The sequence below is a fragment of the Pinus tabuliformis genome, chromosome 4_1 (assembly GCF_031772625.1).
Source record: "Pinus tabuliformis cultivar Carrire ecotype Pingquan chromosome 4_1, CPIR1, whole genome shotgun sequence".
In the NCBI taxonomy this organism is placed as follows: domain Eukaryota; kingdom Viridiplantae; phylum Streptophyta; class Pinopsida; order Pinales; family Pinaceae; genus Pinus; species Pinus tabuliformis.
Window position 1 is genome coordinate 736233301 of NC_142303.1, and position 72089 is coordinate 736305389.

At 38.8% G+C, this 72089-nt stretch overlaps 1 protein-coding gene across 1 annotated transcript; it reads left to right on the plus strand.

Moving 5' to 3' along the window:
* The first annotated feature begins 9510 nt into the window (after nucleotides 1–9510).
* Nucleotides 9511–52864, plus strand: LOC149178253 (uncharacterized). Its single transcript, XM_089423581.1, has 2 exons — nucleotides 9511–9915; nucleotides 52004–52864. The coding sequence occupies exons 1-2, from the start codon at nucleotides 9693–9695 to the stop codon at nucleotides 52570–52572; spliced, it is 792 nt and encodes a 263-aa protein (XP_089279707.1). The 5' UTR covers nucleotides 9511–9692; the 3' UTR covers nucleotides 52573–52864.
* The last annotated feature ends 19225 nt before the right edge of the window (nucleotides 52865–72089 follow it).

Sequence of the window (72089 nt, forward strand, 5' to 3'; positions counted from 1 at the left end):
CAAACATGTTAAGTGAATTTAAAAGTTTCTAAGTTCTGCATAAAACTTGGTAAAAATAAAAGTAAATATGGTGCAACAAAAGGGTGTTACAACTCTCCCCCCTTATGAGGAACACCGTCCTCAGTGTTCTTCTAAGAAAATAATGTCGGATAGGCCTGCAACATGATCTCCTCTTCTTGCCAAGTTACATCCTTCGGGCCAAAGTGCCTCCATTCCACTTTAACGTGGGGGATGGTTCGCTTCCATAAGGTGGTTTCTCTCCAATATAGAATATGAAGAGCGTATGCCAAGAACTCTCCCTCGGGCTCGACCTGCAAAAATTATAATGGATAGTTAGAATTGCGCCAAACAACAATTTTGGCATCACATATTCATTTTTTCTTATTACCTGTATATTTTCCTAATTAATTATATGTTGAGGGTTGTATACATATTTTTTTTAGCAAGAATACATGGAAGACATTGTGAACCTGGATGTGGCCTGGAAGTGCTAATTTATATGCCACTAGTCCGATTCATTCCAGGATTTGGAATGGTCCACAATACCATGGTGCCAGTTTGGCACAACCCTTCCACTGTAGGGTGCTTTTCTAGGATTTAACTTTTTAGGTATACATGATCCCCTATCTGGAATTCTTTATGAATCCTCTTTTTATCAACATAAACATTTTTCCTATCTTGCATGGCCTTTAAGTTCTCGCGAACCTTTTTCACTATGGCCTCCATCTCAGCTAACATATCCGGACCCAATGCTAACTTATTAACTGAGTTATTCCAGTCTGTGGGTACCCAACACTTCCTTCCATGTAGTACCCCAAATGGGCTCACGCCCAAAGACTCGTGATGGCCATTGTTATATGAGAACTCTACTAAATGGAGGTAATCCTCCCACTTGTGGGGTTACTGCATAACGCGCATCCTTAACATATCTTCAAGGACTTGCTTTACTCGTTCCATTTGGCCATCTGTTTGCAAATGGTAATTGGTACTGAATTGAATTTGAGTACCCAACCTAGGGTATTCCATATAATCAGAAGATTTCCTTCACGAATATATATACAATCTTTATTATCTTGTAGGTGGATTTCACAGGTATAAAATGGGTTGTTTTACTCAACTTATTGATGACCACCATAATTGAATCATTCTGCTCTCTAGTGTGGAGTAGTCCTGTAATAAAATCTAGATTGATCATATCCAAATTCCATTCAGGAATAGGTAACAGTTGCATGAGACCCGTAGGATGGTTATGCTCTAACTTTACTAATTGACACTCCATACACTTAGATAAGTAATCTACAACATCCTTTCTTAATCCTAGCCAGAAGTAACCATTTCGGATAGTTGTTAAAAGTTTTTGATATCCTGGATGGGCGGCATAAGGCTTCCTGTGAAATTCATCCAATAATAATTGCTTGACAGAATTTTGATTGGGAACATAAATTATGTTTCTGAATGTCAGCAATTCGTTAGAAGTTATATCATAATTAGATTGTTTTTCCTTTTTCCGATCTTCTGCTGCTTGTTTCAATAGAAAAGCATATTCCGGATCTTTAATGGATGCTTCCTTGATAATTTCAGGGAGGTTAGAATGTGCTTGACTAAGTTGTATTTCATAGACACAATGCATTTTTATTCTTAATGCATCAGCCTGTTGGTTTTCTTTACCTTTAAGGTGCTTCATATTGAAGTCGAAAGCGCTTAGAAATGTAGTCCATTGGGCCTGCCGAGCATTCAAACTTGACTGATTAAAAAGATTTGTTAAACTGTTGTGATCGGTTAACAGTAGAAATTTCTTTCCTAAAAGGTAGTGCCGCCACATTTTAAGTGTGTGTACAACTGTTGTTAACTCTAGATCATAAGGAGAGTACCGTTGTTCATAGTCTTTCAATTTACGTGATTCGTATATGATGACCTTTCCTTCTTCAGTTAATACTCCATCAACTCCTTCATTACTTGAATTTGTGCAAACAACGAATGATTTTTCTAGATCTACTACTTTTAACACTATAGCAGTGGTGAGAAACTGTTTCAGTTGCTCAAAGCTTTGTTGGCGTTCTGTTGTCCAATGGAAAGCACACCCTTTTCCCTACAGGGAGGTCATAAGAAAAGCTATTTTTAAAAAAAATTAATGAATCGATGGTAATAACCTGCCAAGCCCAAAAACGATATAATATCTGCAACATTTTTTGGGTCTATCCATTCCATTATCATTTTGATCTTCTCTGGATCAACTGCTATGCCCTCTGTTGATACAACATGACCTAAATATTGAATTTTGTTTTTTTTTAAATTGCACTTGCTATACTTAGCATATAGTTGATTGTCTTGCAAAATCTGCAACACTATTCTTAAGTGTTTTTCATGATCTTCCTGATTTTTTGAATAAATTAATATATCATCAATAAAAATTAGCACAAATTTATCTAGGAAAGGCTAAAATATGCTATGCATCAGGCTCATAAAAGTAGCTGGTGCATTTTTAAGGCCAAAAGGCAGTACGAAGAACTCGTAATGACTGTAGTGAGTTAGGAAGGCAGTCTTAAAGAAGTCCTCGTCCTTTATTCAAATTTGGTGATAACCAGATCTTAGATCAATCTTAGAGAATATGTTGGCCCCCTGCACTTGGTCAAATAAGTCGTCAATCCAAGGTAAAGGATATCTATTTTTGACGGTGAGTTTGTTTAGCTATCGGTAGTCAATGCACAACCTTAAAGTCCCATCCTTCTTTCGAACAAACAATACAGGGGCTCCCCATGGTGATACACTGGGACGAATGTACCCTTTGTCTAAAAGCTCATGCAGCTGCATTTTGAGTTTTGTTAACTCAGGGACGCTCATACGGTAAGAGGCTTTTGAAACCAGGGCTTCTCCAGGTATGAGTTCGATGGTAAAATCGATGTCACGTCTAGGGGAAGCCTAGGAATAGTTTCCAGAAATACATCCACAAATTCTTGGATTACAGGAATGTTTTCTAAAGAATTCATCTTATTTCTGTCATTAGAGTACCCTAACTGAACAACGTAAATCTGGTAGCCTTTTCTAATGCATTTACTAAGCTGGTTAGTAGTGATGGCGCATAACTTCGTGCTTTTCTTTATTCCTTCAATTTCTTTCCTTTGCCAATATTTTGTAAGGTAGTTCACAGATTCCTTTTTACAATCCACTAAGGACTAACATCCTTCTAAGCAGACCATTCCTATCGATACATCGTAGGAACCTAGGGCAATATATTTAGATCAACATGAATGAGCTTCCCTAAATGATAGGACAATTTTCTGATTTGGCAGACACCTTCCTCTTAGCTCTTGTGGCTAGTTGTACCAACCAAGATTTCTTAAATTTGTTACTCGGAAGCTAACATTTTTCTATCACCTTGGGACTAATATAACTCAAGCTAGCACCTGGATCAAATAAAACAGAAACATGTTGATTAGCAATCATACCTTCGCACTCGATCATGGTCAGTTGGTATCCTACCCGATGGTTGTCCAAAGCAGCATTAATTCCGGGCATGCTCCTTGCTATGTATCCAACTGTGGAAGATTCTTGCATGTTGGAAAGTTGTTCAGTTCGAGCCTTGTGTGGGCAGTTCTTATAATAGTGAGATTCTCCACAGCCCCATCATTGCAGAGGTGGTTGTTCAGTCATAGGCTTATTAATTCCCTCTATTTGTTTGCTTTCGGGGTATGTTGGAAACTTGGGTAGATTTCTGGTAAATTTTCCAAAGGTTCTCTGCTGATTATCCTAACCATTGCCTAACTTTTGCTGTCTATTTCGGGTTAGATTCCACATTCTTCTACCTGAAATTCCTTTGGGTGCCTCATTTTTTTGTTTCATCTGCTGGTAATAGATACAGGATTTGTACTGCATCATCCATCGACCTTGAATAGTCAAATTCCAGCTTCTCCTTCATGAAATTACGCAGACTACTGATAAACTACTGAATTTTTTCTTTTTACTCCTGCATGTATGGAACATATCGTAACAAGGAGGTGAATCGTTTCACATATTCATCCATAGTCAAAGTTCCCAACCTTAACTCATGGAATTCCTTTTATTTTTCATTGTAATAATGCTCTGTGAAGTATTTGTCTTTAAAATGTTTATCGCTTTTTTGCCACGTCACCTGTTCTTCATCAATATTTCTCACTGTTTTGATTTCTTCTCACCAGAGAGTCTCTTTTCCCTGTAATTGATAAACTTGTAATCATTCTTTGAGCTTATCAATATGTTCACAAATTTTGAAATATTTCCCCATATCTATCATCCATGCTTCAGCTGCCTCCTCGGATTGTCCTTCAAACAGTGATAGTTTTATTTTCTTAAACTCACCTTGTAATTTTGTCTTTTGTTTTTTGGTTTTCCTTTGGTCTTAAACATTATCTGAATGCCCTTCTTCATCCTCCTTATCTCCTTCTACTAATTTAGCATTATCCTCACCATGGTGAGTTGTTTCTATTCTTTCTTTGTCCTCCGTACTGGGGTCTGGCCATCATTGATTCTGTCAGTCAGAGAGACTCTTGAGAATCTTCTCTTGCTCCTGCCTCGTGCATTCATTATCTGACCTCAAATTTATCATTTATGTACATAGTTACTGCACTGTTTCTAGCAGCACAACATTAGCTTGTCGAGACTCTTCTCCGAGTCGTATCCATATATCCAGACTGGCATCTACATAAGGCACCTCCAGCAGGTTCGATATCCTGGGGCTCCTCTGCATGTTGTGAGCGGACTTCTGTCTCTATCTCTGTTTTCACATTTACCAGCTCAATTGTTTATTGCATATTTTAGGCATGATAGAGCTTAATTTTTTTTCATTATTTATTATTTAACCCAGAAGCCTCAGTGTATGAATCTAAGATCTGATACCATTTGTAACCCATCCTACTAAAATAAAATTATTCCTTAAGCACCCATAGTTAAAATTTCTACCTTACTCTATATAATACATTACTTATTAGAACTTAACTGCATCCTTAATAACAAGGTGTGATTCAGTTTATTAAAGGTTTGGGTTTAAACATAAATGGATCCATCTGCATGGATTATCTACCTATCGCCATGGTTGAGTTCCACCTGTCCTCACCTCGATAGAGGTGATGACTCTCTCTGCCTGGTTCAAATTAATCCTAAGGGTGTAAGAGTTAATTCTGAGTCCAGCCAGTGAAGAGTAATCCAGGCATTGAAAACATAGCCCTTTTAATTGTAAACCTTAACCTTACCTCACCATTCTATTTCACTCTATCAATGGCGAGAATGGTTGCAACTTTATAATGAGCTGTGAGTGAAAAAATGGATATGGGGGTTCTACTTTCATATCGGCTTGGTCATGAGGTGACATCCAACGGTTCTTGATTTAATGGCTACCGCCTTCAGTCAAATTGTTGGCGACGAGGTAAGTTGACTAGTTGATGCAGTATTTGTTTTATTTCATTTTTTCCCTCGTTCCTTCCCAATATCACTGATAACAGAATATTTTACAGGCATACTCAGGTGGATGGCCTTGATCCTTCCCTCAACCCCGGTAGCCGAATAGGGATATCCTTTTGCAATGAAACCTAGTTTTTCCCTACTCCTGAATTCATACGAGCACCATTTTCCCTTTTGATAAATTATGGTTTGACATTCTGTTTCAGGCCTATCAGGTTTGTGAGGCTCCATCGATGACACAGTTCCTTCCAAGTATAGATGTAGTTGGCATAGATTTTTAAATGTTTATATGTAGGGTTAATAATACCGACAACTAACCTCTGATCGGTTTTCATGAGTTTTATAGGTAACAGCTTGATCTTGTTCCTGGAGTCAATGTGCCTTTGAAAGGGATATATACCAGAACTAATTTGACAGTTCTCTGCTATGATTACAGGTTGGTCTAAATTCACAAATCGACAACATGATTTGGGTACTAGCATTTAAATTGTTAAGGCTAGATTTAGTTTAACATTGAAGGGTGGGAGGGTTTGTTGGCTCTCAGCACGGCCAAACCCTCACCGTAACCCAGAATTCATATTTGCTGAAAGGGATGTTGAATATATGATCTAGTTGTAGCAATTTCTGATTCTCAGCTTGGCTGCATGAACCTTACTGTAATATTTTGAATGGATTTGAACTGTAATAATTTATAGTTATAATTTTATGGAATACGTTGTCCAACCATGCTACTCTGCTTCTTGGTTTGGTCTGAAGGTTTGTTTGAATTTATATGGATAACCCTCTCCAAGTCTCAGCCTTGCGTGGACAACTCAGGTATGGAACCGGTCTTCATCGATTCCAGAGATTGCGTGTATATGAATATATTCGTAGTTTAGAATGTCATGTCTACTGAATGAAAGTGGTTTTATGACGAGAGTTCTAAACAATGGAATACTTAATAATAGCTACAGCTCTTGAGGGTATCCTATCTATGCATTAAACTGTTGTTGTTCTTTGTTTTAATAGGCGATAACCTATTAGTGAATAAGAAAATTCTCGAAAGTGTAATGAGTCTCGAATGCATGCTGAATCTCGAGTATATGTTGAATCAGGGTATATATTGAATCTGAATTCTTTCATGTTTTACAATCGAAAGGAATTTATACTTTCAGGTTGATCTGGGCCTTTCTCTGTTAAGAAAGTCATGATTATTCTGTTTTTTTTTGTGATTCGGTACTTGTGTGGACAGATAAATTTAGTTTTCCATTTCATAAATATATAAAATTAACAGAATCTAAGTCATTATTACAACTCTACTATCCTTACATCTGTCTATAATACAACAGTGTATTCCTTAGATTTGTAAGGTTATAGTTCCGAAAAGTTTGGTTTCAATCATGATATAAACTTAGGAAAAGATATGAAATCAATCCTTTTCTATGATGAATACAGCATAATATTCAAAGAGGTTACTCATAATCAGTAATACCTAGCTTAGAGATAGAAAAGAAATTGAATCATTTACTCCTAGTTATACACCATTTCAACTGTCAATAATAAATATAATTTTTTGGTACTTATCTGTTCCAATTTATTTAACACTATGCAATTAATATTCTTTCTGGAAGGTCTCACCACCCAGCCATGGACCTGGCAATCACGTCCACGGTCCCCCACTGAGCACTTCCTGCTCCTAACAGTTTGAACTAAAAGCAGTCAGGTGTCTTGGGCATCAGGACTACTGTCCAACCTCAAGTCGCACACCCATTCGACTATTTGCCATAGTTAAAATCTTCCCACTGGTATCTCTACCCAACTCAAGGAAAAATTCTTGCCACCTCCACAACTCCTTTCCATTCGCCTTTTGGGTAAAAGCGATGGCAATCATTTGTAACTGTTCAAGGAGTTGTTATAACTGTTTTGTATTCAGTTTTCTTTAATTAACACTCTTTAATTTCTTTAAACAAAAATGTCATGATACTTGGCTTTTCCAGCCTTAACTTCTTAACAAACATGTTAAGTGAATTTAAAAGTTTCTAAATTCTACATAAAACTTGGTAAACATAAAAATAATTATGTTGCAACAAAAAAGTGTTACAAATTTCTATTTTCATTATGAATTAAAATAAATATATTTGACTTTTTATGTTTAACAGTTATTTATCAAATTAACTAAAGTAATTGCATTTTACTAATAAATAATATATATAAAAAAGATTGGATTGGATTCTATTTATCAAGAGCATCTAGGTATTTTGTGTCAAGAGGTTTTATAAGTTAGTATCTATGAGCATATAGGTATTTTGTGTCAAAAGGTTTTATAAGTTCATATATATGAGATATTGTCATTTAAGTACATTACACGGTCTAACAACATCTAATAAATAAATGAGTTTAAATTCGCTTTAAATTCAAACTTATCAAATCTTTAAATATTCAAACTTTCTAAAATGTATATATTTTTTAATAACGTAAGATGAAAATGTTTATTTCTTTAATAACTTAACATGAAAAAGTTAAATGAAAAAAAAAATAATTAAATCCAAATTTAAAATAAACTTCTACTTACCATATGTAATTATAATACGTGAAATAAATGAAGAGGTATAGTTTCCATTAATTGCTAAGACATCTTACATCAATCATGTGAACTACCATACATGTCTGTGATCCTGTCTTAAACTACGTACTCTTCAGGCATCGAGGGACAGTCCTCTCCCCTCGATGCGAAAAATAAAAAAATAATATTTTGAAATGTTATCCTCCGGTGGGATATCATATTATTAGTGTTACTGGCAATTTGTGTTAGTAAGGTTTCATGATAGATTTGAAACAGACAAGCATTTGTCACAGAACTGTTTGATACATACAAGTATTTGCTTGTTGGATGTGGTTCTAAATTTTGTTCAGATTTTTATTTTTATTTTTTTTTCTCTAAATTGAAGCAGACGTAACCGTTGAAATAATCCAGTTTAATTGGTGCTTGTGTTTTGAAATTCAACCCTGTGCAACAACTTAAATGTTTGCTACTTGTCCTTATGTTAAAGTCATAAAATTACTATCTTGAATGCTACGCAATTACACAAATAGGTTCTATATGTAGTCGAGTTAAAGGCATAAACGCTACTATCTTGAATGCCGTGAAAGTCTAGACGAAAATCATTAACCTCACGAACAAAATGGATAAATTAAAAGTTTTTTTTTAACCAACCTCCACCGAAAATCATAGAAACAAGACGGTAGGAATTTTCTTTTCAATCTCCCCTGTCCAATATGGCAAACTGTTCGAAAATGTTTATTATTATATGTGGTTTTCGTTTGCATGCAATCCTAGTTAAGGTGGGTATCGGACGATCTATTCAACGCGCAATGTTGAATTAAATTATTAAAAACCCATAGTTGACGTGACAGAACCCTTTGGCAAATCCCTATGGTCGTCAATGTGTTATGATTTCGATGGACAAAAAGTCAAGGAGTATTTCTTTATTTTGTTTTTTCGGGCACAGCGCGCTTCGAATTCGCAGCGGTGCGGTCCCGCGAGCCCCTTAATCACGCTGTTTACCTGCGTTTACTTCTCTCACAACATAACCATCGCTTACAGGTTCGCTGTTAAAGCGCAGATGTAGCGATCGAAGTTACTGTAAAAATGTCGAAATCTAACCTTTTGACGATAATGCGTTGAACACGACAAAAGCAATTAATTTTATATTCCAACCGATGCCCGACCATTTTGATTCGTATAATAATTTTGAAATTACCGATCATTTTCATTCGTATAGTTATTTTGAAATTCCAACCCCTCCTTTTTATCCCCGAAAATTCGGGAAGACATCGGCGCTGTCAATTTTTTTGAAGAGATCGGCGCCGTCAATTTTTTGACTGTACCATGTCGGTCCGATTCCCAAATATTTAGAAAATTTGCAATCGAATTAACCTCAGGCCTTTTTATCCGTATAGCTATTTAGAAACTACAGAATGCTTAGACTATCCGCGTACTCATGTTGGTTATGTCTTTGTTGGCCGTTTTCTCCCTTTTATATTGCAGTTGTCTAACCAGGCCACTAGATCGCCGAATCATTTCAAAAATTTTGAGTGTTTAAATGGTTTTTTATTCAGCACCACCAAAACACCAAAAAAATTTCTACAGATTTTTCTCAAAATCATTACCGGAATTTCCATTCTTTTCGGATGAAATTGTTGACTGTTTGGACTAGGCGTTTTATATATCAGATTGCCAGATCCCTTGCGCACATTTCTTGAACAAAATATTCTTATTAATGCTGTGTACGTTTGTCAGATCAGTCGATATAATGAAGATGAGCTGCAACGCCTGCCGAGTTCTGCGGAAGGGCTGTGGTGAATCCTGCATTCTCAGGCCCTGCCTCCACTGGATACCCACCGCAGAGTCACAAGCGAACGCCACCATTTTCTTAGCGAAGTTCTATGGGCGTGCTGGGCTGACGAATCGCATTAGCAACGGCCCCGAGCATTTGAGGCCTGGTAATTTTCTCATATTAACACTAGTTTATCTAAACGTATCTAAATTTTATGGATAGACGAAGATGTAAATCGGTACCTCTCTGAATCATATTTATGGAATAAACGCTGCTCTAATATGCAGTTTGAGGTTGCAAGGTTTGATATTTTAATATGCATCTCCAGATTACAAATAAGCTGTATTCACAAACCCATGTTAATGCGATCGGTTATACGGCTGTAGATTTCAATTTTCAATTTTCAATTTATGCGATATCTCAAACAACTTTCTGCCATACGCATCTCTAGATTTCATAAGCACATACAAAACCCTAATTCACATGAGCCTGCGCTGGTTTTTATGTTCAACGATGAATACACCCTCAGTTTCGGTCAAGTTTTATAGTATATGCTTCAGACAAAGTTCCCTTAAGGCTTATTCACGCAAACCTGTACTTCCGTGGTGTTCGGCTTTTCCCTGAACCTTTCTCCACATAGAATTGTTCACAGAAGCACATCAGTCTTTGGTCGCCGATAAGGAAAGGAGGTGGTAAAGGCGTTTAAACATGGAAAGTATGCAACAACCTTTCTATGTTTACTGCGCGGGAATACTTACTATGGATTATGGCATGGTGTTTGCTGTCTCTGTATGATGTTTCTACACCTGCGGCTACTCCGTGTGGATGTTGTGATTTGTGTTTGGTTGGGATGGGGTTATTTATGGTCCTCGCTGCTGCCATCCCCGAAACAAATTATTAGGATAGTGGGGCTGATCATTTGGTCTATTTGATGTCGTTTGAGTCCCTACACTGCCTGGGAAATGTCCATTGTCTTCTTGAACGGTTTGTTCTCCATACTTCAGTCGGAGATTATACTTCACTCCGAGATAATACATATTTTGATGATTTTCTTTATTGCTATCTATATATTATTATGCATGATTAAGAATCATTTTCCTCCTATTTCCTCCTACTAGGCGACCAGATGCTTATTTGGACTGATATCTTTTCTCTCGCCTGCTCACAACACAATCGGGGGAAGAGATCTTCTATGAGTCCTATAAACTACTATACTATACGCTCTTGCAATGGTGGGTGAATTCTTTCATTATTTCTAGACCATGCAAGGAATTTGGATTCAGACTTTGTAACAGGTGGTGATGTTGTGGTTGTTGTGAAGGGTAGATGTTTGGGACTATCTAGTCTTAGCTCTCGTCGCGAATGCAGTGTTTCATGGGCGTTTTTCTCTGGGCACTCGTGCATCGTGGATGACAGGTTGTTTCGGCCACTGGTTGTTTCGGCCACTGGTTATTGATTTCCGGTGCATTTTGAATTTTCCAATGGGGGAAATAGGGGGATCACTTATTTGATATGACTAGGGTCACTATCCGCTTTATTCCCTAACGGATAGATTGTGACCAATTTGGCTATTGGTAGTTGTGTTCTGAAGGCTCGGATTGGGCATTTTTTTCTATCGGTATGTGTCTGTTCTTTTCCTTTTCAAACTGCAATCCGAGGGTGGTTTCCCTTGTTTGGTGGTATGCGGGTGTTATGTGGTGTGTGTATAACCTATACGCCTAATGTTTGGGATGCCGAGACATTCCTAGTGGTAGATTCTTGCATGATACACCTATTAGTGGACCTACCACAGTTTGACGAGCTTTTATGATTGTGTTTATTCCACTACCTACATAGCTTTGTGGGTCTCTACACCTACACACTATGCCCTCCATATAGAATGATGTCCATAACATACCCTTTTGCATCGGATATGTTATGAAACCAGCTCACAAAAAGATAGAAAAGAGAGATCCACACCTTAGAATTCAGCTTCTTCGAGGGGGCAACCTCCTTTACATTACATAAATGAGCAATTCTTGGATGATTCAAATGACAAAACCTCCTTTCTATATATAGGAGTCTAAGGAGTCACAATATAACCCAAATTACCTAACAATAACAATATAAAGCCATAAAAATAACAATAGAGGGATTCTATGGGGCACAGTAATAACAATAGGGGCACAACAATATTAATAAGGGACACAACTACAATAGTAATGGGGTAATCACTAGTATTATAGGGACCCAACATGCCCCTCTCCTTCAAAAAAGTGTTGTCCTCAACGCTTCAGTAGTTCTGGATGCTTCTGTATAAAATTCTCATCCTCCCATGTGGAATCTTCACCGGATAAGTTCTTCCACTTGATAAGAAACTCTGAAATTGATCGATTTCGTAACTGTCGAGTTCTTGTTTCTGTGACTACTTCTGATTCCAATATAAATTTTCCTTCCTCATCAAGTTTTGGCAATATTGTTTGAACTAGGAGCTTGTCACATATAACCTTCTTTAAACATGAAACATGGAAAACTGGGTGCAATCGAAAAGCTGCAGGAAGCTCCAATTTGTATGCCATAGTACCAATCTTTCACAACACCTTGTACAAACCATAATACTTTGGTGATAATTTATTATCCTTCTTAGCTTTCTTGAGGGACATTTGCTTATATGGTTGTAACCGTAGGAATACCCAATCACCTACATCAAAACTTCTTTCGCTGCGATGTTGATCTGCCTGTTGTTTCATTCTATTCTGTGCCAACACGAGGTTATCCTTTAAGAGTTGGAGGACATGTTGTTGATGTTCCATGTGATGTTCCACTGCTTGAACCTTAGAATTTTCTCTTAAATATGATGTGATGGATGGTGGCTGATATCCATAAAGTGCCATAAATGGGGTCATTTTTGTTGTTGTATGGAAGGAAGTGTTATACCACCATTCAACCAGAGGCAACCATTTGACCCATTGTGTCTGTTTATCAGATACAAAGCAACGAAGATATCCTTCAAAACATTTGTTTACTATCTCAGTTTGCCCATCAGATTGAGGATGATAAGATGAGCTATGAGCTAACTGAGTACTAAGACAAGAAAATAATTCTGTCCAAAAATTTCCAGTGAAAATGGGATCTGTTAGGCCCCTACACTACTAGTGCAACCCCTTATTGTTATTAGTATAACCCACTTATTATATTGATGTACCCATGTAGTGCCCATATTGTTACTATTGTGCCCCATAGAAGCCCACTATTGTTATTATTGTGCCCTTACATTATTATTGTTATGTCGGCTTTGATTATGTTATGACCCCTTAGACTCCTATATATAGAAAGGAGGTCTTTTCATTTGTATCATCCAAGAATTGTTCATTTATGTAATGTAAAGGAGATTGCCCCTCGAAGAGGCTGAATTCTTAGGCGTGGATCTCACTTTTCTATCTTTTTGTGAGCTGGTTTCATAACATTTGGTATCAGAGCTTTGGATTCTAGGGTTTCGCTGCTCCAAACAGGTCATCGTGGCATTTTCGCTATAACTTTTTTTCTGTGATGTTTCAGAAGTCGCAAAAAAAACCCATTTGAGAAGAAATTGTGCTGAACCTTGGGTCCGAATTTCAGAGCTTTTCGTGCGATGTTTGCGGAGATATGATCTGAGGAAGTTGGTCTTTTTGCAGACTCCTGAATTACATTCAAAACAGGTGACCTGGGGAAAATCGTCATAACTTTCTCTCTGGGGATCGGATTGAAATTTTGTAAGAAGGTACAGAAGGAGGACGGACTGTAGTTTCTTGTACAAATTTTTCAGATCCAAAGGTTGAAACAGTGACACGTGGCACTTCATACAAGTTAGCTCTTCTGGAAAGGTCTATAATCAGGTCATCTTGGGAGATTGTGTATAACTCTTCCTTAGAGAATCCAATTTGGATCAGACTGGTGGTATTGGAAAGAGGACATAGAGGGCTACTATAGGTCACAATTTCAGAACTTAAAGATCCGAAAGTACAGAGTTACAATCGTTTCAAGGTCAAGCTCCTAAAATCAAGAAAAAGCAAGATGATGAAGTTTGATGGCAAGGATCCGGTAAATTGGATACTTCAGATGGAGCAATATTTTGATCTACATGGTGTACCACTGTTACAAAAGGTATGTATTGCATATTCATATTTAGAACCAGATCAATTTTTATGGTACGAAGGGCTTTGTTCTCGTAAACAACTTGTTACGTGGTCAATTTTCACAGAGGAAATGATAGCACATTATGAGGATACAAAGAGCAACACCTTCTTTAGAGCAACACCACAACAATTGGAAAGAGTAAAAGGGCTTTGTGACATAGTGGAAAGCAAAATTATGAAAACCAGGAAGCGTACCACTTACAACTATAAAGATGGAAGTGTTGTTTCTCCTAGCCTTCCACAACCTACAAGGGTTACACCACAACAATTGGAAGAAAAAAGAGAAAAAGGGCTTTGTTACAATTGTGATAGCAAATGCACTAAAGGTCATAAGTGTGCAGAGAAGAAATTATTTTACATAGAATGTGAAGAGGAGGAATAAAAAGATCAAGAAACATCAAAAGAAGAAGATATACGCCAGGACCCCACCCCAGAGAAAGAAGAAATGAATCAGACCATATCTTGTAAATCATTGGCAAGAATTACCACTCCTCAAACTCTCAAGATAGAAGGACATATCAAGAAGAAAAAGGTACAAGAAGTGAAAGATCACATCGAGAAAGAAGAAATGAATCCAACCATATCTTGTAATTCATTGTTCGAAATTACCACTTCTCAAACTATCAAGATAGAAGGACATATCAAGAAGAAAAATGTTCAAGAAGCGAAAGATCACATCGAGCATCAAGAAATGAATCCGACCATATCTTGTAAAGGATTGGAAGAAATTACCACTCCTCAAACTCTAGAGATAGAAGGACATATCAAGAAGAAAATGGTTCAAGCAGTGAAAGATCACATCGAGCATCAACAACAAGTTCACCAACTTTTAAAGGATAATGCCACTTCGGTGCAAAATCAAACGAAACAACAGGTAGATCAACATCGCAGTGAAAAATGTTTTGATGTAGGTGATTGGGTATTTTTACTGCTACATCTCAAGCAAGCTATTTATGAGAAGGAAATGTTGGCAATACTACATGCACTTAAAAAATGGTGACCTTACCGAATGGGAAGACTCTTCAAGGATGAGGATGTGGAAGCATTGTTTTGTGCTATTTATATTATCCAAACAGATTGGATAAACGAAGCAAGGGATGAATGGAAGAAGGACGAAGAAGTATGGACACTTATTTAAAAGTTGCAAAAGATCCCAATTCAAACAATATTGCCAGAAATTGAAGAGGAAGGAAAAATCATATTGGAACCTGGAGCAGTCATAGAAACAAGAACCCAACAGCTACGAAATCGATCAATTTCAGAGCATCTCATCAAGTGGAAGAACTTATCCGCTGAATATTCCACATGGGAGGACAAGAATTTTATACAGAAGCATCAAGAACTACTCAAGCGTTGAGGACAACGCTTTTTGGAGGAGAGGGGCATGTTAGGCCCCTACACTACTAGTGTAACCCCTTATTGTTATTAGTATAACCCACTTATTATATTGATGTACCCATGTAGTGCCCATATTGTTACTATTGTGCCCCATAGAAGCCCACTATTGTTATTATTGTGCCCTTACATTATTATTGTTATGTCGGCTATGATTATGTTATGACCCCTTAGACTCCTATATATAGAAAGGAGGTATTTTCATTTGTATCATCCAAGAATTGTTCATTTATGTAATGTAAAGGAGGTTGCCCCCTCGAAGAGGCTGAATTCTAAGGCATGGATCTCTCTTTTCTATCTTTTTGTGAGCTGGTTTCATAATAGGATCTCTGTCACTTACAATAATCTTTGGGTTTCCATGCAGCTTTTGAATTGTTTCCATAAATGTAGTAGAAACTGTACCGGCTTTAAATGGATTTGATAATGCAAAAAAGTGTGCATACTTGGTAAGTCTATCAATTACCACCATGATGACACTCTTTCCCTCAGACTTGGGTAAACCTGTGATAAAATCCATTGAAACCTCCTCCCAACGTTGGCTTGGAATGGATAAAGGTTGTAATAGACCCGATGTCTTAATTGTTTCAACCTTATTTTGTTCGCAAACCAAACATTTCTCCACAAAATTTTGAATATCTGATTTAAGGCCCTGCCAAAAAAATTCCTTCTTAACCCTCTGGTAAGTTTTTAAAAATCCTGAGTGCCCTCCTAAGGGAGAAGTGTGCAATTCCATAAGAATTTTTTGTTTTAGCTGGGAATTCTTACAGAGGTATAAGCGATCTTTGTACCATAACGAATCATTTTACCAGCTAAATGTGTCATATGTACTGGAGTCTTGTTGTAACTTTCGAATAAGTGCCCACACTTCTTTGTCATTCTTCCATTCCTCCCTTGCTTCGTTTATCCAATCTGGTTGAATAATAGAAATGGCACACAACAATGCTTCCACATTCTCATCCTTTCTTGAGAGTGCATCTGCCACCACATTTTGCTTTCCTTTTTTGTAGATGATTTCAAAGTCATAACCCAACATCTTTGTGACCCACTTTTGTTGCTCTTCAGAGGATAATCTTTGTTCTAAAAAGTATTTAAGGCCATCATGATCCATTTTTACCTTGAAGTGTCTTCCCATTAGGTAGGGTCACCATTTCTTAAGTGCATGGAGTATTGCCAACATTTCCTTCTCATAAATAGCTTTGTGTAAAAACTTTCCCTTGATTGGACGACTTTCGAACGCAATGGGTCTTTCATCTTGCATTAAAATAGCACCAATTCCATTTCCTGAAGCATCACATCATTTCCCGAAGCATCACATTCCACAATAAAGGTTTTTGTGAAGTCTGGTGTAGCTAAGACCGATGAATGGCACATTTCCTCTTTAGATGCTCGAAGGCCTTTGTTGCTTCTGGAGTCCATGAAAATGCATCTTTCTTCAATAATGTTGTTAGAGGTGCTACTATTCTCCCATAATTCTTAACAAACTTGTGATAATACCCTGTCAACCCGAGAAATCCTCGCAAATACTTTATGGATGTGGGGATTTTCAATTCCTTAATGGCTTTAATTTTGCTAGGGTCTACCTTAACTCCTTCATGAGATACAATATGACCCAGATATTCCACCTCTTGTACTCCAAAGAAACATTTGGATCTTTTTGCATATAATTGTTTCTCCTCCAATAGTTGTAGCACCCTTTCAACATGTTCAACAAGATCCTTCCAAGACTTGACGTAGATTAGTATATCATCAAAAAATACTAAAAAAAAATTTCCAAGGAAGGGTTTGGAAATGGAATTCATTCAAACCTTGAAATGTTTAAGGTGCATTGGTAAGGCTAAAAGGCATGACCAAAAATTCATAATAAGCCTCATGAGTTCTGAATGTTGTTTTCAGAATGTCTTCAGTCTTCATTCTTATTTGATGATATCCTGAATGAATATCCAACTTGGTGAAGTAAATTGATCCATACAATTCATCCAGTAATTCATCAATGACATGAATGAGAAACTTATCTTTAATAGTGAGCTTGTTGAGCTCCCAATAATCCAGACACATGTGCCATGATCCATCCTTCTTGTGCACCAATACTACTAGAGCAGAGAAAGAACTTTGACTCGGTTGAATTATACCAGCCTCTTGCATTTCTGCAACCATACGTTCAATTTCACTCTTTTGGGCATAGGGATATCTGTACGACCTAATGTTTGGAGGAACACTTCCTGGAATCAGATGAATAGCATGATCATGATCAGGAATAGGTGGGAGACCTTTGGGAGTCTCAAATACCTTGGAATGATTGTCCAAGACTTTTTGGAGATCTGGAGAAATAGACGATTCCAATGTGGAAACATCTAGCGAATATAATTGTGCAATTACACCTCTTTGTTCCTTTTTTAGAAGCTTTGTCATACCGTTAGAGCTGATTATCTTTCCTGGTTTCCCTACAATACCCCTTAATTCAAATTCCTTTCCTTCCACAAAAAATTTCATGAAAAGTTCTTGAAAATTAAAAGCTATTGTACCCATTGGACTCCTAGTACAACATCAGCACCTCCCATTGGAATGGAAAGCATTGGACTAGTCAATACATATTCTCCCATGGATAGCTTGATATTATGGCACTTTATAGAGCAATTTATTGTTCCTCCATTTGCAACCATCACTTGACACTCTGGTGCTAGATATAAGAATCAATTCAATTATTTTTCTACCTTACAATGAATAAAATTGTCGGTACTTCCTGAATCAATCAACACTATTACCTTTTTCTTCTTGATTTGTCCCTCTATCTTGATGGTTTGAGGAGTGGTAATTCCCTCCAGTGCATTACAAGATATGGTCGGATTCATTTCTTCTTTATCTAGGCTTTGTTCCTGGAGTATATCCTCTTCTTTTGACCTTTCTTGCTCCTTTTCTTCTTCCTCTTCACAATCTATGTAGAATAATTTCTTCTCAGCACACTTATGACCTTTAGTGTATTTGCTATCATAATTGTAACAAAGCCTTTTTGCTCTTTTTCTTCCAATTGTTGTGGTGTCAACCTTATAGGTTGTGGAAGACTAAGGGCAACAACACTTCCATATTTATAGTTGTGAGTGGTATGCTTCCTAGTTGCCATAATTTTGCTTTCCATTTTTCTTGCTAACCTGAATGGCTTCTTTAATGGATCAGGTTCCCAAAGGCAAACATCATGTTGGATATTATCCTTTAAGGTCCCTATGAACACATCAATCCTATGCTCCTCTGGAATATTTTTTATCCTTATGTTCAATTTTTGGAACTTTTCAATGTGCTCCATTATTGAACCCTTTTTTTTGAGACTTATCAATTGGCTAAAAAAAGTGTTTCTTTTTGTATCCTCATAATGTGTTGTCAATTCTTCCGTAAAAATTGCCCAAGTGATAATTTGTTTACGAGAGCAAAGCCATTGATACCATACAAACTGATTTGGTTCCAAATATAAAGTTGCAATACATACCTTTTGTGTGTTTTGCACATTATTGAGATCGAAAAATTGCTCCATCTATAATATCCATGTTGTGGGATCCTTGCCATCAAACTTCCTCATATCAATTTTTGGAATATGGTGGGTCTTCGATCCAACATTAGAGTCTATGGGATCATGATTAACATTTATTTTGTTCTCATCATGATTTTCCTTTACTACCCTTTCACCATTAGTGACCATTTATTGTAGCAACTTATTCATATTTATCTTCAATTTTTCCATCTTATCATCCATGCAATCAATTTTAGCTTCCATGCAATTCATCTTAGCTTCCATGCCATCCATCTTAGCTTCTACGCCTTTCTTTAAACAATCCGTCTTAGCTTCTACACATTTCTTTAAACCATCCATCTTAGCTTCTACATCTTTCCTTAAACCATCCATCTTAGATTCTGTTGCTTTTTGTGCAAGTGACACTTGTTGCACATGGTCTTGTAATTTTGATATTTCATATTGCATTTCTTCCTCTTCTTCATAAGTCATGCTAGAGCTTTTAGGTTGCTTACTAGGTGTTTGCATTTTCTTTCCTCGGGACACCAATTACCAATTCAAACTAATTCTTCAAACAAAGCTTATGCAAAAATTTTAAAAAAACTACACACCTTTTTTCACTTTGTAGAAGCTTGATATTGAATCTGATGTACCTCTGTAATTTCAGATCATCTAGTTTTGAAATCGCGACCTATAGTAGCACTCTGTGTCCTCTTTCCAATGCCACCAGTCTTATCCAAGTTGGATTCTCCAAGGAAGAGTTATGCACAATCTCCCAAGATGACCTGATTATAGACTAGTTCAGTGCGAACTTGTACGATGTGCCATGAGTCACTCTTACGAAATTTCAATCCGATGCTCAGAGAGAAAGTTATGACAATTTTTCCCAGGTCACCTATTTGGAATGTAATTCAGCATTCTGCAAAAATACCAACTTCCTCAGATCATATCTCTACAAATATAGCATGAAAAGCTTTGAATTTGGACCCGAGATTCAGCGTGATTTCTTCTCAAATGGGCTTTTTTTTAGCTTCTGAAATGTCACAGAAAAAAAGCTATAGTGAAAATGCCACGATGACCTATTTGGAGCAACGAAAACCTAGCATCGAAAGCTTTAATACCAAATGTTATTAAACCAGCTCACAAAAAGATAGAAAAGAGAGATCCACGCCTTATAATTCAGCCTCTTCGAGGGGGCAAACTCCTTTATACATAAATGAGCAATTCTTGGATAATTCAAATAACAAAACCTCCTTTCTATATATAGGAGTCTAAGGAGTCACAATATAACCCATTCAACCTAACAATAATAATATAAAGCCACAAAAATAACAATACAGGGATTCTATGGGGCACAGTAATAAAAATATGGGGACAATAGGGGCACAACAATATTAATAAGGGATACAACTACAATAGTAATGGGGTCATCACTAGTATTATAGGGACCCAATAGGATACATTAGCACACGAAGCATTCATTCGTGCGTTGCTGGAAGCGGAAATGATCCACCAAATTGTCTCTTGGACGGACCTAGATCGTGGGCCCATATACACAAATACTTGGCGCACGGTGGATTCCTTGAAGGTTTCTCTAGGTGGAGGACATGCAATTCCTTGTTCACATGGGTAGCTACATGGCTACCACAGGGACACTCATTCCCGGAAAAAACATCATCCTTTCAATATTTCCACTCCAGGCCAATTCTCAGTTTCAGCCATGATTTGTTGATAGACTGAGTAAACTGTTTGCAGAAAAGGGCTCTGGTTCGTAGATGGAACTTTGTTGAATTGGGAGAAGGAGATATGGGGAGCTAGGTAGAAACAAAATGGAAGTCTGTTGTGGGATATATGCCCTTAGTGGGAAGGTCGATGAATGGATGGTACAATTTTCATTTCTTAAATGAGGATGATTTACACAAAATCAAGGCGTTGCCATGGATTAAGGGGAGGGGTTTTTTGGCTCTGCACTCATGGTACGTTGGCTTCAATCCCCTTAAGGAGACACCTAAAAATAAACTGATATGGGTCAAATTTTTTGGTTTTCCAATTAAATTCTGGACTCGGCAAATATTCATGGATATAGGGAATACGATTGGGAATTTATTTTACGTCAACCCATAGTGTTTGGGAGCTCGAGATAAAAGAATTGCATGGATTTTGATTAAAAAGGAATACAGAGGGAGATTCTCACACCATATCAATCTACTCTTGGAGGGCACACATCTGGTCTAACAACTGGACTTCTGGGGTGTCGCCTTTCGATGTCTCATTTGCCAACACATAGGATACCTCATGGGTTAGTGTCCACGATGGATGGGAGGACATCATATGGTGCATAGGCAAAAATTTCATGGGACGAAGGATAAGGCTGGTGGACAGGTTATTAATTCAGTGGTTGGCCATGATGCGACCGGGTATACAGGCGGTATGCACCACTCTTCAGGTACCCCTCCTTTTTCTATACCATTCCCATCCTTTAAATTCAATCCTGATAAATGTGATTATTCTACACCTATTGTGGTTCCTTCATCTCCCTAGAATTCCAATGGTTCTAGCTCACCTGCAACTGATGACTCTTTTCTGTCTCTATCAGAAAAGGTCCTCCATAAACCCTATGTTGAACTGCCTCATAAGGGAATATTTCCACCTCCTCTGAGGACATATCACACCACCTCCCCTTCCCACATCACGTATATCCCTGCACCTCGCCCCCACCTGTATCTAAACCACCCCCAGTGACTAGGACTCGACCTATTTCACCTAATTTGGCCATCTACTACCCTACCAATTAGGTGGACAATTATATTGACTTCCTGCTCTAGAAGAAGACCCTTGATCTCTTTACTCTCACTATTCAAAAACCTACTGCCTCGTTGTCACCCCACATCAGTCCCACCTCACCAGGCAACATCATTGTCTACCAAAAACATAGCCAGGATAGTAGACATTTTAGAGGACGCCCAAGGCCCCTTCCTTTCAGTCCATCTGATTAATATGCACTCGTTGATGTCCCCATCACATTTTCCATCCCTCCTCGGGCACTTAGAGAAAATGTTCCCACCCCTGGGCTATCATGAATTTCATCTTATCTATGAATATTTGGGGTCTAGGGGCTACTCCAAAATTTTTGGCCCTCAAAGAACTCTTCCTTTCAACCTGTCCCTATATCATCCTTCTCCAGGAAACTATGCACTCGGCACAACAAGGGATTATATATTTCAGGAAGATGCTCCCTGATTGGTATATGGCGACAACAGATGCTAGAGGCCTCTCAGGGAGGTCTGGTCACTCTATGGGACTTGACATGGGTATATATGAAGGCTTTTCCTTGTTTTGAAGGAATATTTCTTGCAAGAAAAATAAGAGGGCTCCCATGACACATACATATACTGAATATATATGCCCTGTATAAATACTAGAACACATTTTGGAAAAAATTGGTTTCATCTGAGGTTTTGGTACTGGAATCCCTTCTCATGGTTGGGGATCTAAACTACACTATTGGGATGGATGAGGTTTGGGGGGGGGGGGTGGTCCATAAAAGTGGATGCCATGGCTAATCTGATAAAATACATCATTGTCGATTACAATTTCATGGATATATGTCCCTCTAGGATTTCTCCTACCTGAGATAATGGAAGTACTCGTGATGGATATGTGGAAAAAAGGCTGGATAGATTTTTTCTTCATGAACAATTGATAGAGAGACTCAGGTCCATCCAATCAGACATCATTAATAATTTTATTTTTGATCACAGAACCATTATTCTCCATTGGAGACGAGGGGACCTCAGACATTGGTTTCCATTCAAAATTAATCGGGTGTGGTTGATGGACCTACAATTTGACCCTCTGGTGTGGGATGTTTGGGAAAGGGACAAGGCACAAGATATCTCCCCTATGGTGAATATTCAAGGAAAAATAAGGGACGTAAAGTTGATGGTAAAAGAATTTGATAGGAGGAAGAAATTCCAAATGAAAAAAGATCTAAAAGATATATCTATTTCCTTGGATATGCTGAGTCCACAATTGTTACAACACAATCCCTTAGCATCACTAAGGGCTGCAATGCACTCACTGGAACAAAAAATAAAACATGTTCTACAAATTTGAGAGGCTACGTGACACCTAAAGAGTAGGGCCATATGGATCTGGGAGGGTGATAGAAATACAAAATTTTTCCACAAGTTTTCCCATCACAGAAGAAAGGTAAACTCCATATGGGAGATAATTGACACAGAAGGGAACCAAATACAATCTCAACAGGATATAAGTAAAATGGTTGTCGAACATTTTGAGAAGGCTTATAGACACAGTGGGGCGGACTGTGTTGAGGACCAGATTTGGGAGGTTGAAGTATATCCCAACATGTTTGATGATGACACATACACGACCCTATATAAAAAGGTCACGAGGGAGGAAATACTGGAGGTGCTCAAATATTTTAAAAGAGACAAAGGCCTGGGACCTGATGGATAGACAGTCAAACTATTTACACATTTTTTTGTCATTCTTCACGAGGACCTCCTAGCAATGGTGGAAGAATCGAGGATCAGGGGGTGCATCCATCCTTATATATGTTCGACCTACATTACCCTCATTCCAAAAAGGACATCCACTGGATCCTTCATGGATTATCAACCCTTTTCGTTTTGTAATCTTTTATTTAAGATTATATCCAAGACTATTGCGACAGGATTAAGCATACCCTATCAAAATATATATCCCTCAAAAATTTTAGTTTCCTATAGAACAGATGGATCCACGATGTTGTGGCCACTGGTCAAGAATGTTTCCATTCAATCCACAACAAAAAACTAAATTTTGTTGTTATGAAGGTCGATCTGCAGAAGGCATATGACTGCCTAGACTAGGGATGTCACGCCCCTACACCTGCGGTAGTCTTCCAACTGCTTATAGCGAGGTGTGGCACCACCGAACGCTTTCTTTTCACCAATACTAACATTCATGGACTACGCCTAAATCACTTGTCCTTACTTAGTTTGTGTTTCGCAACCAAGTAAAATTATGTTTATCCTTTATACCAATGAACACCCATACTCATTCATTATCAACAACAATTATAAAATACAACAACAATTGCACAGTATAAAGGGAGGGGAAACTCCCTGAACAATGAGTTTCCTGACATTATATATTAATCAATCTTTCTTCATAATAATACAATCATCACAAGTAATGCATGGCAAATTCCAAGCCAATACTTAGCTTCTTTTGCAACATAGGCAAATTAGCCTTTTACAATAACCATGTGCACGCCTTGCACGAAGGGCGGGTGCTCCCCTGAGCCACCAAGACACCCTTGTCTGTCCCGGCACAACTCTGCACTCAGGACAACCTTGGGCACACGTTGCCCAACCCTTGACCAGCTCCAAGTAATACCGAAACTGCGCCCTCAAGACATGCGCATGAGCTATGCGCACTCCAACCCAAATCTGCGCACTTCTCTTGGAGCTATGCGAAGTTTTCCAAGTTCGATGGATTACAAATGAACCTCAACGCTTGGTAATATATACATATCTCAGCGTGGGTTTACGTGGGTGGTGGCTCTCCAGCCAACCCCCAAAATAAGGTTAACACACCCCTATACGTGCCCAAGTATGTGTCGGCCTTCGCCCATACTTCCTCATGCTTTATGGGTATAAGTTCACCATCGCATTCTTCCTTAGTCATTTTTCCATGTCGCACCTATTATCGCAATTATCGTTGCACTTTGTCGCAACGCGCGCCCGCCCGTGTGCCCACGCCTGCCCGTGCGCCCGTGTGCCCGTCGTCGACCTGCGCGCCCATCGTGCACGCCGACTCGCCCGACGCCCAACCGTGTTCACGCCCGAAGACCTTACATCCTCCTCCACCTAAATTCGTTGTCATCCTCGACAACATGTCATCCTCCAAGCATCAATATCCACGATGTCAACTCCTTCACATAAGGTAACATCCCTGCAACATATGTAGAACTCCATCTCCATCATGTCTCACCTTAGTGATCAACTGCCACTAAGTACTACATACCAAGGTATACACCTCAACGGTATGTCCTCCATCAGATATCATCTTGATCCATGATCATCGACCCCTCTGCCACAATCTCCACTGCATCATCTCGTGTTAACCTCACCATGTGTCATCCCTCCATGTAGTCTCTCTTCAGATGCCAACACATTTGTATCATGTGTTACCATGTCTTCGACTAATGCCAACATATCTCTGCACATTGGTACCCCTCATGACTCGAACTAGTCAGGTGATCAGTCCAACCATACGCCCAAATCATAAGAATTCACATCCTTATTCCACCACAAGTCTTCTCCTAACTTTTGCTACATCTCGGACTCATCAAGAAGCTATCAATCCATGCTCAGGTCCATGGAAAATCCATCCCATCTGCAACATGTCATGATGCTTGATGCCAAGCCATCCCTGCATCATCAGTCATAAAGAAGCCTCCTTCAAGGCCCCTTGCAAAGTTGGTGTGGTTCCTCCCTACCAAGGCCTCCACACCAACCTCCTCCAAGGTTGTTTATAGAGAAAGGAGGGCCAGGAAGTTTCCTCCCTGACTCTCATCCACCCATGTGTCAGATTGATGTTGTGTCCTCAAGTATCTATGCACAGCTTCAATCTCCTCACATGTACATCCAAGCTCACCTAGCTTGTCCTTCGTCAACTGAAAGTCATATATGCCCATAGCATACCTGCAAAAGTCCACTATCCCAGCAGGATCTCTACCTCCATAATCCTCATCAACCACTGCTTCTGAAGTAGTACTCAGACTCCCTTCATTTGCAACTCCATTGTGAAGATCATCAGTAGAAGATGCTCCTAATAAGTGTCTCCATGTTCGTGAGGTTGTCTTCTCACTTCCATCATCCTTCTTCCTAGCTCTTGCAACGAAGTCAGTCAACTTCCTTTCCTTCATTGTTTGAGTCACACTCCCAAGTCCTCTTTGCTCCACATCCTCATGCCTCACATTCGGATCTTTGGGATACAAAACCATAGAAGTCATCCTTGGTCTATACCCCAAGCAACTCCTTCTATTCATCGGTACCATCATGGTCTTCCCTTCAGCTGTGATCAAGAGAATGTCCCAGTCCACCATTGGTATGGCTTGTGCAAGCTCCATAAAGTCCAGCCCCAACACCATAGAATGATCATCCTTGTCCACAACCCTCAAGTCCAACTTTCCAAACCACAATCCTACTTTCACCTGAGTGTCCTTCAACACACCTTCAATAGCTCTAATGGTAGAGTTGACTACCTTGAAAGCACTCCATTCCCTCTCCATCTTTGCTTTCTTCCCAAAATACTTTGCTACCTTCCTGCTTAAGAAGCTATGAGTAGCCCCCGTGTCCACCAAAGTTGCAAATCTCTTGCCCTTCACGGTTACCTGCACAAAACTTAGCTTCAAGGAATCACCTCCTTCTGTTGGCTTTGTCTTGCACCTTACATCAACAACCTTCTTCAAGAATTCGGCCTTAGAAGTGTCAATTGGTTCATGCTCCACCTTGACATTCCTCCTAAGGTACTTCACCTCCCTGCTTGGCTCCTCTAAGCAATTCGATCCTGGTCTAGCTTGACTTCCCTCAAGCTTGTCCTTCATCGCATCTTTCTCAAGTGCACCAACCAAGTGTCCACTGACCAAGTTCATAGAACTAAACTTCCGAATGTCCTCTGGATGATCTCGGTAGTGAGTTCCCAACTTGTCAATGTAGTCGAGCTCTTCCTGCTCAATCACAACAACCTTCTTACCAAGAAGCTTCTTCTTTATCTCCTCCTCAACTTGCTTGATTTCGGCTTCCACCCTGGCACTTTCCTTCCTCAACCGGGCTCTTTCATCAAAGAGCTCTTGAAGATCAAGACCACTCTGTTGGATCTCCTCATCAAGTTCCTTGAGTTCAACATCTGTCGTACTTCCACATTGGCTCTTGAGTTCTTCAAGTTCCCTCCTTAGTTCTGAACAGCTCTCCCGAATCTTCATGTTCTCAGCTTTCATCGCAACCCAGTCAGAACTCCATCAACTCATTTGTTCCAACACTTTGTATCGGAAAGCTTCAACTGCACCATGGCTAGACTCACGTATTGTAGGTTCATCTACCATCCCTGCCCTTTTAGCCTTCTTCATGTTCACCAAGTCCCTGCAACCTGAACCAACCCTTGTTCCACTTGTGTGAAATGGTTTCCTTCACCTGCAAGTACCCTGTTAGCTACCTATACCAATAGGTTTCTTATTTCATGATTGACAATGAAAAAGTCCCAAATATGCTCTGCTTTGATCATGCAAAGATCACATATTTCCAAGAGAAAACAATCTGTGTATATAGCTTGATGTTGTCTAAATTTTGATGGATGGTCCAACAGCCTAATCTGGATCATGCCATGTTTTAAATTTTCAGTTGTAGAATAGAGAAAGAAGTCTGTCCAAACTGTTTAATCTTGGCAGACAAGTAGCTTAGGTAGAGAAGTAAGGTTCCCAACTGCTTAATCTGGGACCTTGGAAGCAATAAGGGTAGCAGTAGATAGAAAATCAAAAGGAAAAAGCCAAAGAAAAGAAAAGGCAAATAAGGGTCTGCAAGTCCAAGTGCACCCACCAAGAAGAAACAAAAAAATGCTAGGCAAGTAGATGGGTAGGCAGTTGGGGTTGCAGAAATATTATTCCTTACAAATAATGTGTGCTGAAATGTCCACAAAGGAAAATCAATGGTTGAGAAGCTCCCCTTCTCCATTAGGTTGCAGCAAAGCAAGGAAGCATGTCTAACTTCCCAAATTTCCCCTTTCACTCTTATTACTAACATCCCTTCATCTATGGAGATTGATGAAAAGATCTGAGGTTTCATGGTGGTTCTTATTCATCTAAAAAGCCACATTTATTGTCTAAAAATCTTTTCATTTTGATCTACTCCCTAAACTAAGTGACTTTCAAATACACTTGATGAAATCACTCCTCATTCACTTTCCTCATTCACATTAACCCCTAACTTCTATTATCTAAATCCCCTAATCTTCCCTTTTCCCTACTAGTATAACACCATGGTGTATAAACCCCAAACATAGTATAAATATCCCCCCCCCTTGGCACTATAGCCAAATAAGTTGTTTAAGGAGGCTTCAGTCCACCAGGGGCTGTGGTCAACCCTGTCTTGGAGCTGCTCTAACCTCTGGTTATGAGCAACAACCTTTCCCCTAAGCCCTCACCTTCCCTCTGCTAAAAAAAAACACAGAAAACCCCTTTCCCCCTGCTAAACCCACTCCTAAAACCTCTTTTCCCTTTAAAAAAAACCCTTGAAAAACCCAAAAATCCCAAAAACGCATGCAAAAACCCTTAACCCTAAGGTTCTCCGCCCGAAAATATTTAATTGAATATTTTAATCGGCCAGCAGGACCCCCCAACCTGCACGATCCGACGGAGGACCCGCCAGCCGTCCGATCTCCGCCGCCCAGATCTAACGGTGGGCAGTAATTTTCGCTCCCCGACTTGCCGACCTTTAGCGTCCGGGGAAAGTGGTTTTCCGCCCCGTACAAGGGACGCGTTGCAGGCGGTGGGGTTGTTCGGAGCCCCCCTCCCCGATACCGCCTTTGCCCAAAGGTGGTGCGGGGAACCCGCTTACCACCGTTCCTTTACCGCCTTCCCTTACGTCATCACTACGTCAGCATGACGTAGCGCCCTCCTCCGCCCCCGCGCCATATGATCCTCCACGTAGCCCTGCCACCTTATCCACCCGCCACCGTGTCCCGCCACCCTGGCCTACACCTCAGCAGCCACGTCATCCTCCGTACCCGGGCCCGCCATGACGTCATGCTGACGTCATCGGCCGAAAGGTGCCAATTACCCATATTTTCCGAATTTTGTCGTTAAAGTCATGTTTTGGGCAGTTTTTATGTCATTTTCGCGTAAAGGAAGAGATAGTCGTTGCAGCTGCCAAAGCACCTCCAGACCTCCAAATTCAAAATCCAACCGCTCAAATTCATCAATTCAACCTCCAGAGTTCGGCCTGTAGGCTTTTCAAGCGTTTCATCCAGGTATTCACCGTAATTCCTCTGTTTGGCCCATGCATACCATCTTTCTGTAAATTGCCATTAAAACACCTGTTGAATTCCATATAAACTCTACACCTACTACCTAAAGTGAGCCAAGTCAACCTGCTTACCTAAGAACCAGAAATTCAACACTCAAACAGGCAATTCGCGGGCCAAAACTGTGAAATTATCTTCAAGGTGCCCGGCATTGTTCCCTTTTGCCGGGTGTGGACCAACAGCATTTTTTCACCAAAGTAAATCTCACTCACCCTCTGCAGTTCACCCCTAGCAATTCACAATCTCTGTGAACCTACCAAGACTGCAGAAGCAAGCCTGTGTTTTCACTATAAAAAGCATTTCAGACTTAGTCCACAGTTTGCCTATCACCTAAGCTCTTAACAGCTTTGCAAACCAGTGCACCCATATCACTCAAAGTCAAACCATACAATGGCTGCCCCTGTACCCACAGCTCTTAGTGTTGCTCCATTGAATCCACCCAATAAAGACCTGCAGTCTTTATCTCTTGCTGACCAGGACTACCTTATTGAAGACTATGTGGGAGACAGAGATTTTTTGCAAACCTTCAGACAGCTGAGAGAGGACTATCTGATGGGTCATGACACATATGGCATCTGGGAATCAAACCTGCCATACTATTGTCTCCCCTCTGTAAATGTGTTTCCTGAAATCATTCGCCTATGTGCTGAGAATTATGATGTGCACCATAGGGCCATCAGCACCCCATCTGGGAGGGTCCTTTTCTACATTAACCCTGAGACCATCAACAAAATGCTGCATTTTGACCAGACAGAGCTGTTGCTCCCATTCTCTATGAACTATCTGCTGGACACTGGTACCAAAATGACCAGTGAGGAGATTCAAAGGGTCACCAGGACATTCATGAGACCTGAGTGCCAGCCTACAGGGCCACCTCCTTATTTAAGTATCCACTTCACTAAAGTAGGCAGATTACTCCTGGACATGATTGCTTATGTGCTGGGGTATAGCACCAGTGAGCATGTGGATCAAACCATGCTAGTATTGCTAGTTGTTTACAGCCCAGGCCAACACCCTGCCCACAAATACAACTTTGCAAAGTTCATTGCCAATAAGATTCATGATCAGCTGAGCAAAGTGGATAGGCAGGGTGTCTTGAAGTACTCATCCTATATTTATCATCTCTTCATGTATTATTAGTCTGAGGCTTTTCCATGCCATATCAGAAAGCTGGATTATAGAGGGGAAAGAAGATCTGTCATCTTCTGGACCTCTGTCTATCACAATGTCACAAACTCGCCCTATTCCTATTGTGAGTTTGTTGACCAATTTGTGTATCCGGTCTCTTGCTTATTAATGAGGTCCCCTCCTCCCAGAATGTCAACAGAGATACAAAAGGCCCTGCAGCTCTCTAAAAAATGTAAAATAGGTGATTGGTACCTATATGAGGAGCACACAGTCATCAAGGTCTATGGCTGTGAGCTCTGTCCTTTCAAACTCCCAAAGTATGGGCCCATGAGGATATTTGCCTTGGAATATTATAGGCAATTGATTCAGTCTGACCTCACCCATTTCCACAGCTCTAGGAAGAAGGCTCACCTCAAGTTCAAACACCAGTTGGGCCCATTCATCATGAATAAAAAGGAAGGATGGGAAGATGCTGACCTCATCCTCAAGGACAAATATAAACTGTCATACAGTTTCCGGTGGGTCCCTTATGACCCTGAGGGCGTCATCTCTGCAAGAAGAACCAAATACAGACTTCTAGGTTATAGGCATTGTCAATACCCACATATTGAGAAATATGCCAACCAGCAAGAATGGCTACAGGGTACTTTAGTTGAAAAGCTAACTGAAGAAGAAATAATGCTTAAGAATATGATGGAGCTTGAAAAGACCTTTGACCTAGACTCTGTGCAGCAGGTACCCCTCAAACGGCCTCACTCAGCAGGAGAAGGGACCTCGGCCACAAGGACTGCACCACAGGCACCCTCTACATCAGCACCGGCAACAGACAAAGGCAAAGGCATAATGGGTGCAGAGGAGGAAACAGTGAAAGAAAAGCCTGCCACTGAAACAGAGCAGCAAACAGAGCAGCAGCCAGAACAGCAACAAGGGCAAACTGTCCTGCCACAAACTGGGATGCCAGCAGCTCCAATAATGCATACACCACCACCTCAAACTGAGCAATTGACTGCCCCAATTTTGCAGACCCCAGCACATGAGGAAAGGGGTACAAAAAGAGATAGAGAAGATTCCACTCCTCTTAGTGGATCCTCCCAGCAAACAGAAGCCAAAAGGCAAAGGCTAGACTCCCCAGAGGTGGAAGAAATCACTGAAGAATTCCTTGACAGCTCAAGGAAAAACAATGAGGACAGCCAGCGCACAGGAACAAGCTCCTTTCAGCAGGAGCAAGGATTGCAGCTTGGCTTAGAGGTGTCCTCCTCTTCCCAGCAGAGCAAGAAGCCCAAGAGCACTAAGGCTTCTTTCAAACAAATAAAAGCTCAGAATGAGCTGCTAAGGGCTGAGGTCTACAAGCAATTCATAGATGCAACACCAGCCCAGCAAGAAAGGCTAATGTCGGTATATGACATTCAGGAGGAAAAATTGCTCCTCAGCCACTTTAAGCCCAAAGGGCCGCAGCCTAAGTCAGCTGCAGATTTTGTGAAGACAAGGGTGGAGGTCCTAGCCAGAGATATACATCCCATGGACCAGATTGAACTCCATAAGCAAGCCGGGGAGATGGTCTATGCAACCTTGGTGGAGAAGGCCACCATGGCACATGAGCTGAAAGAGTCCCTGAAAAACACCAATACACAGTTGGACTTTGAGAGAATGTCCTCTCTGGCCAAAGACAATAGAATAAAGTCTCTGGAGGAGATCATCATTGATCTAGGACATGATCCTAGTGATCCAAAGGGTGTGAAGGCCCTTATGAAGAAGAAAGATGATGACCTCAATGCATTGAAGAAAAGATTGAAGCTGCAGCCCACAGAGCACCCTCAAACAACAGAACTTCAAAAGCAAAAATAGGCTGAGGACCAACTAGACCTCCTAATGTAGCAAGACCAGAGGATCAGGGAATTGGAGAAAGAGCTGGAAGGAGCACTACAAGATAAACAGGGAGAATCCACTTCCCAAGCTCCTCCAACTACTTCTACAACAGCAGCAACTTCAGGGGCAGCAGTGGCCCCCACAACAGAAGCAGCAGGAACAACAACAGCTCCAGAAGCCAGCAAACATGTAGAGGAATTGGCCAGGGCCATCAAAGAAATGGAGCTCCAGGCCAATGAAATAAATAAGGCCAAGGAAAAATTGGCAGAACTGGATGCCAAGTATGACAAGTCGAAGGTTACTGTGGCTGAACAGGGCAGAGAGATAAAGGCCCTCAAGGACAAGATAAAGGCCTTAGAAAAAGAGCTGAAACTAGAAACAGCCATGGCAGACATAAAAAGGATCCTATGGGCCAAAATAGGCCAATCCATCACTCAACAATGGAGATCAATAAAAAAAATGCATGAACAGATGGACTTGTTGGGCCAAGCACAAATAGAAATTAATAAGGCCAAAACACTGCTGCAAAACAGACCAGAGCAGGCCAACAGAATGATAGACTTCCTGAACAGGCAGGAAAAGGAGGAACTGGCAGCCATAGGCATTCCCAACAGAACAGAGGTTGTCCTCACTGCCAAGAAAGTGCTAACTCTCAGGAGCTATGTGCAAACTATGGAGAGGAAGTGCTATGAGATCACAGCAGATGTGGAGGAATTTAAAGTTAAGTTGGCAGTGCTGCAAGCAAAAGGCCTGCCCAGCCTCCTAGCTGGTGCAGGAAAACTAGTCTCCCGGGATCAATTTGCCAACAGAATGGCAACATACATTGAGAATCAGATTACTGCATCTGGCAGCACATCTGAACAAACAGGACCTCCCTCGGGTTAGAGCTTGTATGACAAATTGGAAGGCCTGTTCTTTATTGAGAATGAAGTGAATCATCTTTTTGAGACTCCTCCTAATTTCTACAGATATACAGAGGCCGATGAGACCTTGATAAAGATTAGGAGGCATCAAATGCCCAAAGAGGATTGGTGGCAAGCAATGCTTCAAATTCTGCCACGGTAGCTTCAGCTGTTCTGTCACTGCCAGCTCCAGGTCACTACAAGACAAACAGCATGATAAAGTCAGCATTGAAAGCAGCTGAAATGTGACTCAGCACATAGACAACGACGGCCAGCCCAAAAGGTAAAAGAAGTGTGCAAATTTTGACAGCGTACCCTCAGCCGACTCCAACTGCCACCAAGACAACAGGCTCTGACCATTTTTTGACAGCCAAGGCAACAAAAGTTATTACAGCATTAACTTTCTCAGCTGCTACACTCCAGCGGTTGGCATGCTATTAATGAAGCATTCACTCTCCATTCAGATATTTTCTTATGTAAACTTTGTATATATACTCCCCTTAGTAACGCATAAGGGGTTGGTAATATTTCACTCTGAGGCATGTATACTGTGTACTTTCAGAACTGTTTAATACAAAGAGCTAGACCAGCTCAGTGATTTCCTAGAACTATGGTGTCTTGCTGATGATTCATGTGTTGATGCAGAATTCCTGTGCTGTCTGATGAAATAACAAGTTTTTTCCTTAAGCTCTGTTCTTGTCTGTCTTATGTTTATCAAATCATATTCATGTTACACTAAACTAGCAGTAAAGAAAAAGAATAGTGCAAGATTTGTTTACTACACCCTGTACTCAATTTTTACGGCTGTGAATGTTTGTTTTCAGGATTAACCACTAACATGAATTCTTAATTGCTCATGTAGCTGTTAATTCTAAGTGTATGAATATTACCTAGAAATTCTTAAATGCTCCTAGGACAATATTCCCACTGTCTTTCTCTAGCAGTTTACTGTAAGATTCTTGATTGTCTTGCATATACTGGATACAACCCACCCAATCACCTTATGAATGTTTGTTTCTCAGACACTAACCTTGCTCTGCAGCATCACAACAGCATCACACAGCACCTCAAAACAGTTAAAGGACCACTGACTCCATTTCCCAATGACATATAACATTCTAGTGAGAGCATATATATCTTGACTGAAACATTTTCCAACCAAACACAAAACAAAAGTTTGAACAACATAGCTAGCCTAAAATAATAACAAAACAGAGACAATTACAAAGAGAGAGCCCTCTCTGATTACAGTTTGGCTAGAAACTATGATCCAAAGATTGGTTAGTGGTTACCCCGGCCGTATTCCCTTGGGAGTCATAGGGAACAACCTGGGTGTTAACATAATTGGCGACTCCACTGGGGACTTCCTCAAGATTTTCTAATTTCTGTTTATCTCTTGAAAGCTGCTCATTCCCTTTGTTGCTGGCTTTGGAAAATACACAGTAAGTTCAAAATCTTGTCTGGCCTCTGTAGACACAAAAATATTCTGCAAAATACCAAAAAGAAGTTTAGAAACTGGCTCCTAAAAGGGAAACCAGACACACTAGGTCAAACCCTGACCCAAACCCACCAGCTGTTTTTGAAAATCCTAATATAATCCCTAGAATAATTAGAAAGCAGCAAAGGCAGGAAGATCCTATTGATTTGAGTCCCGAGACAGCCCAACCTGAACCTGTTCCAACCCCTATTAAGGTTCTATTTCGCTCTACCCCTGTCTCCCCCAGTTCACCATCCACATCTCAAAGCCCTCCTGGCACATCTTCACCCACTGTACATATCTCTTTGACTAACACTCTAGGTGCTGCCACACCTGTTACCCCTGTGGTACACACCGTTCCTTTTATCCCAGTTGCTCTTGTAAATTCCCCAAACCTTGTGAATATGGCTAACAGATATGCACCCTTGCAAATACCAGCTAATGCTGCAGCTCTACCCCAAGACTACCAAACCAAAATCTCATATTTTGACTCCACTGGCCCTTTGACAGCTGTTCAGCATGCCAAAAGGATGCAAGACCATTTTGAGACCTATGAAATAGATGATGATAGTGTGAGAATGAGGATGTTTGTTCAAAGCCTAACTGGGGATGTAAGGACTTGGTTTAGATCTCTGAATGCAAATTCCATCACAACTCCTGATGAGCTTTATCAAGCCTTTACCAGCAGATGGGAGAAGAAGAAGGATCCTCTGCACATACTTGGTGAATATGACACTATCAAAAGAGGTCCCCAAGAGACTGTTTTGGAGTATTGTGCAAGATTCAACAATGTATATAATGCAATCCCACAAAATTTAAGACCCCCGCCTGATTTAGCTTTGTACAAATTCCCTGATGGTTTTGACCCTGACATGGCCTATCAGTTAAAGGAGAGAGACCCTCAAACCCTTGCAGAGGCTCAAAAGGTTGCCGTCACAGTGGAAGCTAACCTAATTGCCAAAAGAAACAGAGCAAGGTTGGAAAAGAGAACGGCCTTCAAAGAAGAACCCTCTGCTTTTGATCAAAAGCTGGATGCAATACTCAATGGAATGAAAAGATTGGGTGATAGAGTGGAATCGGTTGAGAGAAAATCATCATGGGAAGCACCACAAAACAACCCTCCTAGGAATCCAAATTTTAGGAGAACTCAAAACCCAAACGTTGGCAAGACCAGTGCTGACCAAGACATAAGACCCCCTTTCCAAGAAAATTATGCAGAGACTTCCACATCAACTGAACCCAATGAAGATCCTCAGATTAATTTAATGGGTCTAGATGGTGAAAGTCAAGTTTTCTTAACACAAGAAGATCATGAGGATGATGAAATCAAACTGTTCCAAACTAAATCAGGTGAATCCTTTGACTTTAAACAAGGCTATGACACTGTTGTTTATGAAGTCCATAAACAATACAAGCTGAGGAGCAGAACTGTGAATGTAAATCAGCCTGAAAAGATAAAGGATAATCAGCAGCCTAAAGGAGCCATAGTCACAGAGCCTAATGACAAAACAAATTCACCTGCAGAAGAAGTAATTATTGAAGAGATCACTGAACCATTGTCCTTAAAACAGCAGCCTGTGGCTACTTCATCCTCCCACCTTAATTTAAATGTTACTCCTCAAGAGATGAGTAAAAAAGACAAGTCCCAAAATCAAGATAAAAATCAAGAAGAAGATCTAGGGAACAAGGAAAGGACTGTTATCCATAACCCTAAGACCCAATCTGAAAAACCCTTTGACCTAGAAACTGAAATTGGCAAACTAAAGATATCAATTCCTCTCTCAAAACTAGCCAAGCATGACATTTATAAGCAACAGATCAAGAAGTCCCTTCAACTCACTAGCAACAAAGATGATGTTAATGTGCTGAATGATACCCCAGAATTACTGTTTGGCCCAGAAGTGGATGGAAAAACAGTAGTCACAGGGGTATTACCTTTTTATGTCAGCTTACATATTCATGATAAAATATTACATAATGCAATGTTTGACTCAGGTGCCTCTCACAATCTCATGCCAAAAGCAGTCATGGAGAGATTGAATCTAGATATAACAAGACCATACAAGGACCTATTTTCCTTTGACTCCAGCCAAGTCAAGTGTTTAGGTCTCATAAAATATTTATGTGTGTCTCTGGTTCAATACCCAAACAAAACGATTCTAATGGATGTTGTAGTTGTTGATATCCCACCTAAGTATGGGATGCTGTTATCAAGATCATGGGGAGCTAAACTCCAAGGTTCCCTACAATTAGACATGTCATATGCCACCATCTCTGTTTTTGGGCAACCAAAAAGACTATACAGAGAAACACTCATGAAATACATGGTCAGCAGTGAAGAAAAGCCTCAAAACTTTCCCATATATGCTGTCCATTCAGACATAGACTCATACATTCTCTTCAATGATAATACAACTCTTTCAGATAATGATGTTGAAACCGAGATACTCATACAAGAGGAAGACACTAATGAAAGAACTACCACCAATGAAACAACAGTCAATCAATTGCTAGACACTGCTGCTGCTCTAGTTGTCAAGCATATTCAATCAAATGATGAGACTGTCTTAGAAGACAAGCCAGATGAAACACCAGAACTTCAACTTACATTGCCAGTCCATGAACAAATCATTAAATCTCCTTCACAACAAGATATTCTATGGTTCCTTGAATTTGATGGCTCAGTCAACAAATTAGGGGCAGGAGCTGGAGTTTGGGTACACAATAAAGAAAACAGTCATGCAGAAGGCAGAGCCTATAGATTAAACTTCAGATGTACTAATAACATGGCAGAATATGAAGCTCTTTTACTAGGCCTCAAGTTAGTAAAGTTCTTGCAAGCTGCCAGGGTTTCAATCATGGGTGATTCAGATTTAGTTATTCAACAAGTGAAGGGAAATTTTGTCACAAATGACAAAAGACTAAGGTCTTATAGGTCTGCTGTTGCTGAAGTACTAAACTTTTTCTCTGAATTCCAAATCACTAAAATTCCTAGAACCCACAATCTGCATGCTCACAGTTTGGCCACATTTGCTAGTACTTGCAAATTACCATTGGAACCTAACAATTGTTTCACAGCTGAGATTAAACACAGACCCTCCATTCCAAACAATGTTAAAGATTGGCAAGTATTTGAGGATGATATGCAAATAAACAATTTTTTAACGCTGCAACAAGAATTTGCAGGATTAAATATTGACACTGACAGAGCAAGTCAATCACAAATACTTGAAAGAGCAAGTCAATCACAAATACAGTTTGAACAGACTGACCACACAATATCACCTAGAACAGCAAAACAAATGATAAATCCAACTATCTTCAACAAAGAAAACATTCAGCAAATTCAACCAATCAGTTGTGAAGAAGCAGCCAATGCTGAAAATGAAATCATAGAGCTGAAAGACAATTTTCTACCAACAGGCCTAACTCCACTAGAGGACATCTTTGATTCAAATGATATTCCTAGAAAACCAAAAATGCAGCCCTTAAATGCAGCCATTGAAGAATGCAACATTGGTACCATTGACAAGCCCAAAATAATAAAATTGTCTGCATCTTTACCTCCTGATCAAAGGCCTAAATACATTGACCTCTTTAAAGAGTTCCAGGATGTTTTTGCATGGAGTTATGAGGATCTAAAATCCTATGATACCTCTGTTATCCAGCATACTATCCCTCTCAAGCCTGATCAAAAACCCTTTAAACAAAAATTGAGGAGAATCAATCCTATGCTCCTCCCAGCAATGGAACAAGAGGTACAGAAAATGTTCAAGGCAGGCATCATAGCACCAATCAGATTCTCTGAGTGGATTTCAAACCTAGTCCCTACAAGAAAGAAAACTGGTGAAATAAGGTTGTGTGTGGATCTAAGAAATCTGAACCAAGTATCCCTCAAAGACAACTATCCCTTACCCAAGATGGATCACATTCTCCAAAGAGTAGTAGGGGCCTCAAGGATCTCATTACTTGATGGATTCTCAGGGTTCAATCAAATCCTGGTGCACCCTGATGATCAAGACAAAACAGCATTTACAACCCCATGGGGAACTTTCAAATATGTAAAAATGCCTTTTGGATTGAAAAATGCAGGGGAAACTTTTCAAAGAGCAATGGATATTGCTTTTGCAAAGGAGATTCATGACTTTTTAGTCATTTACTTAGATGACCTCACACCTTTTTCAAAATCTGACCAAGAACATTTAAAACACTTGAGGCAGATTTTCTTAACATGTAGGAAATATGGAATTTCCTTGAATCCCAAGAAGTCTCTATTTGGTTTGGAGGAAGGTAAGCTACTAGGACATATCATTTCAAAGGATGGCATAAGAATTGATCCAGACAGGATACAAGCTATCTTACAAATGCCCCACCCAAGAAATATCAAAGAATTGCAGGGATTTTTGGGAAAAATCAATTTCTTGAGAAGGTTTATCCCAAACTTAGCAGAACTAATCAGATTACTAAATAACATGCTAAAGAAAGATTCAAAAGTAAAATGGACAGTTGAAGCAAATCAAGCCTTTGAAGGTATAAAGCTGGCCCTTACCCAAACCCCGGTCTTGACCAATCCTCAATTTGACAGAGAATTTATCATTTTCTCTTTTGCCTCCCAGCATACTATTGCTGCTGTTTTGTTACAGAAAGATGACCAAGGAAATGAGAAGCCAATTGCTTTCTTTAGCAGAGCTCTTAGAGATGCACCTTTAAAATATCAAATCATGGAAAAGCAAGCTTATGCTTTGGTCAAAGCCATTAAAGACTTTAGGATTTACATCCTTTATTCTCATGTTGTAGCATATGTGCCAAGTCCTATTGTAAAAGACATACTCACTCAAGAAAACCTAGAGGGCAGAAGAGGAAAGTGGATTGCCAACATTTTGGAATTTGATATTGAGATAAAACCTACAAAACTAATAAAAGGGCAAGGTTTGGCCAAACTAATGACAGAAGCAAACTTACAAGCCTTAGACATAAACCAGCTGGACAGTGAACCGGAGCTGGCGACTCCAAAGATCAATGTAGCCTTTGAACAATCCCCTTGGTACTCTGACATATGTTATGTATTGCAAAACCTGTGTGCTCCCCCAGGATTGTCCAGAACTAAATGTAGGTCCTTGAAAATGAAAGCTTCTAAATTTTGTGTTATGGATGGGAATTTATTTTGGAAAAACCATGAAGGAATATTGCTAAACTGCCTAATTGAGAATGAAACTGACAATATCATAAAAGAATTTCATGCAGGTGACTATGGTGGACACTTATATTAGAAGTCCACTGTGGATAAAATACTAAGAGCTGGTTACTACTGGCCCACCATGTTCTCTGATGTCAAGAAATTCACCACCTCATGTCATAAATGTCAAGTGTTTGAGGGAAAGAGACAGTTGTTGCCACTTCCCTTGAGGCCTATTGCAACAGAGAGACCTTTTCAACAATGGGGCTTGGATTTCATTGGGGAAATTCATCCCTCATCTTCAGGCCAACATAGATGGATCTTAACAGCCACAGACTACTTCACTATGTGGATTGAAGCTGCTCCATGAAGACAAGCAAATGATTCAACAATCATTCAGTTTTTGGAGAATAACATATTGGCTAGATTTGGTTGTCCTGACAAAATAATAACAAACAATGCTGCTGCTTTCAGATCCAAGAAGATGCTGAATTTCTGCCATAAATTTCACATTACCTTGGGCCATTCTACTGCATACTATCCCCAAGGAAATGGCCTTGCTGAGTCATCAAATAAAAGCCTGGTAAACATTATAAAGAAAGTGCTAGAAGAGAACAAAAAGAATTGGCATAAGAAGCTTGTGAATGCTCTATGGGCAGATAGACTAACAACCAAGAGATCAATTGGGACCAGCCCATATGAGTTGGTTTATGGATTAGAAGCCAAATTCCCTTCATCACTAGCGGTGCCTGTTATGAAACTTCTTCAAGAAAGCCAAGCTGAACCAAATAATATGCAAAGAAGGATCAATCAAATAATATGTTTACAGCAAACTAGAGACCAAGTTTTCAGCAGAGTTCAAGTTCTACAAGAAAAATTAAAGAAGGCCTTTGACAGAAGGACTAAGGCAGAAGATTTCAACATTGGTGACAAAGTCCTCAAGTGGGACTCAAGAAGAGAGGATAAGGGAAAACATGGAAAATTTGATTCCCTTTGGAGAGGACCTTTTGCTGTCCAAGCAGTACAAGGAAACAACACTTATTTCCTTAAAAGTCTTAATGAAACTGATTTGGATGAAGGTCCTGTGAATGGCAGGATGCTGAAGCACTATTTTGACTGCTACCCATAAGTGCAGCCTGAGTTTCCCTTGTACATATCCAGATGTATATATTATTTTCTGTTAAGATGTAAAAATGCAGTTTCTCAAGTTTTATTAACTATCAGCAAAAGGTAAATAGGTTCAGAGATCTACCAAGAAAGAAGAGCACAATTTGGCATTTCAAAGCAGCATACTTCAAGTTTGGTAAAAGCAGTCAAGGGCCAAGGCATTCTGACCTGCTGTTCTTGGTCTTTCAAATGAAAAACCATCCCCATGTGGAGCCACTGTTAGCTACCTATACCAATAGGTTTCATATTTCATGATTGACAATGAAAAAGTCCCAAATATGCTCTGCTTTGATCATGCAAAGATCACATATTTCCAAGAGAAAACAATCTGTGTATATAGCTTGATGTTGTCTAAATTTTGATCGATGGTCCAACAGCCTAATCTAGATCATGCCATGTTTTAAATTTTCAGTTGTAGAATAGAGAAAGAAGTTCGTCCAAACTGTTTAATCTTGGCAGACAAGTAGCTTAGGTAGAGAAGTAAGGTTCCCAACTGCTTAATCTGGGACCTTGGAAGCAATAAGTGTAGCAGTAGATAGAAAATCAAAAGGAAAAAGCCAAAGAAAAGAAAAGGCAAATAAGGGTCTGCAAGTCCAAGTGCACCCACCAAGAAGAAACAAAAAAATGCTAGGCAAGTAGATGGGTAGGCAGTTGGGGTTGCAGAAATATTATTCCTTACAAATAATGTGTGCTGAAATGTCCACAAAGGAAAATCAATGGTTGAGAAGCTCCCCTTCTCCATCAGGTTGCAGCAAAGCAAGGAAGCATGTCTAACTTCCCAAATTTCCCCTTTCACTCTTATTACTAACATCCCTTCATCTATGGAGATTGATGAAAAGATCTGAGGTTTCATGGTGGTTCTTATTCATCTAAAAAGCCACATTTCTTGTCTAAAAATCTTTTCATTTTGATCTACTCCCTAAACTAAGTGACTTTCAAATACACTTGATGAAATCACTCCTCATTCACTTTCCTCATTCACATTAACCCCTAACTTCTATTATCTAAATCCCCCAATCTGCCCTTTTCCCTACTAGTATAACACCATGGTGTATAAACCCCAAACATAGTATAAATATCCCCGCCCCCTTGGCACTATAGCCAAATAAGTTGTTTAAGGAGGCTTCAGTCCACCAGGGGGTGTGGTCAACCCTGTCTTGGGGCTGCTCTAACCTCTGGTTATGAGCAACAACCTTTCCCCTAAGCCCTCACCTTCCCTCTGCTCAAAAAAAACACAGAAAACCCCTTTCCCCCTGCTAAACCCACTCCTAAAACCTCTTTTCCCTTTAAAAAAAAAAAAAAACCTTGAAAAACCCAAAAATCCCAAAAACGCATGCAAAAACCCTTAACCCTAAGGTTCTCCGCCCGAAAATATTTAATTGAATATTTTAATCGGCCAGCGGGACCCCCCAACCTGCACGATCCGACGGAGGACCCACCAGCCGTCCGATCTCCGCCGCCTAGATCTAACGGTGGGCGGTAATTTTCGCTCCCCGACTTGCCGACCTTTAGCGTCCGGGGAAAGTGGTTTTCCGCCCCGTACAAGGGATGCGTGGCAGGCAGTGGGGTTGTTCGGAGCCCCCCTCCCCGATACCGCCTTTGCCCAAAGGTGGTGCGAGGAACCCGCTTACCACCGTTCCTTTACCGCCTTCCCTTACGTCATCACTACGTCAGCATGACGTAGCGCCCTCCTCCGCCCCCGCGCCATATGATCCTCCACGTAGCCCTGCCACCTTATCCACCCGCCACCGTGTCCTGCCACCCTGGCCTACACCTCAGCAGCCACGTCATCCTCCGTACCCGGGCCCGCCATGACGTCATCGGCGGAAAGGCGCCAATTACCCATATTTTCCGAATTTTGTCGTTAAAGTCATGTTTTGGGCAGTTTTTATGTCATTTTCGCGTAAAGGAAGAGATAGCCGTTGCAGCTGCCAAAGCACCTCCAGACCTCCAAATTCAAAATCCAACCGCTCAAATTCATCAATTCAACCTCCAGAGTTCGGCCTGCAGGCTTTTCAAGCGTTTCATCCAGGTATTCACCGTAATTCCTCTGTTTGGCCCATGCATACCATCTTTCTGTAAATTGCCATTAAAACACCTGTTGAATTCCATATAAACTCTACACCTACTACCTAAAGTGAGCCAAGTCAACCTGCTTACCCTCAGAACCAGAAATTCAGCACTCAAACAGGCAATTCGCGGGCCAAAACTGTGAAATTATCTTCAAGGTGCCCGACATTGTTCCCTTTTGCCGGGTGTGGACCAACAACATTTTTTCACCAAAGTAAATCTCACTCACCCTCTGCAGTTCACCCCTAGCAATTCACAATCTCTGTGAACCTACCAAGACTGCAGAAGCAAGCCTGTGTTTTCACTATAAAAAGCATTTCAGACTTAGTCCACAGTTGGCCTATCACCTAAGCTCTTAACAGCTTTGCAAACCAGTGCACCCATATCACTCAAAGTCAAACCATACAATGGCTGCCCCTGTACCCACAGCTCTCAGTGTTGCTCCATTGAATCCACCCAATAAAGACCTACAGTCTTTATCTCTTGCTGACCAGGACTACCTTATTGAAGACTATGTGGGAGACAGAGATTTTTTGCAAACCTTCAGACAGCTGAGAGAGGACTATCTGATGGGTCATGACACATATGGCATCTGGGAATCAATCCTGCCATACTATTGTCTCCCCTCTGTAAATGTGTTTCCTGAAATCATTCGCCTATGTGCTGAGAATTATGATGTGCACCACAGGGCCATCAGCACCCCATTTGGGAGGGTCCTTTTCTACATTAACCCTGAGACCATCAACAAAATGCTGCATTTTGACCAGACATAGCTGTTGTTCCCATTCTCTATGAACTATCTGCTGGACACTGGTACCAAAATGACCAGTGAGGAGATTCAAAGGGTCACCAGGACATTCATGAGACCTGAGTGCCAGCCTACAGGGCCACCTCCTTATTTAAGTATCCACTTCACTAAAGTAGGCAGATTACTCCTGGACATGATTGCTTATGTGCTGGGGTATAGCACCAGTGAGCATGTGGATCAAACCATGCTAGTATTGCTGGCTGTTTACAGCCCAGGCCAACCCCCTGCCCGCAAATACAACTTTGAAAAGTTCATTTCCAATAAGATTCATGATCAGCTGAGCAAAGTGGATAGGCAGGGTGTCTTCAAGTACTTAGCCTATATTTATCATCTCTTCATGTATTATCAATCTGAGGCTTTTCCATGCCATATCAGAAAGCTGGATTATAGAGGGGAAAGAAGATCTGTCATCTTCTGGACCTCTGTCTATCACAATGTCACAAACTCGCCCTATTCCTATTGTGAGTTTGTTGACCAATTTGTGTATCCGGTCTCTTGCTTATTAATGAGGTCCCCTCCTCCCAGAATGTCAACAGAGATACAAAAGGCCCTGCAGCTCTCTAAAAAATGTAAAATAGGTGATTGGTACCTATATGAGGAGCACACAGTCATCAGGGTCTATGGCTGTGAGCTCTGTCCTTTTAAACTCCCAAAGTATGGGCCCATGAGGATATTTGCCTTGGAATATTATAGGCAATTGATTCAGTCTGACCTCACCCATTTCCACAGCTCCAGGAAGAAGGCTCACCTCAAGTTCAAACACCAGTTGGGCCCATTCATTATGAATAAAAAGGAAGGATGGGAAGATGCTGACCTCATCCTCAAGGACAAATATAAACTGTCATACAGTTTCCGGTGGGTCCCTTATGACCCTGAGGGTGTCATCTCTGCAAGAAGAACCAAATACAGACTTCTAGGTTATAGGCATTGTCAATACCCACATATTGAGAAATATGCCAACCAGCAAGAATGGCTACAGGGTACTTTAGTTGAAAAGCTAACTGAAGAAGAAATAATGCTTAAGAATATGATGGAGCTTGAAAAGACCTTTGACCTAGACTCTGTGCAGCAGGTACCCCTCAAACGGCCTCACTCAGCAGGAGAAGGGACCTCGGCCACAAGGACTGCACCACAGGCACCCTCTACATCAGCACCGGTGACAGACAAAGGCAAAGGCATAATGGGTGCAGAGGAGGAAACAGTGAAAGAAAAGCCTGCCCCTGAAACAGAGCAGCAAACAGAGCAGCAACCAGAACAGCAACAAGGGCAAACTGTCCTGCCACAAACTGGGCTGCCAGCAGCTCCAATAATGCAAACACCACCACCTCAAACTGAGCAATTGACTGCCCCAATTTTGCAGACCCCAGCACATGGGGAAAGGGGTACAAAAAGAGATAGAGAAGATTCCACTCCTCTTAGTGGATCCTCCCAGAAAACAGAAGCCAAAAGGCAAAGGCTAGACTCCCCAGAGGTGGAAGACATCACTGAAGAATTCCTTGACAGCTCAAGGAAAAACAATGAGGACAGCCAGCGCACAGGAACAAGCTCCTTTCAGCAGGAGCAAGGATTGCAGCTGGTTTTAGAGGTGTCATCATCTTCCCAGCAGAGCAAGAAGCCCAAGATCACTAAGGCTTCTTTCAAACAAATAAAAGCTCAGAATGAGCTGCTAAGGGCTGAGGTCTACAAGCAATTCATAGATGCAACACCAGCCCAGCAAGAAAGGCTAATGTCGGTATATGACATTCAGGAGGAAAAATTGCTCCTCAGCCACTTTAAGCCCAAAGGGCCACAGCCTAAGTCAGCTGCAGATTTTGTGAAGACAAGGGTGGAGGTCCTAGCCAGAGATATACATCCCATGGACCAGATTGAACTCCATAAGCAAGCTGGGGAGATGGTCTATGCAACCTTGGTGGAGAAGGCCACCATGGCACATGAGCTGAAAGAGTCCCTGAAAAACACCAATACACAGTTGGACTTTGAGAGAATGTCCTCTCTAGCCAAAGACAATAGAATAAAGTCTCTGGAGGAGATCATCATTGATCTAGGACACGATCCTAGTGATCCAAAGGGTGTGAAGGCCCTTATGAAGAAGAAAGATGATGACCTCAATGCATTGAAGAAAAGATTGAAGCTGCAGCCCACAGAGCACTCTCAAACAGCAGAACTTCAAAAGCAAAAATAGGCTGAGGACCAACTAGACCTCCTAATGCAGCAAGACCAGAGGATCAGGGAATTGGAGAAAGAGCTGGAAGGAGCACTACAAGATAAACAGGGAGAATCCACTTCCCAAGCTCCTCCAACTACTTCTACAACAGTAGCAACTTCAGGGGCAGTAGTGGCCCCCACAACAGAAGCAGCAGGAACAACAAGAGCTCCAGAAGCCAGCAAAAGTGTAGAGGAATTGACCAGGGCCATCAAAGAAATGGAGCTCCAGGCCAATGAAATAAATAAGGCCAAGGAAAAATTGGCAGAACTGGATGCCAAGTATGACAAGTCGAAGGTTACTGTGGCTGAACAGGGCAGAGAGATAAAGGCCCTCAAGGACAAGATAAAGGCCTTAGAAAAAGAGCTGAATCTAGAAACAGCCATGGCAGACATAAAAAGGATCCGATGGGCCAAAATAGGCCAATCCATCACTCAACAATGGAGATCAATAAAAACAATGCATGAACAAATGGACTTGTTTGGCCAAGCACAAATAGAAATTAATAAGGCCAAAACACTGCTGCAAAACAGACCAGAGCAGGCCAACAGAATGATAGACTTCCTGAACAGGCAGGAAAAGGAGGAACTGGCAGCCATAGGCATTCCCAACAGAACAGAGGCTGTCCTCACTGCCAAGAAAGTGCTAACTCTCAGGAGCTATGTGCAAACTGTGGAGAGGAAGTGCTATGAGATCACAGCAGATGTGGAGGAATTCAAAGTTAAGTTGGCAGTGCTGCAAGCAAAAGGCCTGCCCAGCCTCCTAACTGGTGTAGGAAAACTAGTCTCCCGAGATCAATTTGCCAACAGAATGGTAACATACATTGAGAATCAGATTACTGCATCTGGCAGTACATCTGAACAAACAGGATCTCCCTCAGGTCAGAGCTTGTATGACAAATTGGAAGTCCTGTTCTTTATTGAGAATGAAGTGAATCATCTTTTTGAGACTCCTCCTAATTTCTACAGATATACAGAGGCCGATGAGACCTTGATAAAGATTAGGAGGCATCAAATGCCCAAAGAGGATTGGTGGCAAGCAATGCTTCAAATTCTGCCACGGTAGCTTCAGTTGTTCTGTCACTGCCAGCTCCAGGTCACTACAAGACAAACAGCATGATAAAGTCAGCATTGAAAGCAGCTGAAATGTGACTCAGCACATAGACAATGACGGCCAGCCCAAAAGGTAAAAGAAGTGTGCAAATTTTGACAGCGTACCCTCAGCCGACTCCAACTGCCACCAAGACAACAGGCTCTGACCATTTTTTGACAGCTAAGGCAACAAAAGTTATTACAGCATTAACTTTCTCAGCTGCTACACTCCAGCGGTTGGCATGCTATTAATGAAGCATTCACTCTCCATTCAGATATTTTCTTATGTAAACTTTGTATATATACTCCCCTTAGTAACGCATAAGGGGTTGGTAATTTTTCACTCTAAGGCATGTATACTGTGTACTTTCAGAACTGTTTAATACAAAGAGCTAGACCAGCTCAGTGGTTTCCTGGAACTATGGTGTCTTGCTGATGATTCATGTGTTGATGCAGAATTCCTGTGCTGTCTGATGAAATAACAAGTTTTTTCCTTAAGCTCTGTTCTTGTCTTTCTTATGTTTATCAAATCATATTCATGTTACACTAAACTAGCAGTAAAGAAAAAGAATAGTGCAGGATTTGTTTACTACACCCTGTACTCAATTTTTACGGCTGTGAATGTTTGTTTTCAGGATTAACCACTAACATGAATTCTTAATTGCTCATGTAGCTGTTAATTCTATGTGTATGAATATTACCTAGAAATTCTTAAATGCTCCTAGGACAATATTCTCACTGTCTTTCTCTAGCAGTTTACTGTAAGATTCTTGATTGCCTTGCATATACTGGATACAACCCACCCAATCACCTTATGAATGTTTGTTTCTCAGACACTAACCTTGCTCTGCAGCATCACAACAGCATCACACAGCACCTCAAAATAGTTAAAGGACCACTGACTCCATTGCCCAATGACATATAACATTCTAGTGAGAGCATATATATCTTGACTGAAACATTTTCCAACCAAACACAAAACAAAAGTTTGAACAACATAGCTAGCCTAAAATACTAACAAAACAGAGACAAATTATAAAGAGAGAGCCCTCTCTGATTACAGTTTGGCTAGAAACTGTGATCCAAAGATTGGTTAGTGGTTACCCCGGCCGTATTCCCTTGGGAGTCATAGGGAACAACCTGGGTGTTAAGATACCCTTTCCACTGTCACGAGCAACCCTGCTCAACGGCTTCAAACCGAAGTCTTGTTCTCACCTGTCAAGTGTGTACCAGCTTCAATGCTTCAACACCTGAACCTGTTCACAAGCTTCAAACCTGTCACGAGCAACCCTGCTCTGATACCACATGTCATGCCCCTACACCTGCGGTAGTCTTCCAACCGCTTATAGCGAGGTGCGGCACCACCGAACGCTTTCTTTTCACCAATACTAACATTCATGGACTACGCCTAATTCACTTGTCCTTACTTAGTTTGTGTTTCGCAACCAAGTAAAATTATGTTTATCCTTTATACCAATGAACACCCATACTCATTCATTATCAATAGCAATTATAAAAGACAACAACAATTGCACAGTATAAAGGGAGGGGCAACTCCCTGAACAATGAGTCTGCCCGACATTATATATTAATCAATCTTTCTTCATAATAATACAATCATCACAAGTAATGCTTGGCAAATTCCAAGCCAATACTTAGCTTCTTTTACAAGATAGGCAAATCAGCCTTTTACAATAACCATGTGCACGCCTTGCACGAAGGGCAGGTGCTGACCCGAGCCACCAAGACACCCTTATCTGTCCCGACACAACTCTGCACTCAATACAACCTTGGGTACACCTTGCCCAACCCTCGACCGACTCCAAGTAATACCAAAACTGCGCCCTCAAGGCATGCGCATGAGCTATGCGCACTCCAACCCAAATCTACGCACTTCTCTTGGAGCTATGCGAAGTTGTCCAAGTTCGATGGATTACAAATGGACCTCAACGCTTGGTAATATATACATATCTCAGTGTGGGTTTACGTGGGTGGTGGCTCTCCAGCCGACCCCCAAAATAAGGTTAACACACCCCTATACCTGCCCAAGTATGTGTCGGCCTTCACCCATACCTCCTGACGCTCTATGGGTATAAGTTCACCATCGCATTCTTCCTTAGTCATTTTTCCATGTCGCACTTCGTCTCACCTATCGTCGCACTTTGTCGCAGCGCGCGCCCGCCTGTGCGCCCGCTCCCGCCCGTGCCCCCGCGCACCTACCCACGCGCCTGTCATCCGCCCGCGCGCCCATCGTGCACGCCGACTCACTCGGCGCCCAACCGCGTTCGCGCCCGAAGACCTTACAGGGGATATCTAAGGATGGTTTTCCAAAACATTGGACTACAAGTCAGGAATGCAAAATGGATCATGGCTTGCATTACTAACGATAGATATGTTATTATTATAAATGGATATGCCACTTGTTTTTTCGTGGCAGGTCGGGGGCTCAGACAAGGATGTACCCTCTCCATTATTATCCATTTTGGCAATGGATGGACTCAGTTTTCATATCAAGAAAGCTATGGCAGAGGGTGATTTTTGTGCTATGGTTCTCGGCCAAAATATCAAGATTTCACATAGTTTTTTTGTGGATGATGTGCTAACAATGGGCGTGAACAATAGGCTTGCATGGTTGGCTTTATTCCACGTCTTTACCAAATTTGGGAATGCCACGAGACTATTCATGAATCTACAGAAGTCTATCATTTTATATGGCAATTGTGATCTTGAGTACATTGCATACATCCGAATATTGTTTGTGGTGGGGGTTGATGTATTGGTGGGGGGGATGAAATTCTTAGGATATCATATCAAAACCCAATAAATACAGGATAAATTACTGGATGTGGTTACTGGATCGTTACTATAAAAAGATCTTTGGGTGGGAGTACAGATGTCTATCACTGGGTGGATGCATTACTCTCACCCAATTAGTGATCACACAACTGGGAGTGTTTTGGGCCCATCTATATTGCCTCCTGAGCACCATTATCAAGAAACTTAACAAGATCATGGAAAAATACATCTGGTCTAGATCGACCACCACATACAAATACCATCTGGCTAAGTTGGCCTCCATTACAATACCAAAAAGACTGGGTGGTTGGGGGATCTTGGATTTGAGGCATTTTGGATGGGCGTTGCTACAAAAAACATTGTGGAGAGGTATTTTTGGGGATGGAATATGGTCGAATATTATTAGACATAAATACCTCAAAGACAAATAAATTACTGTTTGGATGCGTAGGGAGCTCATTGGGAATATTTCGAGGTGAGCCATATGGCTTGGCTTAAACAAAATCAAGCATAGTTTTCTACAAAGCTTATGCTAGATCTTTGGATCTGGACATAAGATACTGATTAGCCAGGACCAAATTTTAGGTATGGGGTAGGAATTACGTCCATCGAAAGGGCTCATCCAATGTATAAACAATAAGGAATCAAGCCATTAGGCAATGTCATGGTTATTTACCTATCTAGAAAAGATCGACAGAGATGGGACTAGAGGGCCCAATGCCATGGGAATGGGAGAAGCTGAGGTCCGAGATGAAATTAGTAGGTATCAATTTGGAGGTTGGCGGAGATCGGATTGTTTGGCTTGGAAAAATGAGGGAAGGAGGCATAGTGGTGGTGGACATTTAAAATACTTTCTGCAACTATGAGGTACAGAACTCAGAGCTATGTTGGTTTTATGAGTTTTGGAAATCTAGAATACCTAGCAAGATCATTTTATCTCTTTGGCTTGTTTGGAAAAACAAGAACTTGACTTGGGAAAACCTACAAAAGAGGAACTGGAAAGGGCTTGGAGTATGTGGATTGTGCGAAACGCAATGGAAGACAATATCCATATATTTCTGAAATGCCTCGTTACTATTCAAATCTTGAGCAATATTGCTCGGAACATTGGTTTTCCACACAATCAATATGATAGCATCACTGACTATTTGTGCTGGTGGAGAAAACAAAAATCCCAATGGAGGAAAATCCCATTAATATTTTTTTGGGAAATTTGGAGATGGCACAATAAAATTATCTTTGAGAACTATAGGGAAAATGAAACACATGTGGTTGATTGCATTATTGGAGGTATACCTCTGCATATGACTACAAAAATGGCCAATCCGTAGGAAGATAGGCCCTAGGAATGACTATTCGGTTGGGTTCTTTGATGACATGGCACAAGGAGCACATGTGAGTGTGGTTTCTTGATCATTATATTGAGGGAACGGGAATACTAGGTCCATTGGGGTGTGATAGGGGCACAAATATGAAGGCACAAGCTATAGCTTTATGGTGACTCCTTTGGTTCACTTCCTATCTGAACATTCCCACCATCCACATTTATGGAGATTCAGAGACTATCATTGACCATGTATGGGGCAGCACTAAAATAAATCAACCACTACTTCATGGATGGCTCAGAGAAATTGAGGTCATCTGGGGATCTCTCAGAGACTCAACGATTCAGCACATTGGAAGGGAATACAACCAAAATGCGGACAACATGTCAAAGATGGGTCTACTGGATGCACTAGATGGGATGCACATTGAGATTAAGTTGGGTGACAACACACTGGGATCCTCTCACTCCCGGGATAACATTCCCTCGTAGATGGGATCTTACCAACTGAAAACTGGTGTCTTTATTTCTTCAAAGAGGCGGTCTTGAGGCTAGGTTTTATGTTTTGAAGTTGCATAGATTTATATTATGAGATGATATGATAGACTGAATATGTTTTGATTTAAGTGAGACATTTAAAACTGTTGCAGTTTTTTTATGTTTTAATTTTATCTGATGTTCAATTTTATATACATAGCAAGTTATATTAGAAATGTCTAGAAACAGTTGGGATAGAGGTATGGACTGAAACTGAACAAAACAAGAAGTACAAGCAAATACATATGCACTGTAAAAATGCTGAATAAATGAACTGTTTTTAATTCTCATATATAAAAACAGTGTTTTTTTCTTACTGAAAAAAAATGTTCCCTTAAACCGATTGTAAAATGTAGATGAGACTGAACAAAAGAAGATGTGGAAGCAAATACATCTGCACTGTAAAAATGCTGAAAATGCTGAATATATGAACTGTTTTTTATTCTCATAAATAAAAATGGTGTTTTTTTCTTACTGAGAAAAAAAGTTCCCTTAAAGCGATTGTAAAATGTAGAAGAGAAAGAGTGTATAATATTCTATAAACTCAATTTTTGTGGTGGGTGCTGCAGCAATATTCAGGTCTCTTCTCTACGAAGCATGTGGCAGAATGGTAAATCCAGTATATGGATTACTGGGCCTTGTGTGGTTGGGTAAGTGGGCAGAGTGCCAGGCGGGGGTGGACAGCATCCTGGGGGGATCCTTCCGTGCCGTTTCACAGGGAAATTTCATGTCCTCGGATTTTAAAAGTATGATGCCCATGGAAGCCACGGCCGTACCCGAGCTGCGGAGGTCAGTGAAGTCAAGTAGCAAATTGAAGGGAATATCGCATGCGAAGCACAAACGAAGGGAAGGCGAGCGTGTACCCCTTAACAACCATATTCAGTTCAGCAGCATACCTGACGATCGGGGCGATTTAACGAACACTGTACATGATGCTGCAGACAAAAGTAAATTTAATGATAAACGAAGAGAGAAATGTTCCACTATTTTCTCGGGGCAGGAACATGATGAATTCGTTGCTGCTGGTCAAGCACCGATGGACTATTACCATCAAGCGGCATGTAACCCAGTAGGGCTAGAGCTTACAATTGGTTTTCAAGGTTCAACTTCTCCTGCGGATAAATTATCAGCTGTATAATTCCGTTGCTGTGAGGTCCACTCGGATCTTTCCACGGAGGGTTATCTGCCATGAATAACTCTATTTTCTTGTCCAGGTATATAGGGAAAACAAAACATTCATACGTATCAATTTATAGATGAAATATGAATAAACCGTCGATACACTGCAGCTCTTGGTGGAGCTACGAAGCCAGCCCTCTTTACGGTATCAAGGACAATAACAATTCTATCAATCTTACTAGATAGTTATCCAGAAACATATAATTATATGTGTGAATTAACACAGTATAAAGATGTTTTCCTGTCAGTAACCAAACACAAAATCTAGAAGAAGTATAAATATGAAAAATGCGTCAATCGTGATTGGTTAAACCTGTTAATATAAACTTTTAGATTGCTTGAGCATTTATTGTGCTGGACTGAACTGTAACACCATATACTTTTAATTTATCCGGTTTGGGATAGTGTAAAATATGAGAACTAAAATAACATGGTCATTCCGGTTGAATGATATTTTGAATTTGGAATTATAAGGTTTTTAAATATTGATAGTGTAAAATGCGAGAACTAAGATCACATGGTCATCTCGGTTGAATGATATTTTGAATCTGGATTTAAAATGGGAAGCCTTCAAAAAATAATATTTAATTTATCTTAAACAAAGTGTTATCTTAGTAATGTAACATGGTCATTTTGATTGGTCATTTTGGGTGAATGTTATTTTAAATTTGGAATTGTCATATGAGAAGGTTTTTAAATATTTTATTTAAAATAATTTATTTTATAGAAGTGTTTTCTTAATAAATGATAACATGGTCATTTTGGGTGAATGTTATTTTAACTTTGGAATTATCATATGTGAAGGTTCTTAAATATTTTATTTAAAATTTATTTCTATATTTTTATTAAATAAAATTATATATATATATATATATATATATATATATATATATATATATCACTTTATTAGAATTATTTTAATAATAATTTATATTAATTTTAAATATATATTTAAGATAATTATAAAGTATAAATTATAGTTATAAAGTGTCAATTTCTTATTAAAATTAGAATCCTCATTTTAGGGAGATTCTTTATTTCTCTTATTGTGCGTCATTTGCCATTATGAAGGTTTCAGTTTTTTCTCTTCTACGGAAAATTTGTATTCTACCATTTCGATTTTTGAATATACGTTGTTATTCTTCTCTAATTTTGTTGATGAATGAGTTTGTATGGTTCAATATTATTTTTGAATATACATTGTTATTCTTCTCTAATTTTGTTGATGGATAATTTTCTATAGTTCAATATTTTTACAGCCGTGGCGTTATTGCTTATGTCATTTCTACTATTTCAACTTAGACCTTTATTTTTCATTTTTTTGGGTGTGCGTTTATCCATAGATAAAAGAAACTTGAAAATGCTGTTTTTTTGGGCGAAAGAATAGGCATTTAAATATTGTATTCTAAAAATCGAAAAATTTCTCAAAACTAAGACCTAAGCCTATCTAAAATATTTATCTTGGATGATCATGTCCTTGACACTTTTCATAGGAGTCTTAACACATATTTGAGCATATATGATGAAATCTATCTTCATTTTCTTCACATCTTTAAATAGATGTTTATATTGGATATAAATTCCCTCTAATTATATAGTAATATTTATATTTATATATATCTATGATAATTTTCTCATTCTGGTTTTATATAAATAGATGTGATAGATATTATTTCTCTTTTTTATTTCTATTTTATGAAGATAGAAAACGAATACTATTATTTGTTATATATATTATATATATTTTTAAATCAATATATGGTGCGCTTCATTTTACTTATTCTAAAATATTTCTAAAATCTTGACATGTTACAACATCTACCCTTATCAAATTAAAGAAGCATTTTTTTTGGAGTGCGGTTAAAAGCAAATTTAATGGAAAATGATTTTAGTTATAATAGAAATTAATTTTATTAATTATCTTTTTGAAGAAATAGTCTTAATATACATATTTTTTAGAAACGATAGATATTTAAATATTTTTTTGGAAATAATAGATATTTAAAGTTAAAAAATATTTGTTTGTAACATATCTGGGTAACCTCACATGAAACATGAAAATATACAGAGTTAGAATTTTTTTACACAAACTACCAATAGGTAATTATCCAAATCACTATTCCACACTCCTCATTAACTATTAGATAGAGTGTTCATTAGTACATAAAGTAACTTTAGTAGAGGAATAGTATGTTGCATAACCATTAACAACCACTCTTGTAGTATATTAACATAAATGGTATGTTGTAACCTTACATCCATTTCATGATTCATTCAACCACATTAATTGATCACATACTTGACATTGTCAACATCACATTATGCAAGGAATCAACATCACCAAACTAACATAATAAGCAATCACATCATTGAACACCGATATACCTTAGAAAATCCATAGGGTGAAAACCAACAGAAATTTAATTTTATTATTAAACACTCATGAGGGTCATCACCCCTCACTCAATGGCTAATAAGGAAGTCCATCCCTTATCCATTGTTATAAAAAATTACAATGAAATATCATTAAAATACCACATACCTAGATAAAAGCTAATACAATTGTCATGAAACCATTTACCCACATATCACCACTCTCTACATCCTTGTGGCATGATTTTTCCATTAGTGGACTATCCTGCAAATCATACTCATCAGCATGGACCAATAGTTCTTATCTTCCACAATGTTAAACATAATTTATCTTTTGCAAAAATCACCATCCTTTCCTGTCATTGTTGTCATCAACAATCTTTGGTAACATGATTAGATAAAGTATTAATAAATCAATAATCATTCTTTAAAAGATATATTTTAATATCTATTCATATGTATACATAAGATGTAAATATAATATCACAACATGCTTCTTCTAACAACATTGTTCATATATAAACAAATAATTATCAAGCATGTCAAAATAATTACCCTATTACTATGATCATTCTCGCACCAGCACACGTTCATATCCAAAGGAAACCATTGTAACCATCCATTTCACTTAAAGGACACTAGAAACTTATCTTTGTTTTTCATGCACCTTAGCTTCTTCTTTGTGCATGTAACTCAGTAACCTTTTCAATACAGTAGATTTTCCCTTCTAAGAGGAAGCTAACATGATAGACATTATTATCATGCATGCAAATGTAAGTCCCTTTTCGAAAAGCATATTTTCCAAGATAGAGCTATTTACAAAATCTATTGTATGCAAAAAGACATGCATTGCTCCAAACCAGAACTAATGTATCAATCATTATTTATTGCATGTAGATATATGTATTTTACAAAGGAAAGTTAGTACATTTATTCAAAGTAAGTATTTGTTTTACTTTCCATAATACTTATTCTTTTCTGCACACAAATCCATGTTTCTCTTTAAACGATCTAACACATTAATTATACAAATCCATGTGTTGCAGGTCTATTTGGGCACATTACAACTAACATTCAGATCAATACAATTAGGGCTCATCAAACCCTAATTCAATTGTTACATGCGCTAGACAAGTCAACAAATTTAATGCTTCCATCCATGAAAGTTTCCTAGCTTGAAACCCTATTGAAATGCCTGCTTGGGACACCAATGCAACCTTGATCAGGGGTAACTATGCTGCAGAGAAGCTAGGCCCATTCAGGCCTGCACTGTAGTGCACTTAGGCCCTCTTTGACCTGCAATCAGTGAGAATGAGTGAAATTCACATTGGATTCTAGGAATATTCTCTAATTCTAGAGAATTCTAGAAGTATTCCCAGCTCTTATCTCATCCTATGAGGTCAACTTTGGATAGCATATGGATCAATTAACCCTCTATCCTCTCATCCCTTTCTCCATGGAAACTAAATCCAATTTTGGAAAGCCATTCAATGCCCAATTTATGACATAACCACTTGCATTTTCCTATAAATTGACTACTCATCATAGTGATCAGGAGGTTGGAATTTGAAGATTGTAGAGAAATACTATTTGTTTGAGATTTGAGTTCATGTCAAGTAATTTTATGCTATTGGATTGGTGTGCTTTTGGTGTGACAAGGGTTAGACTTAAGCTGAAGGAGTGACACATGGTCGAACCGCACTAGGTGTAACTCTTCCTTGTACATTAATAAAGTTGTTTGTTCATTTTCTTATATTCTTGTTCATACCTATGATAATTATGTGTTTGAATTTTGTCAATTCCATTGTTTTATAGTAGATAGATCATGTATGCTTTGATCATTGTTGTTTTCTATTTTTGTTAATAGGTACCATTTGAGTAGATTCAGTTCAAGTGAGAGTGACGAGAGAAATTCAAAGGAGATCAAGGAAGTGAAAGGTTACAACTAAGTTCCCTCATCTCATCTATCTAATTTAGGAAAAGGTTAAACCACTTTCTTTCTATTGTTCTAAGTGTAGCTACCAACTTAGGGAAAATGTGTTTATCGATAGATACACATTCCATATAACAAATTGGTGACCATACTGGGGAATGCCTATCATTCTTGGTAGTTTATCCTCATCATATTACATCCTAGTAGACTTTACTTGACTTCATTGATCTCTTTTCAGTAATTTTGAAGCTTTTTTGGTTGAAATTTGCACTAGAATGCCTATTTTAGGAATGTGCTGGTACTAGTGCACCCTTGGTTATGGGATAGTGCACTGCAGTGCACCTTTGGTTTAGAGACAGTGATTTCTAGCACACTGTCTCCCACTTAGACCTGCACTGGTCCCTCTCAAGGTAAAAAACCAATCTTTTGCTTGATTTTTCCAAAGTTGCTTCTGATGTTGTTTGCTGAAAAATCAAAGTTTTTTATGTCTCTGGAATCAATTTGCATTTCCTCTCCTAGCCCTACTTTGACCTTGATTTTTTAATATTTCTTAAGAGATTTATTTATCATTATCAATTCATTTTCAAAGTTAGCTTACATTGATTAGTATTTACTATTCTGAAAAAGAATTGTCATAAATTCTTCATTTCTTTGAAAAAGAAACTGTCATAAAGTCTTTGTTTCTTTTGAAAAGAATTGATTGATCAATTATGCATCTAGTAACTTTCTTTTTTATCTAAACACTAAAGGGACTGAAAAGAAAAACTTGCATTGTGCATATTGTAGTTTGTGAATGCTTGATATGAATAGCTAGGGAAATTGCATTAGGTGTGCTCTTTGCTCGTTGCCAAAGATCTGATTTCTCTATCCCTTACTAGCTACGGTTTCCATTACTAATTGAATGAAAGAATGTTTCTCATGTTAGTTGAATTCTAGGAATTGCAAACATATATCACATGGTAATCCTTTAAAGGAAAATTCTTAAGAAGATCAACTTACAAGTTATCTCAATTGGCATAATGCAGCATTGTAACTTAACGCATAACATTTAGAGGTCTAGGCTAGAGATGTGTTTGAGTTTCGTTAAACATAGCAGTTGTTGCTAATGGTATATGATACATTCCGAGTGTGATACCTCATTCTGCATACGTAAGTATATCATAGCTCGTCAACATACCTTCAGGTATATAGGGTAGTGGTATAGTACAAAAACTATAAAGGAATACTCTCATTATGCGGTTTCGCATTAGACAATGCTAACACCAATTAGGCCTCCATGTACTTTCAAGTACATATGGGAGGACTACATTAGGTTGCTATCCATTCATAGGTAACCGAGTCGGCTGCCTTGTGCACTGTGACACACCAAACACAACATTTGGGGAGATTTTCTACACGTATGTTAAGTCCTTCGTTTACTGAGGTAGTATATTGCAGTTCACAGTTACCTGGTAATCCTTTCACCTAGATTATCATTCTTTTGTTTTGTTTTGTTATTTTGATTAAAATAAAATTAACTGACCACAGATAACATCCTCCACATCACTCCTTAGTTGATCTTAGGTTGAAACATATGCCAACAACTCCAGAGTCCACCGATCAAGGAATTCCTTTTGATGGGAATCTTAGACCTTTTCCTCCTTTCGGAAATATTAGTGCTCCTTATATGGCAACATTGTCCCTTCCAAGATTTACCATTGGATTGCCAGTATGGTTTTTTCAACCTGCTTGGTTCAAAATGTCATGGTTTCTCCACAACCAAGTACTCCTCCACCTGGACAAAATCAACCTCCAGTTGATCCTAAAGTTGACCCTTTACCTTCTTCGTTGGTTGTTTCTTCCTCCCCTTCTTCCTCTTCACCTGGTGAAAGTATTAACACTAGTAACCAAGTGGATAAGAAGAAGAAGGAAGGGAAGAAGAAGAAGAAGAAGAAAAATTAGTAGGGGGGCAACAAAGCAACCATTGCTTTGAATGCAACTTCTAATGAGAAATTGTCCAATAAGCCTCACAAAATTTGATATCCTTGCAAACTTTGCATGGGAGATCATATTATTCGAAATTGTTCTAGTATTCCTCAGATCTTAGAAGAATGGTCTTCTTGTTCACATCATCCTGTCTCATCAACTTCTGGAGATCATGTTGGTGACACACCATCAACTAGTGGTAGTAAAGTTCATGGAAAGAAGGGTAAAGTTAAGTTTCTTTGTAGGTTATGTGAAGGTAATAATCCCATTCACCTTTATCCCTATCTGGATGAAGCCCAAAAAGTGTTGGATAACTGTCTTGCTTCTCTGCAGTGACTTCCATCTGGTTACAAGAGACTCTCCCTTAACCCTTCTCTATTTGATGAAGTGACTTACCCAAATCAACCGTCGGTCAAACCCACTCTCTCTGAATGTGAATCCCATGAATACATACCTGACCAATCATAGGATAAGGAAACTGTGGATTCGATTTCACTTTCAATTAATCGAACCTTTACCGTGGAGAGTGAGTATGATACCACTCAGGTTCTTTTCATTTCTTCAGATTCCAATGAACTTGGACGTAACCCTCCTATTCAATCAAGATAGGATGAAAATCCTCCCGATCTCATAACTCAAGGGGGTATTTCTCCCATTCTTACGGTACCCCCTCCAAGTAGTCTGGTCATTTCCTTTGATTGGAATTTACTAGCACAATGTCGTCTTCCTTCTTATGTTCCTTTCCAGATCATAGTACAGGTTTATAATATGATTGTATTTGGTAGTATTATAGATGACGGTACATCTATGAGTATCCTTTCCTCCACTACTCGGTAGGTGCTCGGTTTGCCGCCACTTGTGCCTATTACCTAGAATCTATTTGCTTTTAACAGAGGAACCAACCAACCACTAGGGATCCTTCCTTAGTTGCCTATTATTTTTGGGGAAAAATTATTTATCTCAATGTGATGGTAGTCCCAAGCCCTTTAGATTACAATTTACTTCTTGGGCGTGACTATGTTTATGACATGGGAGCTATTGTTTCAACACTCTTTCGAGTGATGTGTTTCCCACATGAAGGAAAAATCGTTACCATTCCCCAGCTTTCATTTAATGGTCCAAATATGGATTCAAGTCAACCATCTTCCCTAAATGGTCCTTTTGTCCCAATGGTATCTTCCCCACCATGTGTCCATTATGTGGCAACCCGTTCCATGCCTACATCAACCAACAATTAATTCCATGATGTTGTTCATTATGTACTAGGGCCATTGGAACTAGATCTCTCTAATGGATTCCTGCTACGTATCCCTTCCAGAGAATTGTTCTCCCATCTGATGAGAACCTCTTGGAAGTCATGGCCTCTTATGGGTCGTGATCAAGGAATACGAGGATATTTCTTTTAATATGTCAACCTCATTAAAAGATGAAACAGGTCCCAGAGCATAATTCCTTGTCTTGTGTCAAGCTCATTAAAAAATGAAACAAGGAATCTGAGTAGAGTTCCTTATCTTGTGCCAATCTCATTAAAATGTGAAACAAGGTACCCTTGAGCAAAGTTCCAATTTGAGTGTTTGATTATATCTCGTAAAATCCCAGTCGAGTATTTCACTTAATCTTGTAAATTAACCTTCATTCCATCCCCCTGATAGCCACGAGTAATCTACTTAGCTAATGTAATGAAGCTTTGGGAGAATGCACCTAGAATCGAGTCATTATGTTGGGGGCATGCAAACTTATAACAATCATAGTTTTTCATTTCAAGATTGTGTAAACATGAAACTGAATCCAAGCTTAGTTTTTCCTTTCAAGCTTGTGTAAACATCAAACTGAATCCAAGCATAGTTCTTTATGGTTCAAGCTTGTGTAAAAATGAACCCATCTCCATTTTAACCCTCATGACTTCCATTCTATCAGCCTCTCCCATCAGATGAGCCTTGGTTTTTCTCCTTCCATCATCGCTATTTCCTTGGCCGATCATACGATTTCACTTGGTTGTTTTACCGTTTTTGAGGAACATTTTCAATGACTGGTCTTATTAGCCAACCTCTTCACATAAATCAACATGTTTTGAGAAGTTCCAACATCATCAAAACCAGTTGCTATCCTAGACACCACTAGTTCCTCTAAGATGAGTCACCTTTAATCTCTTTTCAGACTCATAAAAATTGAAAAGATCGTCAAGTATTTTCCTCTTTTGACTCGTTAAAAGAAAATAAAAACAATGGGTCTGCTTTCAAGCTCTTTTCTAACTCTTTAAACATGAAAATATTGTCAAGTGCTTGTCCTTTTCAACTCGTAAATGTATTGGAAACGAAATCTACTTAGCATAAGTTTAACCCTTTTCCAGGCTGAGATAGATTACTTACAAAAAAGGAATACGTTGATTGAACATGGTCAATAGGTTCTCTCTTGTATTATTTTACGCTTTTTCAGACTTTAGAGACAAATTTATGAAAAAAAACTTGTGGAGGTTTCTTTTCTGTCCCTTTTAAAACTCTCTAAACATGAAAAGGACCAAGTTCTCATTTTCGTTAAACTTGTTAAGACATCAAATAGCGAGAATCTTATCCATCATGACAAGACTGAGTTTCACCGTCACTAGGCTCATTAAAACATAACGTAGTGATAGATTCACCCGAAGGATGGAATTATACTACAAGCATATTTATCCTCCTCAAGCTTGCTAAAAAATAAATAGGTATTGGCCAGTAATGATTGGGGAAAATGGGAAAAGGGATAAATCACTTTATCTCTATGACTATTTGGGTTGGGTTATCTACTTGATGGTTATCATACCTATGATCTATCACACCATCCATCACTTTGGTTTTGGTTCAATGTTGCGAATTCATTCAATTTCACTGACATGTTCAAGAGAAGTCACTCAGTAAACTTCATCCTTTTCAATACTCATAAACCTTCATTTTCATGACCGCCATTCTTGAACTTTGTTTCGTCAGTCACATTCTGTCTTCAAAATCATTACACTCATTTCATGTTGTTGATGGGGGATACATAAAAGCCCTCCTGTGACGAGTCATTTCTTGTTGACATTGGCACATTATCCAAAAAGTTGACTTAGAAACACCCTTTCAGTACCTTGAGACTTGCATACATCAATGGCAAGTTTCTTGCTTTTGGTGACAGCTTGACATCATTGGCCTTCGACCGAAAGTCTTTGTATGGTGTTCAAAATCAAGACATCTATTCACATTATGCAGAATGTACTGTAGTACCTTGAGAATCATTATCATTATCGATGATTTCTCTCACATCTGTTAACATCTTACGTCATTAGCTGGTAATCAGATGGTGTCTTCCCACGTTAGACTTCAGATTACCTTTTCACAAGGTTAGACTAGTACTTGAGCGAATGATTGGATGAGATAGAAGAACCCAGATATAGTTTCATCCATCCAGGCTACAACTTCAAGAGACTAATATCTTACATAGATGGCTTTACATAGATGGTCATCCTATCATGGATCTATATCTATAGATGACTATCTGATTTATGTACATGTAATGAAAAATTTATATGCTAAGTATGGGTATGCCTTCCCTTCGAAATTCATGAAAAATTCAAAGGTATCATGATATTATGTATTGTAATCAATGCAGGTCGACGTTCGCTTTAGATCCTCCTCAACACATCATAAATCATATCACTCAACATTATCATTTTTGACTTCATGCTTTAGGAGGCAATTGTTACATGTCTATTTGGGCACATCACTCCCAAAATTTAGATCAGTACAATTAGGGCTCATCAAACCCTAATTTAGTTGTTACATGCCCTAGACAAGTCATCAAATTGAATGCTTCCATCCATGAAAGTTTCCTAGCTTGAAACCCTGCTGAAATGCCTCCTTGGGACACCAGTTCAGCCTTGGTCAGGGGTAACTATGCTGCAGAGTAGGTAGGCCCATTCAGGCCTCCACAACAGTACACTTAGGCCCTCTTTGACCTATGTTGGGCGAGAATGAGTGAAATTCACATTGGATTCCCAGCTCTTATCTCATCCTATGAGGTTGACTTTGGATAGTCTATGGATCAATTACCCCTTTACCCTCTCATCCCTTTCTCATGGAAACTAAATTCAATTTTGGAAATCCATTCAGTGCCCAATTTATGACATAACCACCTACATTTAACTATAAATTGGCTACTCATAATAGTGATCAGGAGGCTGGAATTTGAATATTGTAGAGAAATACTATTGGTTTGAGATTTGAGTTCATGTCAAGTAATGTTATTTTGCTGGATTGGTGTGCTTTTGGTGTGACGAGGGTTATATTAAAGCTAAAGGAGTGACACAGGATCAAACCGCACTGGTTGTAACTCTTCCTTCTACATTAATAAAGTTGTTTGTTCCTTTTCTCATATTCTTGTTCATATCTATGATAATTATGTGTTTCAATGTTGTAGATTCCATTGGTTTATAGTAGATAGATCATGTATGCTTTGATAATTGTCATTTTCTATTTCTATTAATAGGTACCAACTGATCAGATTCAGTTCAAGTCAGAGTGACGGGAGCAATTCAGAGGAGATCAACGACGTGGAATATTACAAGTAAGTTCCATCATCTCTTCTATTTATTATAGGAAAAAGTTAAACCACTTTCTTTCTGTTGTTATAAGTGTAGCTACCCACTTAGGGAAAATGTGTTTATCCGTAGATACAAAATCCATATAACACCATGTTTCTCTTTAAAATATCTAACACAATAGTTATATCTTCATACATGTAATAAAATATTGTTTCTATGCTTCTGCGTATGTTTTCTTTTCACATAGTTATTTTCATGAAACCAACATAGTTTCTCTATCATTTATGTTCAAAGTTATTATGCATTTTTTTTCCAAGAAAGTATCATAACAAAGTTCTCATGCATCTATTTCCAACAAAGTATCATAATCACACAATATTCACATGTAATTTTTTTCCAAGAGCAACTACATATTTAATTCACTTTTTATGTGCAAGAATTAGTGTAATTTCTCTCAAGAAAATCACAAAACGACTTAGCTTTTACTGTGCATAAACTAATTAGAAAATATTTTGAAGAGGAGTTATATTCCTGCAATATTTTAATGCATAATAACTTTGCAATACCTTGCAAGGAAATTAAAATAACAAAACTATACTTTTGTGCACCAAAATAAGGAATTTACTTTAAAGAATAGGAACATTGTTGGGCATATCTTTATGTGCACATAAATAAAGAAAATTTCAAAGAGATTAACTTATCTTTTTCAGTTGTACTGCCCACAAGCCATCCAAAATTCTGGTAGATGAATGAGAAATCCAAAGGAATTGTGAATGAAAACGCCATGATTTATGCGATGGTTCATTTTTTAATGGATCTTTTCAGCCACTATGCTTATATTTGGCAATTCTCTTTGCTACCAAGACAGACACTGCACGATAACATAATCTCTCTCTCTCTCTCTCTATATCTATCTCTCTCTCTATATATATATATATATATATATATATATATATATATATATATATATATATATATATATATATATATATATATATATATATATATATATATATATAGATATAGATATAGATATAGATATAATACTTCATAGTGTAAACCTCTGTAACCTCCAGAGAGAATAAGCGCATAAGATGAAGAACTGAACCACGAGAGAGCCCTGAGCTTGCCTTTCTTTCCTGTTTTCATCCTCATTCAGTTTTCACAAATATCAAGAATTAGTTTTTGTGAATTCATAACTCTTATAAATAAAATAAATGGACATTTGAAAATAATATTTTCATAAATGTTTGATTTTACATTGAATTTTTTTAGGGATGTTACATACTCCCCCCTTAAATACTACAACATCCTCGATTTTCATCATTAACTTTTACATATGACACCTATCTAGAAACACCAAAAATGATTATTTAGTAAAATTTTATCAATAATCATAAACATTTACAGCTACAACAATATTCAATTTCTAATTTCCATCACTTTTCTGTTTCTCAACTTTATAGACGCAAAACAAAATTTCTATATCCACTTACCATTACTTACCAATTATTCTTGGAAGTCACGGTCTCTTTTATGAAAATTCTCAAAGAATGGTTTGACAGTCCATCCACACTTCATGGCAATTACCCTGTAATATATGACTAACAAATTCGATCACATTAGTCACAACATTTTCAATCAAATGAAATACTTTTAACTATTAATCAATTATGCGATGTTAGGTGATATTTAGATAAAAATACTTCTACCAATACTTGGATATCACCAATACTCTCATCATCAAACTGATAAATCATTGCACCATGTGCACACTATCTTAGATCCTACTAATGACATTGACACAGTACTTCTAAAAGTACTCATAGAGCACCTAACTCTCTCTGATCATCGAAATGACCAATAAATGCATCAAGTGCATATTGTCCTAGTCCCTGCTAAGACATTCAAAAGATTATTAATAAAATAACTTACACTTCCAATAATTCCTTTATGAGCACTAGGCTAATTTTATGTCAAAAATGTACATAAAATATTTACACAATTATATATAAAATTCATTTTTAGCATAACACATAGCTGATTAGTTAATTTTTTTAGCTATGAGAACCATAATAAGTTGAAGAATTCTCCTTCCAACCCATGGGAACTGGTTTCCACAACCATATCGAGTCATTTTCGCATCTAGATAGTTCTTTGATAGAGACCATACCAGGTCTAGTACAGAGTTCCACTCGCCAACGAGCTCAAGAACTCCAATGACCACCTAAGGTCCAATATAGTATTCCTCTTGGCATCGTCCTTCCCATTCCTCTGACATTATGCCATCTATGGAGAATTTTGGGCCTCTTCCAACAGGCTCCAAATCAACATATTTGCCTTAGACTTTTTACCCTATTCACCATTTTGGCCAACCCTTTTCCCTTATTGAGATCATTTATCTCTAGGGAGAGGAAATCCAGGCAGGCAGCCATGGACCCTCCGGGTAGGCAACCGCCATCAAGCCAAGGCCTTCTGGTCTTTCATAATTGTTTGCCATGTTAAATTTCTCTTTTAGCACCCTTTCCCACAGCAATTTACATAATGAACCATTGGAACACTATCATTAACAAAATAAGCATGCATGTACACCATGCATTTACACTTAACCCTCAACATGGGTCCACAATATCTAGATTGATAGGAAACATAACTAACATACATGTTGTATGCATTCTGATTTTTCAAGTAACAAAATCATGCATATCATATAACATTATACTTTTTCATTTACGATTTCCTTGTGATTTTACCTTGACAAGTTTTCTTGTTGCCATTAAGCTACCACTACTTATCCCACAAGCAACGTTAGTCATAAATATGCATCATTTAACAAGTATTCGCATTCTAAATCATTTATAATTTCCAGAGTGTATTGTCATTAAGAGACTGATACATGAAGTAACTACCATAATCACTTATTTATGAATTGTAATAAGCTTAAATAAAATTCAATTCATGCATATAAGTTTTATTAGTTAGTCATGCAACACTAACCAATCACAGCTACCAACCATCTTAATGCAGCCATGGCAAAACTTAATCAACAATTAGTTATTACAATCAAGTCCCACTACTTGACTCGTTGTTTATTTTCAATATCTAAAAGGGTTGTTCCAATGTCCTTCTAAAACACTCTATCACCCTATTCAAGGATTTTCCCCATATTTACATTCATGCATTCACTCATTAAAAGTAGTGCATTTTAACTTCAATCATGTTCATTAAATGTATCATTAATATTTCCATATTTGCAAAAATTGGTAGTTAATTATCACTTTCCTTAGTGAGTGTTCAAGATTGTTCATAAGTGTGATGAAGGTTTTATTATCTTTTATCCTTATCGGGATTCAAACGTCATGAACATAGTGTTGTAGAAAGCTTGATTACTTACTACTCATTACAGTTATAAAAATGAATAACATATATCATGTCAAAATTAGTCTACTGCATATATCGATATATGGGTTGTTAGATGCATACCTAAAATGCTCACTAGTAGCATACTCGATTATCTTTCTACTTAAAAATTCCCAAAGGCGCAAGTGTTGCAACCTTTACCTCTAATACCACTTGTAACATACCTCGGTAACCTCATCCAGGTTGTTAGACTCATACCTGAGTTGATGCTCACTAGTAGCATACCTCGATTTCCTTTCTACATAAAAATCTCCAAAGGTGCCAGTGTTGCAACCTTTAGCTGTGATACCACTTGTAACATACCGTGGTAACCTCACATGAAAATGCAGGGAGTTAGAATTTTTTTACACAAACTACCCACAGGTAATTCTCCAAATCACTATTCCACACTCCTCATTAACTATTAGATAGAGTGTTCATTAGTACACAAAGTAAATTTTGAAGGAGATCAAATAAACATATATAAAAATATTAGAGACATAAAAAAACCAGAGATGGCAGAAAAGGCCTAAGCCTTAATGTATTTCTATCATAATGGAATGTACAAATAATGATAATAATATAAATAAATACATGAGGAAGTTTTTCTCAATATAGTACGTCTATCTTGGACACTATGGTTAAGAAAATCTCTCAACCAAACACTAACCTAGGACCCTAACTAGTTGGAGAGAATCTCTTAACTAGCTAGGCCTAAACTGGCTCCTAACCATGAGGAACAAACTCAATCTAGAAAAGTATGATTAAATCTAATGTTATGAAGTGAGCTCACAAAAATATAGAAAATATAGATCAATGCCTTAGAATTTAGCCTCTTCGAGGGGGAAACCTACTTTACAATACACAAATGAATGATTCCTTGATGATTCAAATGACAAAACCTCCTTTTTATATATAGGAGTCTAAGGAGTCACATTATAACCTAGCCGACCTAACAATAATAATATAAAGGCACAAAAATAACAATAGAGGAATTCTATGGGGCATAATAATAACAATATGGGGACAATAGGGGCACAACAATATTAATAAGGGATACAACTACAATAGTAATGGGGTAATCACTAGTATTATAGGGACCTAACATGCCCCTCTCCTTCAAAAAAGTGTTGTCCTCAATGCTTGAGTAGTTCTGGATTCTTCTGTATAAAATTCTCATCCTCCCATGTGGAATCTTCAGTGTATAAGTTCTTCCACTTGATGAGATACTCTGAAATTGATTGATTTCATAGCTGTCGAGTTCTTGTTTCTGTGACTACTTCCGGTTCCAATATAATTTTTCCTTCCTCATCAACTTCTAGCAATATTGTTTGAACTGGGAGCTTGTCACCTATAACCTTATTTAAACATGAAACATGGAAAACTGGGTGCACATGAGAAGTTGCAGGAAGCTCCAATTTGTATGCCATAGTACCAATCTTTTGCAACACATTGTATGGACCATAATACTTTGGTGATAATTTATTATCCTTCTTAGCTAGCTTGAGGGACATTTGTTTATATGGTTGTAGCCGTAGGAATACCCAATCACCTACATTAAAAATTATTTCGCTATGATGTTGATTTGCATGTTGTTTCATTCTATTCTGCACCAACATGAGGTTATCATTTAAGAGTTGGAGGACTTGTTGTTAATGCTCGATGTAATGTTCCACTGCTTGAACCTTAGAATTTTCTTTTAAATATGATGTGATGGATGGTGGCTGATATCCATAAAGTGCCATAAATGGGGTCATTTTTGTTACTGTATGGAAGGACATGTTACACCACCATTCAGCCAGAGGTAACCATTTGACCCGTTGTGTCCGTTTATCGGATACAAAGAAACGAAGATATCCTTACAAACATTTGTTTACTATCTCAGTTTGCCCATCAGATTGAGGACGATAAGATAAGCTATGAGATAACTGAGTACCGAGACAAGAAAATAATTCTGTCCAAAAATTTCTAGTGAAAATGGGATCTCTGTAACTTACAATAATCTTTTGGTTTCCATGTAGCTTTTGAATTGTTTTCATAAATGCAGTAGAAACTGTACTGGCTTTAAATGGATGTGATAATGCACACAAGTGTGCATACTTGGTAAGTCTATCAACTACCACCATGATGACACACTTTCCCTTAGACTTCGGTAAACCTGTGATAAAATCCATTAAAACCTCCTCCTGACGTTGGCCTGGAATGGATAAAGGTTGTAATAGACCCTGGGTCTTAATTGTTTCAACTTTATTTTGTTGGCAAACCAAACATTCCGACACAAACTTTTGAATATCCGATTTAAGGCCATCCCAAAAAAATTCCTTCTCAACCCTGTGGTAAGTTTTTAAAAATCATGAGTGCCCTCCTAAGGGAGAAGTGTGCAATTCCATAAGAATATTTTTCTTGAATTGGGAATTCTTACAGAGGTATAAGTGATCTTTGTACCATAACGAATCATTTTTCCACCTAAATGTATCAGATGCACTGGAATCTTGTTGTAACTTTTGAATAAGTGCCCACAGTTCTTCATCATTCTTCCATTCCTCCCTTGCTTCATTTATCCAATCTAGTTGGATAATAGAAATGGTGCACAACAATGCTTCCACATCCTCATCCTTTCTTGAGAGTGCATCTGCCACCACATTTTGCTTCCCTTTTTTGTAGATGATTTCAAAGTCATAACCCAACATCTTTGTGACCCACTTTTGTTGCTCTTCAGAGGATAATATTTGTTCTAAAAAGTATTTAAGGCTATCATGATCCGCTTTTACCTTGAAGTGTCTTCCCATTAGGTAGGGTCGCCATTTCTTAAGTGCATGTAGTATTGCCAACATTTCCTTCTCATAAATAGCTTTGTGTAAAAACTTTCCCTTGATTGGAAGACTTTCAAAAGCAATGGGTCTTTCATCTTGCATTAAAACAACACCGATTCCATTTCCTGAAGCATCACATTCCACAATAAAGGTTTTTGTTAAGTCCGGTGTAGCTAAGACCGGTGCTTGGCACATTGCCTCTTTAAGATGTTCGAAGGCCTTTTTTGCTTCTGGAGTCCATGAAAATGCATCTTTCTTCAATAATGTTGTTAGAGGTGCTACTATTCTCCCGTAATTCTTAACAAACTTACAATAATACCCTATCAACCTGAGAAATCCTCATAGATGCTTTATGGATGTGGGGTTTTTCCATTCCTTGTTGGCTTTAATTTTGCTAGGGTCTACCTTAACTCCTTCATGGGATACAATATGACCCAGATATTCCACCTCTTATACTCCAATGAAACATTTGGATCTTTTTGCATATAATTGTTTCTCCTCCAATAGTTGTAGAACCCTGTCAACATGTTCAACATGATACTTCCAAGACTTGTTGTAAATTAGTATATCATCAAAAAAACTAACACAAATTTTCTAAGGAAGGGTTTGAAAATGGAATTCGTCAAACCTGGAAATGTAGAAGGTGCATTGTTAAGGCCAAAAGGCATGACCAAAAATTCATAACAACCCTCATGAGTTCTAAATGTTGTTTTCGGAATCTCTTCAGTCTTCATTCTGATTTGATGATATCCTGAACGAAGATCCAACTTGGTGAAGTAAATTGATCCATGCAATTCATCCAGTAATTCATCAATGATAGGAATGGGAAACTTATCTTTAATAGTGAGCTTTTTGAACTCTCTATAATCCGGACACATGTGCCATGATCCATCCTTCTTGTGCACCAATACTATGGGAGCAGAGAAAGAACTTTGACTAGGTTGAATTATACTAGCCTCTAGCATTTCTGCAACCATACGTTCAATTTCACTCTTTTGGTCATAGGGATATTTGTACGGCCTGATGTTTGGAGGAACACTTCCTGGGATCAGATGAATAGCATGATCATGATCACTAATAGGTGGGAGACCTTTGGGAGTCTCAAATACCTTGGAATGATTGTCCAAGACTTTTTGGAGATCTGGATAAATAGATGATTTCGATGTGGAAACATCTAGCGAACATAATTGTGAAATTACACCTCTTTGTTCCTTTTTTAGAAGCTTTGTCATACCGTTAGAGCTGATTATCTTTCCCAGTTTCCCTACAATACCCCTTAATTCAACTTCCTTTCCTTCCACAGAAAATTTCATGAAAAGTTCTTGAAAATTAAAAGCTATTGTACCCAAGGATTGTAGCCATTGGACTCCTAGTACAACATCAACACCTCTGAGTGGAATGGAAAGCATTGGGCTAGTCAATACATATTCTCCCATGGATACCTTGATATTACGACACTTTCTAGAGAAATTTATTGTTCCTCCATTTGCAACCATCACTTGACACTTTGGTGCTGGATATAGGAAGCAATTCAATTCTTTTGCTACCTTACATTGAGTAAAATTGTGTATACTTCCTGAATCAATCAACACTATTACCTTTTTCTTCTTGATTTGTCCTTCTATCTTGATGGCTTGAGGAGTGGTAATTCCAGCCAATGCATTACAAGATATGGTTGCATTCATTTCTTCTTTATCTAGGCTATGTTCCTGGAGTATATCCTCTTCTTTTGATCTTTCTTGCTCCTTTCTTCTTCCTCTTCACAATCTATGTAGAATAATTTCTTCTTAGCACACTTATGACCTTTAGTGTACTTGCTATCACACCTGTAGCAAAGCCCTTTTTCTCCTTTTTCTTCCAATTGTTGTGGTGTCAACCTTATAGGTTGTGGAAGACTACGGGCAACAACACTTCCATATTTATAGTTTTGAGTGGTATGCTTCCTAGTTGGCATAATTTTTCTTTCCATTTTTCTTTCTAACCTGAATGCCTTCTCTGATGAATCAGGTTCCCAATGGTGAACATCATGTTGGATATTATCCTTTAAAGTCCCTATGAACACATCAATCCTATGCTCCTTTGGACTATTTTTTACCCTTATGTTCAATTTTTGGAACTCCTCAATGTGCTTCATTATTGAACCCTTTTGTTTGAGACTTATCAATTGGCTAAAATAGTGTTGCTTTTTGTATCCTCATAATGTGCTGTCAGTTCTTTCATAACAATTGCCCAAGTGATAATTTGTTTATGAGAGCAAAGCCATTAATACCATACAAACTAATTTTGTTCCAAATATAAAGTTGCAATACATACCTTTTGTTTGTTTTGCACATTATTGAGATCGAAAAATTGCTCCATTTGTAATATTCATGTTGCGAGATCCTTGCCATCAAACTTCCTCATATCGATTTTTGGAATATGGTGGGTCTTCAATCCAA

Excerpts from the sequence above, each read along its gene's own strand:
- LOC149178253 (XM_089423581.1), top strand. The coding sequence starts at position 9,693 with ATGCTGTGTACGTTTGTCAGATCAGTCGATATAATGAAGATGAGCTGC. Across the intron at positions 9,916-52,003 it reads CCCCGAGCATTTGAGGCCTG|CAATATTCAGGTCTCTTCTC; the intron begins GTAATTTTCTCA and ends TGGGTGCTGCAG.